This window comes from Musa acuminata, chromosome BXJ2-8, assembly GCF_036884655.1.
Source record: "Musa acuminata AAA Group cultivar baxijiao chromosome BXJ2-8, Cavendish_Baxijiao_AAA, whole genome shotgun sequence".
In the NCBI taxonomy this organism is placed as follows: Eukaryota; Viridiplantae; Streptophyta; class Magnoliopsida; order Zingiberales; family Musaceae; genus Musa; species Musa acuminata.
The window spans coordinates 22,510,384-22,582,472 of NC_088345.1; the positions used below are offsets into that span (position 1 = coordinate 22,510,384).

The window sequence follows — 72,089 nt, forward strand, 5'->3', positions numbered from 1 at the left end:
ATTCATGAAAAGTCTGTGACTATTCACACTCTTGAAGTGTACATAAATGAAGTCGACAACAATTTTATAAAAAAAAATCAAGATCATCATAACTGACAAGGGTAATGAATTTTATGATAATTATGATAAACCCAATTATAATTCAAATTCATTTGCTAGATTCTTGTAAAAATAAGGTATATGTGTTTAATATGATTTACCAGATGTTTTACAGCAGAATATGATTACTGAAAGATATAATCGTACTTTTATAGATATGGTTAGGAGCATGATAGGTTATTCTTTTGTACCCAAATCAATGTGAGAAGAAGCTCCAAGGATAGCTATGTATATCTTGAATGGTGTTCCTAGTAAGTAAATTACATAACTTCTTTTAAGTTATGAAATGATAGGAAACCTAAATTAAGATATTTATATATTTGAGATTGTCTTATAAAAATAAATATATGTTGAATCTCGTATTTTGATGATGAAATCAATTGATAAGTGTTTATGATTTGATCTGTGTTTTGAGTGATGTAGAATGCTTCAATCAGGATGAGACAATTAAAGCAGAAAGAATCATGTTGGGTCGGAGGAGAACATGTTAAAGATTGGACGTCGGGCCAGAGGATCGATCGACGTATTAACAGAAGGCTTCGGGCCTTAGATTCGGGCATCGGGCCAAGAAGAGCAGATATTATGCCAAGGATATCGGAGTTGCAGAGTCAATTGGTCGATTAGGCAATAGGCCACAAAAGAGAATGATGCGTCGAAGAATCAGATGAAGTATCGAGGGACCAATGACATGCCAGACAACATGATTAATGATTAGTATTAATTATCTAGATCGAAGTATGTTTTACAAGTATAAGATTAACTACGATAGCAAGGCATGAAGCAAAATGAAGTCCCGGAGTCAAGGACACGATTTCGTTGGGAGTTCGAGAGTTCGTCGGAAGTCCAAACGTTCATCGGAAGTTCTGTCGGAACTAGCCGAGAAGTCTCGGAGCTTGCCAGAGAAGCTCGTTGGAGCTCACCAAGAAGATCATCGTGAAGTCCAGGAGCTTACCGGGAGTCTGCTGGAACCTATCGAGAGATCGTCAGAAGTTTGCTAGAAGATCGCCGGAAGCTTGCTGGAAGAAACTAAGACTTACAGACTTATTTAGCTTAAGTATGTCTTAGATTTCGTAATTAGCACGTAATTGGGTTTGGAATTGGGCTGACCCAATTATGGGCCAATTGGGCCCATGTAAGAACTATGTTGGGCCCAATGAAAAGGCCCAAACAGTGCCCCAAGAGGTGACATCGTCATGGCATAGTCTTTGAGACTATGTTAGGCAGGTGGTACCGCCGATCTGGGTGGTGGTACCACTAGAATGGGTGGTGGTACTGCCTAGTGCAGTGTCAGTGTCAGACTAACACTAGTGGTGGTACCGCTCGGACCTAGGAAACCCGAGATGAGATATTTTTAGGCTCCAAGTTTGAATCAACTTGAAGCCTATAAATACCCCTCTCATCCCTGGTTAATAAACACTAGCACAAAGAATTTTAAAAGGCAAAAACGCTGTAAAAATCTCTTGTGAGAATCCTTCTCTAGTCTAAGTGTTAGAATAGTTTGATAGAGGAGTAAGTACTTGTAAGAGTTGTCTCCTAAACCCGGTAAAAGGAGAAGAGGAGTGTAAGAAGGAGGTTGTTCTTCACCTATTAAATGAAGATCGATAGTGGATGCCGGTGGCCTCGATGGAAGAGGAATCAATGGAGTGGATGTAGGCCACGATGATCGAATCACTATAAAATTCATGTGTTTTCTGGTTTGCATTTACTTCCTTCAATTTACATTAACTTCAAACTACCTTCAATACACTCTTACTTCGCTTTCAAAGTTAAGCATTTCTAAGTTCGATTTTATCATACGAAAGAATTTTTTGAAACCGACATTTTTATCCACTACACTAATTCACCTCTCCTCTTAATGCCGACCCCTGTTCTTAACAATTGGTATCAGAGCCTCGTTTTTCTCATTTGGTTTAACGTCCAAAGAGAAATGACTCTTTTGTGCTTTAAAAAGGGTCATTCTCTCATTCGTCCACCTTGTTTTAATGGGACGGACTACACTTATTGGAAAACTCGAATGAGAGTTTTCTTGCTTTCTATTGATTTAAATTTATAGAATACGGTCAAAAACAGATTTCAAAGGTCTTCTCTTCCAATAAACCATTGGAATGATTTAGAGAAGAAGACTTTTTCTTTAAATGCTAGAGCTATGAATGCTCTATTTTGCATCGTAGATAAAACTGAGTTTAATCAAGTTTCTTTATGCAAAACGATTTTCAATATTTGGCACGTTCTTGAAACCACACACGAAGGCACAAGTAGTGTTAAGGATTCTAAAGTTAATTTTTTTATGCACGATTTTGAACTGTTTCATATGAAACCAAGCGAAACCATTAGAGACATATACACCTGTTTTACGGATATCGTCAATGGTTTAAAAGCACTTGGTAGAAGTTTTTTGGATTTTGAACTTGTGAACAAAATTTTACGTTCTCTTAATAAGAATTGGGATTAAAAAATAATGGAAATTCAAGAATAAAAAAATTTGAATACCTTTCCGATTGAAGAACTAATAGGGTATTTAATGACCTATGAAATGACGTACAATGCATGTAAAGAATTTGAGAACCACCTTCCAAAGGACAGGAAGGATTTTGGACTAAGAACAATTGAAGACCACTCGAGCATAAGCTCAAGTGATGGTGAACTTGAATTCCTCACTGTGAAATTTAAAAAGTTTATTAAACAAAAATTAAAGAACATAAAGAACGCAACTGCTTACTATGAATGCAAGAATAAGAATACAAATTGGGATGAATCGAGCTCATCCGAAGACGACGAGAAAATCAACAAAGGCGAGGTGACAAACTATGCCTTAACGACTTTTGACGATGAGGTAATCAAAATACCTTTAATTTATTTTGAAATTACATGATGCATTTCATGAGTTATTTTTAATTTAGATTAGAATAATTATTTTTCATGAAAATTATATGTTTAATAATAAAATGAAAATATAAAAAATTAGGAATCATCCTTATCATGCTAGTAATTTTAAAAATGATAATGACAAATGCATGTTTCATGATAAACAGACAAAATGATTTTGAGAAATCATGCTTGATATTTTAATGATGAAAATACAACTAAATGTTAGATTTAAATATAATGATTAATCATATGTTTAATGTGTTATTTTTTTTGTCATGATGATTTTGATTGAAGATGATTTGAAATAATGCTTAATGAGTTTATCTTTCTAAATTATGCATGATTATTCTAGCAATTTATGGATTATTGATTTTTACCCTAATGAAAGTGACTTTTTCAGTTTTAAAAATAATGTATGTTTTTGATTTGACATAAATGAAAAAAACATGCTAATATGAAATCAATCACTTAAAAGGAAACACATAAAAAAGGAAAATATATTATCATTGGAATTAAAATAATGAATCAATTTATCAATTTTGTGAACTATGAAATTGATTTTGATGAATCTATTTGTATCATTTTTATGAATCTCTTAAAAGTGACTGTTGATTTAACAAGTTGAATGATTTAAAGATAAATGATGAATTTTCTCTTGATTATAACTTATGATTTTTTTTATGAATCATAATCTTAATTTTGAACTCCTATCTTTCTTCTTACCATTTATCTAAAAAGGAGAGATTGATGAATCTATCTTTTTTTTTTTAATATCTTGAAAATAATTTTTATTTGATGATTTGAATATGAATGAGTTTTATCTTGATTTTTTGATATTTACAACTTGAGATTTCTTATGGTTAAATCAAGATTTTATATGCATGAATTGAAATCTTTTTCTCCTAAGTTTCTTTTACGATTTACTAAAGATAATATCTTTTTCGAAATTCATAACTTAAAATTTCTTTTGAATTTCTTTTATTTTATGATCTCCTAAGAATTCTTTTCATCATTTTATTTAAGAGGTGATTTGTCAAAATGAATCATAGTTTCTTTTGATTTCTTGGAATTATTACTTGAAATTTCTTTTTATAAATCAAAATTATTTACTATGATTCATTCTTTCCGCTATTTGAGTTATCTAAAAAGAATCATAATATATCTCTTGTTATTCACAATTTGTCTTCATGATTTGTATATCTTATCACCAATTTTTATTGTTAATTTTCATGTGATAATATGAAATCATGCAATACTCATGATATTATACAAATGAGAAGTTATGATCATGCATGATAGGATATAATGACATTTAGATATCATCATGATTTGAAATACTATGGTTTGTTGCTAAAATGATGTATTATGAATGTCTTAGTATCATGTATGATATGCTCAAAATAATGATGAATATTTTGAAAATAAATATTTGTATCATGTTTGATGATTTTATATTTTAATAATGTGCATGATGAGTTGTAATAATGATTGATTTATTTTTGGTATCATGCATGAAAAATAAAATGTAAGATTTTAAAATTATGCATATTTCAAGTTGAAACCATAATGATGTACAAACATATTGAAATAAGGTTGATATTTTACCTTTGCCATGCTTTGAAAATTGAAGAGATACAAAATTGTATTCTTCCTTCTTTTTGACAATGACAAATGAGGAGATAGCTAGCATGCTAGGTAGCTTGCACAAGTTAAGAAAAAGTAAGAAATGCTATCTTGTAATCTCAAAAGAAGCAAAAGTGCTATCTTGCCTATCTTGCCTAGCTGTATGTTGCAAAACTTATATATCGTAAAAATTACTAGCTTGTAATATAAAGAGAAGCAAAAAGTTGCTATCTCAAGAAAATCAAACATGCTAAACTTGCACATCTTTAATTATTGCTACCTTGCATAATGATAAAACTGGAAATTATGTTAATTATGTAATAATTTAAACTTCTATGTCCAAACACATGAAAGGTACACTTCTCATTTTTATTGATGACAAAGGGGGAGAAGTATGATCATGTTATGCATGATGACGTATTGCAAATATTCATGATGAAATTTGTAATGACTTGAATTCAGCTTAAATTCAAGGTTCTATCAATATGACATATTGATAGGGGGAGTTAAGGTTAACTCCATCATCAGTTGGTTACCATCATAAAAAAGGGGGAGATTATTGAATCTCGTATTTTGATAATGAAACCAATTGATAAGTGTTTATGATTTGATCTACGTTTTGAGTGATGCAGGATGCTTCGATCAGGATGAGACAATTAAAGTAGAAAGAATCATGTTGGGCCAGAGGAGAACATGCTAGAAGATTGGACGTCGGGCTGGAGGATCGGTTGACGTATCGACAGAAGGCTTCGGGCCATGAATTCGGGCATCAGACCAAGAAGAGCGGATATTACTAAGGATATCGGAGTTGCGGAGTCAACTGGCCGATTGGGCAATAGGCCACAAGAGAGGACCATGCGTCAAAGAATTGGACGAAGCGTCGAGGGACCAATGACATGCCAGACAACATGATTAATGCTTAGTATTAATTGTCCAGATGAAGTATGTTTTACATGAGTATGATTAACTATGATAGCAAGGCATGAAGCAAAATGAAGTCTCAGAGTCAAGGATGCGATTTCATTGGGAGTTCGAGAGTTCATCAGAAGTTCTGTTGGAACCAGCGGAGAAGTCTTGGATCTTGCTAGAGAAGCTCATCGGAACTCGCCAAGAAGATCATCGTGAAGTCCAGGAGCTTGCCGGGAGTCTATTAGAACATTTCTGAGTGATCGTCAAAAGTTCGCCGGAAGATTATCAGAATTGTTTAGCTTATGGACTTGTTTAGCTTAAGTATATCTTAGATTTCGTAGTTAGCACGTAATTGGGTTTGGAATTAGGCCAACCCAATTATGGGCCAGTTGGGCCCATGTAAGAAATGTGTTGGGCCCAATGAAAAGGCCTTAATAGTGCCCCAAGAGGTGACACCGTCGTGGCACAATCTCCGAGACTATGTCAAGTAGTGGTACTGTCGGTCTAGGCGGTGGTACCACCTAGACACAGCCTCTGAGAGGTTGCAGGCGGTGGTACCGCTAGTCTGGGCGGTGGTACTGCTCAGTGTCAAGTGGTGGTATCGCCAGACTGGGCGATGGTACTGTCTAGTACAATGTCAGTGTCAAACTGACACTAGCGGTGTGGTGGTACCACCCAACATAGGTGGTGGTACCACCCGGACCTAGGAAATCTAGAATAAGATATTTTTAGGCTCCAAGTTTGAATCAACTTGAAGGCTATAAATATCCTTCTCATCCCTGGTTAACTAACATAAGTACAGAGAATTTAAAAAGGGAAAAACGCTATAGAAATCTCTTGTGAGAATCCTCCTCTAGTCTAAGTGTTAGAATAGTTTGAGAGAGAGGAGTGAGTGCTTGTAAGGGTTGTCTCCTAAACCCGTTAAAAGGACAAAAGGGGTGTAAAAAGGAGGTTGATCTTTGCCTATTAAAGGAAGATCGATAGTGGATGTTGGTGGCCTCGACGGAAGAGAAATCAGCGAATTGGATGTAGGTCACAACGACCGAACCACTATAAAATTGGCATGTTCTCTGGTTTACATTTACTTCCTGTAATTTACATTAACTGCAAACTGCCTTCAATATGCTCTTACTTCACTTTCAAAGTTACGCATTTCCAAGTTCAGTTTTATTATATGAAAGAATTTTTCGAAACCGATGTTTTTATCTGCTACACTAATTCACCCCTCCTCTTAGTGTCAACCCCTGTTCCTAACAAGATCTTCAACTCACATAAAATAAAATTAGATTTAATAACTATTCTGAATATTTTATTATCTATTCAGAAAAGTTTAAAGGGAGACATATCTTATTGCTCTAATCATAATACAAGAATAATTAAATATGGTAATATAAGATTCCTATAAAATAGCAAATCAGTGGGAGTGAAAATCTCAAATTCAATTTTGATATAAAGGAGATATAAGTTGATACTCCAAGAGATTGTTGTTACTTAAATCATTAAATGATTTGATAAAAGTGAATAATAAAATAACATTACTAAACTACCACATTATATTGATATCAGTATTAATGGTCTTGTAGAACAATCATAATTGACAACATTGAGAATATTTCAAAAGGAAAGTAATCATGTCATTTATGGTTATTATATGACATATCTAGAAGAATTATATTATGATATAAGAATCAGAATGGATCCCTTATTGTTTTCAAAAAGTAATAATTATGAAAAGTAATATGATGTAATAAAAGAAGAGTTAAAATGATGTTTGATAAATTTATCAAATTTTCTAATAATTGTAAAAAAGTCTATTATATAAATGAGACTCAAAGGATAATGTCAAACAATATAATGGTCAGTTGTGGTTAAAAGTTTTACTCATAATGAATGTTTCGAGTATAACGAGATATTAAGTTTTTTAATGAACTCGTTAAGAATTATTACGATATTAGTGACTCATTATGAGTTTGAGTTATATCATAATGATATGAAAATAATTTTTTTTAAAGATCTAGCTTTATATGGGTTACTCTAAATGATTTACAAAGAAAATAAAAGAAATATAAAGTTTGGTATGTAAATTCAAGAATCCATTTATGACCTTAAACAAGTTTCAAGATAATGATATATAAAGATTCTTGATATCATTATTTTCAGATTTGAGGAAAATACTTTTGATCAGTATTTATATCAGTGAGAGTAAGTTTATTATATTAGTCTTGTATATGGATAATATTTTATCTTACCAATAGTGATCTTGGTTTATTATACTAAATCAAGAAATTTATCACTAATAGTTTTAATGGTTGATATGAATAAGATATCTTATATTATTAACATTGAGTAATTCAAGGATAGACCTCAATGATTATGAAGATTGTCTTAGAAATCATATATCAACCGAGTCTTGAAAAGATTTAATATATAGTTTTATTTAGTAAATCATAAATATAAAATTTTAGTCAATAGTAAATACTTTAAATTGACTTAAAAAGAATCAGATAAATAAGATATTCTTTGTATATGCACAATTGGAAGTCTATGCTCAAGTTTGTGTTAGAAAAGATATCAATTTTACAATTAAAATGCTAGGTATATATTGGAGTTACCTAGAAGTAAAAACACTAAAGGACTACAAAGAAAGTAATAAGATATCCCGAAGGAACAAATAATTATATGCTCACATATATAAAATTATATCAGTATGAAATGATGCTATTTTGTGGATGTTGATTATATAAATTACCTTAATAATAGGAAGTCCACCTTATGATTAATATCTATATCAATTAGAAGGGTAATTTATTATTATTAATAATATAAGTTGATTTTGTGGCATGCTTTGAGGCCACTGATCAAATTTTTAGATTGCGAAGTTTTATCTAAGACTTGGTGTAGTCAGACTCAATTGTCAAGTCGTTGAAGATATTTTGTGACATAACAGTAGTTTTCTTCTCTAAGAATGATAAGTACTATTGCGTCTGTATGCATTATGGTATAAAGTACTTGATAGTTAGAGAAGAAGAGTTCAGAAACATCAAATGTCAATTAATTACATGAGTTCTACTATATTGATTGCTGATTCATTCATGAGCGGATATTATAATTGACATTCTTGCTTACGTACTTAAAGTTATTTATTTCTGCTATCTTGTTCACAATTATGTATGTAAATATCATGGTTGAATGTGATGATAGGATTATCTTGACAAGACAAAGTATAGGGGTCATTTTGGATTGCATTAGGAAAGACTAACAGTATTATGGTATATAGAATGAAGTGTGACACTAATGGCATACAACCGCTATGACTCATATTATTAGTTAGACTCAATGTAGTATTATTATATTTATTAGACTTATTAGCTTATTTTTAAAATTCACGTGCTTATATATAGTTTTTTTAAAATTTCAAAATCTAATTGGGTCAAATTATTATTTAAATAAATTTTATTTATTTATTTTTAATTTTAAGTCTTTTTGTATCTTACCAATTATTCAGCCAAGTGAGAGAATGCTAGATTATGTGACCCTATTTAATTAGGTAAAATATATTATAGATATGATTTGATTCTAATTATGGTTATTGGCCAATAAAAAAGAAGTTAAAGTATGATTCCTTAGGAGATAACCTTGATGAGAGGGAAAAGAAGTTAAAGTATAATTCCTTAGGAGATAACCTTGATGGAAAGAACTCTCTTAATAACTTATTCTATAGACCCTTTGCTCTCGCCTATAAATGGATAGGATCTCTAGGGGCTAAAGAAGAGGCATCTCGAAAAACAAATCTTAATGTAGTTGAGAGATTAGAACCTTGATGGGAAGAACTCTCTTAATAACTTATCCTATAGACCCTCTGCTCTCGCCTATAAATGGACAGGATCTCTAGGGGCTAAAGAAGAGGCATCTCGAAAAACACATCTTAATGTAGTTGAGAGATTATAGTTTTTCTCTCAATCTTCCTAATCCATCAATCTAGATAGTCCTGTGAAAAGATAGGAAAAGAGAAGAATGATTTAGTTCTCCTTGTAGATTTATATCTTAGATCTCGGACGTTAGATCAGATAAGATTTATTCTTATGAACAATAATGAAAATGTACACATCGTAATATTATTAGATCTAATTTTATTTGATTTAATCTTGACATAATTTTTTTTTGCATTACAGATAGCATGATTATAAATTCTAACAAACTTACGAGCAAAAAGCATGTTCCTCCTGATGTATCAGCTCGAACTAAGAATTCTTTTCGATACTACAAAGAAACTCGCAGCAACTATGAGGCAGCACCATATAAAAACAATTAGTCCTTTCAAATAATTTACAGTTCCTTCCCGAGATAAGTCAGACAATAAGTAACAGAAGTTATAAGTGATAATATGAAATCATCAAAGCAATCTTTTGAATTTTCAACGGTTTACAGAATTTACACATAGCCATTCGTTGGGATCTACTGGATTCCGTTATGAAATCATCAGAAGCAATCTTTTAAAGTTTCAACAATTTATTAACTTCACACCGAGGCAATCATTGAGGTCTTGGGATTCCCTTCTCTAGATTTCAGTATCTATTCATGACTCTTGAACAATTTTAACACTATTTTTTACCCCCAAGATAAAATCGGAGGACGCCTAGTCTTGAATTCTATTATGATACAAATATATAATTATCTCTCATATTTGTATTTATTCGACCTCCAAATGAAAGGATAACATCTAATGTGGTTCACGTGGAACCATTCTTATTAATCTTTTATTCAAATAAATTTAATTAGTTTAGAAGTTATTTTGCATATCATAAGTTTTCACATGATATGAGAAAATAATTCTAATCTAATTTCCTAGTTTACTCAAAAAAATAAGAAAAGAATTTGAGAAAAATTAAATTATGATTATAGTTGAAGATTTCAAATCTTGATAGAAGATTTTGCGAAGATTGATCTCTACGAGGATGAAAGATTAAATCATATATTTGATTTGAGTCAATTATAATTTTTTTGCTTTTATAATTTTTTTGTACTTAGCCTATAAAAAAGGGGTAAGAACATTGTAATATAAATCAATCAGAAATGGATTAAAAAAATAAGTTTTTTTCCCATCATGCATATGAATCAAATAAGCATCTCTAGACCATTGCAATTGATCCATATAGATTTGTTTGGACCAATTGATACATCAAGCCTACGAGGTAGCAAATATGCCTTTGTTATTATAGACGATTATAGTAGATATATTTAGACATACTTCTTAGCACAGAAAATTGATTGCTTTAGGTATTTTTCTAAGTTTTGTAAACTTGTTCAAAATTAAAAAAGGCTTTATGATTTCATTAATTCGAAGTGATTACGGTGGCGAATTTCAAAACCGTGATTTTTAAAATTTTTATGAATCTAATGGATACAACCATAATTTCTCTACTCTGAAAAATTCTCAACAAAATAGAGTAGTAGAAAAAAAAATAAAAATTTATAAGAAATGACAAGAACCATGTTGAACAAACATAGCCTACCAAAATATTTTTAGGCCAAAGCTGTTAATACGACATGCTATATCATGAATAAGGTTCTAGTAAGACCATTACTTTCTAAAACTCCATATGAATTGTGGAATAATAAAAAACCTAACATTTTATATTTTAAAGTTTTCGGTTATAAATATTTTATCTTAAATGGAAAAGATACCATAGGAAAGTTTGATACAAAATCTGATGAAGAGATTTTTCTTAGCTATTCTTCTATTTCTAAAGCCTTTCGTATCTTTAACAAAAGAACTTTATGTTGAATCTTAGATTTTTATGATGAAATCAATTGGTAAATTGTTTGACATAATCTATGTGTTGAGATATGTGTGTAGGATTAACTACGATAGCGGTAAGACATAAAGCAGATGAAGGGTCAGAGTCGAAGATTCGAACGATGTACCGGAAGTGTGTTAGGAGCTCGCTGAGATTTCGTCGAGAGTTCGTCAGAAGCTCGTCAGAAGATCATTAAGAGCTCATCGAAAGATCATCGAGAGTTAATAGGAAGATCAGCGAGAGTTCGTCGGGAGTTCGCCGGAAGCTCGCTAGAAGACTCGCCGAGAAGTTCGTCGGAGGTTCGCCAAAAGAAAAATCGATATACCAGACTAATTGCTTGCCTTAATCGTAGTTAGAACATTAGTTGAGTTAGGATCGAGAGGTAATCCCACAAACTCAGTCAAGGGCCAACTAGGCCCTTAACAGGGCTGAATTGAGCTGGATTGAATAACCCATTCAGCACTTGAAACCACGGCCGACGGTAGCACTACCTAGTAACTTAGTCTCTCAAGTGGTCTAGGCGGTGGTACTATTGGCAGTTAATGCTGCCAATAGTGGTACCGCCCCTGTCAAGTGGTGGTACCGTCAGAGCTCAATCTCCAAGCTCTGTTAGGCGATGGTACTGCCTGGTGTCATACTACAAGCGATAGTACCACCCAATAATGGCGATAGTACCGCTAGTACCCTGAAATCCGAGGATGTTACACTTTTTGGCTCTAATTCTGAAGCCATTGGGGCCTATAAATATCTCACCCTTTTCTACATGAAAGAGCACGAAAGTGTTAATATAAATCTTGAATTCTTGGGGTATTAAAGTGTTGTATAAGTGAGAAGAGTCCTCCCCTATCTCTCTTAGCTTTGTAACCATCCAAGAAAGAGGAGTGAGGCTTGTAAGGGTTATCTTCTAAACCTGGTAAAAGGAGAAAGATCTATAAAAGGTGGTTGGTCTTCGCCTATTAAAGGAGCACTATTAGTGGACACTGGTAACCTTGACGGAGGAGGAATCAGAAGTGGACGTAGGTCACACCGATCAAACCACTATAAATTCCGGTGTGTTCTTTACTTACTGCAAATTCTGTTTACTGGATTCAACTTTATTACATTGCAAACTGCCTAACCTTTTCTTCTCTACTTATTCAAAGTGAAACAAATGATTTGAGTCGAAATCGATTTTTATAGTATGAAGTTTTTTGAATTGACGTAATTTTTTCACTACACTAATTCACCCCCCCCCCTCCCTCTCTTAGTACCGCTCTTGATCCTGACAATTGGTATTAGAGCGAGGTCACTCTCATTTAGTTTGAAACCCAAGAGAGATGGCATTTGCTGGCAACCAAGAGGATTATTAAATCACACGTCCACTCATATTCAATGAGACGAATTACACATATTGGAAGACTAGAATGAGGATTTTTCTAATTTTAATGGATTTTGAGTTATGGATCTTGTAGAAAATGACTTTCAAAGGTCTTCTCTTCCAATGAGCGATTGAAATAAGTTGGAGAAGAAGACTTTCGCTTTAAATGCCAAGGCTATGAATGCCTTATTTTGCGCTTTAGATAAAAACGAGTTCAATTGAGTGTCCATTTGTGAAATGACTTTTCATATTTGACACACACTCGAAATCACTCATGAAGGCACTAGTAAAGTAAAGGAGTCAAAGATAAATCTTTTAGTTTATACTTATGAATTATTTTGGATGAAGCCAAGCGAGACTATTGTCGACATATACACCTGATTTACGGATGTTGTTAATAGTTTAAATGCTCTTGGCAAATATTTTTTAAGCTTTGAACTTGTTAATAAAATCTTGAGATCCCTTCCAAAGAGTTGGGACCCTAAAGTAACAGTCATTCAAGAGGCCAAAGATTTAAACAACTTTCATCTCGAAGAACTTATCGGTTCACTAATGACCTATGAGATAACTTGCAATGCTCATAAAGAGCTTAAGAATAACCTTCCAAAGAACAGGAAGGATATGACACTAAGAACTCAAGAAGACCTCTTGAAAGAAAATTCACGTGATGAGGACTATGTTGATGACTTGGCACTCTTGACAAGAAAGTTCAAAAAATTCATATAAAGGAACAATCCCAAACCTTCCTTAGGTGATCACGTTAAACCACTAAGGTAATCCCTAAACCAAATTATTTCCTTCTTTGCATTAACTATTCTTGCCTCTTATTTATTCTTCATAAATGTAGTCTCCATGACTTTTAGAAGATCCTTAAGGGACAAAGGGAAGAGGAGAATAGATGAAAACTATGATTCCCTACTTTTTGTTTTTTCTCAACATGCCCTTAGATTTCCTACCATAGAGTCTAGAAATGTTCATAAGGGTAAATATATAGACTTAGAGGAATTGAGTGATTTGGAACCTATTCAATGGTTTGCTAACCTAGATATCCTCACAATCCTTCAAATATGTGAACCTATTTATCCTAGACTTGTTAGGCTATTTTACAACAATTTATATGTGGCTGAAAATAATAGAGTATCTACTTATCTCTTAGAGCATCACATACCCATTACGGATAGCGTAATTTACAACCTCATAGGAATTGCTGAGAAAAATAGAAGTTATTATTTTAGAGGATAATTGGATGAAGAATTAGTTGGGATCACTTACTCTAAAGCCTTAGGAACTATTTTTGGTAATCTAAACTTGTCTATCCTTCCAAAAAGCTGTGAACATCTACTATCCTTCGATACCAAATTGTTTCATCACATCTTGATAAGCATTATAATTCCAAAACAATATTATCATGATGAAGTTAGCCAAATGAAATTAGATACAATATATTGGATTATGAAAGGATATAATAATTGCTTTGGCTACCTAATATAATAAAACATGATTAAACTATCGAAAAAGGATATGATGCTTTCATATAGTGGGCTTGATCACAAGACTAATTCATGCATATGACATAGTCATTCCACCTGACGAAGAAGTCATGAAACTAGATAGATTTAATGTCATAAATAAAAACCTACTAAGAAGATTACGATGTACATTCAGAAATGAGACATGGATTAGATTACCTAGAAGGACTGACCCCCTCTCACCTGATCTAGAACCTGAAACATCAATATTTAGAGACAATCAAACTCCTTCTACTGGTCCCTTTGAGGCAACACCTCCAGCAAAGCAAGCACCCTCTTCATCTATCGACGACATATGGACTCGAATAGATCAATTTGAATATCAAGATTAAATTTTAACTGAGTTGCAGTAGATTCATCGATAAGTTAATACTTTATTTAGATATTTTGACTTACCTCCACCTGAATAACTAATATATGTCTTTTTGCTGATGACAAAGGGAGAGAAGTTGATGTGAATGTTGTAATGTTCACTTTGATAGTGTGTTCACTTTGATATTGTGATATTGTGTTCATTTTGATGATGTTGTGATCTCTTTAAATGATTATGATCCCTTAAATATTAAGAACTTTTGATGCTATAAAATTTTAATGTTACCATACAATGATGCAATATCGGATTCTTAATATTGTAAACTTTTGAATGTTACCATCCAATATAATGATGATGTTTCATGCATTGTAAAGCTACTTTATCATGCATGAAGTGATAAAATCGTTCATTTAATATCTTAATGTATCATGGCATGATTACTTGTAAACATTTTATCATACTTGATTTCGTATCAAAATGTTATGATGAGGTATCATGAGCTTAACTTGCAATTTACAATTGATACCATGATGAATTATCATTCATATCATCTTTCAAAATTTGAAAATCAAAATTTGAAAATGGATACGTGGTATCATATTTTGAATTGATGAATCATGATAAGTATCATATTGTGCACGATTGAATATTACTTATCAGTTTGATGTTTGAATTCAAAAGCCTTGAATTCAAGAATATTTTTTCTCAAAGTATGACATATAGATAGGGGGAGTTAAGATTAACTCATTCACCAATTGGTTATCATCATCAAAAAGGGAGAGATTGTTGAATCTCAGATTTTGATGATGAAATCAATTGGTAAATTATTTGACTTAATTTATGTGTTGAGATAAGTGTGCAGGATTAACTACGATAGCGGTAAGGCATAAAGCATATTATGGGCCGGAGTCGAAGATTCGGATGATGTACCGGAAGTGTGTTAGGAGCTCGCCGAGAGTTCGTCGAGAGTTCACCGGAAGCTCGTCGGAAGATCGTCGAGAGCTCGTTGGATGATCGCCGAGAGCTCATTGGAAGATCGCCGAGAGTTTGCGGGAGTTCGCCGGAAGCTCATTGGAAGACTCGCCGAGAAGTTCGCCGAAAGAAAAATCGACATACCGGACTAATTGCTTGCCTTAATCGTAGTTAGAATATTAGTTGAGCTAGGATCGGGAGATAATATCACTAACTCAGTCAGGGGCCAACTGGGCCCTTAATAGAGCTGAATTGGGTCAGATTGAATAGCCCATTCAGCACCTAAAACCATAGCCGGCGGTGGCACCACCAGGTGACCCAATCTCCCAAGTGGTTTGGGTGGTGGTACCACATAGACTGGGTGGTGGTACTACCTACAGTTAATATTGCCAGCGGTGGTACCGCCCTTGTTACGCGGTGGTACCGTCAGAGCTCGATCTCGGAACTTTGTCAAGTAGTGGGACTGCCCAGACTGGGTAGTGGTATTGCCCAGTGTCTGATTACAAGCAGTAGTACCACCCAATAATGGCAATGGTACTGCTAGTTCCTCGAAATCCGAGGATTTGATATTTTTTGGCTCCAATTCTAAAGCCATTGGGGCCTATAAATACCCCACCCTTTTCTGCATGAAAGGGCACGAAAGTGTTAACATAAATCTTGAATTCTTGGGGTGTTAAAGTATTGTATAAGTGAGAAGAGTTCTCCCCTCCCTCTCTTAGCTTTGTAACCATTCAAGAAAGAGGAGTGAGGCTTGTAAGGGTTATCTCCTAAACATGGTAAAAGGAGAAAGAGCTGTAAAAGGTGATTGGTCTTCGCCTATTGAAGGAGGACCATTAGTGGACACCGATAACCTCGATGGAGGAAGAATCAAAAGTGGATGTAGGTCATGTTGAATCTCAGATTTTGATGATGAAGTCAATTATCATTTGTTTATCAAATCTATATGTTGAGAAAAGTGTACAGGATTAACTACAATGGCAGTAAGACATGCAGTAGGTGTTATGCCGAAGTCAAGATTAAGATCACGTTGGGAGTTCGAGAGTTCGTCGGAAGTTCGGACATTCATCGAAAATTCTACGTGAACCAGCCGAGAAGTCCAGGAGCTTGCCATAGAAGCTCATCGGAACTCACCAAGAAGATCATTGCAAAATCCAAGAGCTTGCCGGGAGTCCGTCGGAGCATCGCCGAGAGTTCATCGGATGTTCGCCGGAAGTTCACCAGAAGCTCGTCGGAAGAAGCGATTGACGCATCAGAACAAGAATTGCAGTAATAATGTCTTAATTGTCATAGTTAGAGTGTAGATTAAGTTAGGACTGAGAGATGATCTCACTAACTTAATTAGGGGCTAATTGGGCCCTTAACAAACACAAATTGGGTCGAATGGAGCAGCCCATTCGGCCCCTAAATTCTTGGCCGACGGTGGCATCGCTTGGGAGACTCGGTCTCCCAGAATTTTTGGATGGTGGTATCGCTGACAGTTATTACTGCCAGTGGTGGTACCGCCTGAGCTCGGTCTTTGAGTTTTGTCAAGTGGTAGTATTGCCCAGCCTGAGCGATAGTACCGCCCAATGCCTGATGATAGGCGATAGTATCGCCCAGTAATGGCAGTGGTACTGCTAGGACCCCGAAAATCCAGGATTGAACACTTTTAGGCTCCATTTTTGAATGTCATTGGGGTCTATAAATACCCTACTCTTTCTTGCATGAAAGGACAATGAAATTCTTGAAATACTCTTGAGTCTTAAGGCATTATGTAAAGAAAGAGATATTTTTAACATTGGTCACCAAACCAGGATCATTCGCGAACTAAAATAAAATGTTTTAGATGAAAGTGGTAAAAGACAAATTTGCATAAGAGAAAATTAAGAGACCATATTTGAACATAAGATGAGTAACAAGAGTCAATGACAATACTAGTGTGGTTGAAAGCTTCCTTGACCAATAGTTTAATCTAAATGATGTGAAAGGTTCTGACATGATAATTAGAAAAAAGGTAAGGGGCTATATGGCAACCTTATCTTAGATCCTCCCCCGTTTGAAGAACCTCACACTTTCTCTATTTAGATTGAAGTAAAAGTCAGAATTATCATGCAATCCCGAATCCACTCTGTAAACTATGCGAGGAAGTTTTGAAACTCTAAAAAATGTAGTAGAAAATCCCAATGTATTAAGTCATAGGCACTATTGAGTACAATCATTAAATTTATTCTTAGAGGGCCTTTGTTAAGATGATAATTGTGCATGATCTCATGATATGATGAAATATTTTCATGAATTAATCATACTTTCAAGAAAGTATATAGGTTTGCATCAATAAATAATCTCATGAATCACTACCAGCGTGTTGGTGATAATCTTGGATACAAAAGATTAATGATTTATTTTCTTAGGGATAGGAATAAGAGAGTGATGCTTACCTCAAAGTAGCTTCCCTCATGAGAAAAAATTGCTAATCATAGCAATAACATTACGCCCTATAACGTGTCAATAAGAGATATTACTGTGAGAATTAAAGCCATCAACTCCTAGGACCTTTTCTAGATTATATTTTAGAACGATATCCTTAATCTCCATAACAAAAATGGGTTAATTTAGAGTCATTATATAATTTTCAAACCTCTAGGGTTAATTTAGAGTCATATTATAGAATGATCCCTTGTAAAATATTACTATTGGAATTCACTAAGAAAAAAATAGAGTTGCAATCCTACGAGCACAAAGAGATCAAAAGAACGGGAATTGCATCACCTAATTTCAGCCAAAGATTCTTATAATTTTGTTGGAGAATAGATTCTTCAACTTCAAGGAGTGAGTTTATGCAGCTTCGAGTCAAGGGGCTCCTCGTCTACAAAGACTTTCATCCATGAAGGAAGAATATACATCATTTTCGATTTGGTGCAATTGATCTAGAATGGATTGCAAAGAGTTCATGTATTATTAGTAGAAGAATTTTAACCCTTCTTCACAACCTTGAAAATTCCAAATGAGAAGTCCAATAATTGAAGAACCACAAGCTCCAACTTTTTTTTTTATTTTTATTTGCAACTATGAACAACAGGCCATGCTTCTTTCTATGTCAACAAAACTAGAAATTCAATCTTAATTAACTGAAACTTGATCCAGCTTACACATAATTAATTTGTTGTGCACTATCTATTTTGTTTGACCACATAAGTTATTGTCCTTTCATTTTCAGGTTGAATAAGCCTACTCATTTTATCTTGAGGATAGAATACCATGCAAGTCATCATCCATTATAGTTCCAGAAGATTACAGTAGAGTCCTAAAGTCCTCTTTGATCAACCTTCACTATAGAAGAAAAGTGAGATTTCTAAGAGTGGATCGAAAACCTATCATGACTTGAGTGGATGAATTCAGCATATCAATATATATATATAAATGGTAGGGTTCCAGATGCACCAGATCCCAAAAGAAACCAGAATGATAATTTGTATAACATCTCCAATCTTGAAACAAGTTTTTAAGAATAGAATTTATTATACTTTCCTAAACTTAAGGCTTCAAAGTGAAAAATTATTCAATATGGTTGGTTCTTAACAATAGCATCCCTAACAATGTTTTATTTATGAGGGGCATTAAGATCCCTAATATTTCATATTCAAAAATTTATCAGAATAAAAAATTAAATTTAGAAGATATAGTAACCCTCCGCCCTTTTACACATATAATAACATTAAAAAATATCATCCTCCTTCTCATCTTCCATCCATCGTAGATAAGGGAGAAAACATATTACTAGTGTTCCTTACACTAATCATCTCTTATCACTTCAGGGACTCTAACAAGGGAGTGTTTTTAGAAATTGAGCTGAAGGAAATATATATTAGATGTTCCCAATTATTTTCTCATGCTTTTTCTATAAATGTTCTTTCTAGTATTAAGATTTATCGACAGAATAAATCTTTCTTGCTCAGCCGAAGATCCCTCACGGCTTTAGTGCTAGGCAATTTTAGAAGCATTAAGAAGGGACAAAGCTTCTACCTTCAGATATGCTCTGATGCTAAGCAAGTCATTAACGTCCTCAACAGCAAGACTCTGTGCAATAGGCAATGACATCACACACTCTTAGGTCACAATCTCAATGTAACCAGTTTTGAGAATGTTGATAAAACTGTAAATGAGCTTGCACATAGTCTTGCTAATTTTGGTCACTCCCAAATATGTGTGTGCTCTTAGGGAAGCTGCGTTTTCATATGTTTGGGTTGATTTTACTTTGTTTAACCATAGTTAACCAATATATTACAGTTCTCGTTTTTTTTTTAAAATGTTGTTTCTATCATATTTATAACCATGGTTTTAAAAAACTGTATTTAAAAATTTAATCTAAAAGGGCGACTTATCAAACCTGTAATAACACACTATTGTTGTATATATATATAGTTATATAAAACTGCAGCGGACAATCTACAACGTAAACTATGTTTTGTTATAGTGGACAACTTGCAAATGAAGGGGCTACTAAGTCCCCTAATATTTGTAACTTTATATAATTAAACATAATATATTTTTTGATATTATTATTTATAATTAAGTATAAATTTATAATCTTTATTAAAAATATATAATTAAGTATAAATATATGATTTTTATGTAAACTTTTTTTATATTTTTATGTATAAATTTACAATCGAGTGATCGAATCTAGTTAGAAATTCCACGCCAAACTTATATCTGTTAGCTCTCAAAATTATGAGTATGATAATTCTCAAAATTAGAGTGTTTTTGAGAATATAAGTGTATAAGTACATGTTAGTTTCAACCAGTCTATTTTTAAAATATAAATATAATTAATTACTTATTTAATTCGTATAACACAATAAATTCATATAAAGAAAAGAAACTGGTTGAAACATCAATGACTTGATGATCTTATCTACTTAATGAGTGAGATAGCATTGATCTTATTTTATTAGATGATATTTATTATTTAATTGAATGACTAGTGAGAGAAATATATGCTAATTTATAAAATATCAAAAATAAATTTATTTGTTATGATGATAATTTGACATGGAAATGTTTAGTGATGGCTTAACAAGTTAGAGAAATGAGAATATACACAAGATTACTTGTGAGAACAAAACTGAATTAGAAAGCCTAAAATTCATTGCTTGCAATTACGAAAGAGGAAGAAACTTATTCCCATAAAGTTAAACAAGAAATTAAAGAAAAAAAGAGTAATGTTCAAGTGGATTTTGATTATCACTAATGTTAATCTTATATTGTTTTATCATTTTTGTTATTATAGTTTGACAATGTCATTTGGCATTTTAAACCAATGCAATTTGATGTCAATTTTATTTTATTGGCCATATATATACATGTATATATATATATATATGTATATATATGTATATATATATATATGTATATATATATATATATATGTATATATATATATATATACATGTATACATATATTTATATGCATACATGTATACATATATATGTATACATATAAATATTTATATATATATACATATATATGTATATATATATTTGTGTACATGTATATATGTATATATGTATACATGTACATATGTTCATATATACATGTATACATGTATACATTTACATATGTACATGTATACATGTATATGTATATATATACATATTTACATGTATACATGTATATGTATATATATATATATATACATGTATATGTATATATATATATACATATATATGTATATATATATATACATATACATGTATATATATATATATACATATATATATATATATATTCATTCATTCTTAAAAACTAAGTGGAGGAAGGAAAGAGGAGAAAAGTATATTGACGTTCAAGAATCTTGAGCTGACTGAATTTGTTGATCCGATTTGATTCGAGGAATCAACCAAATTAATTAGAATAAGAGTGTATAACTAAAGTTTTCCCTAATTATTTCTCGATAGAGGGATGCCATTCAATAAACAAATTAGTAGGGTCTTTAATGGATAAATTTCATAAAAAAAGATTAAAAAGCCAATGCACGGGTAATAAATAATAGGTCATTGCCATATACAACAAGTATCACAAGCAACACAAAGCACAAAGAATCTCATCTCATAGATTGGTTGGATGATCGCACATTAAAGAAAAAGGTCCCCCCCCACAAGCAGGTGAAAACATAATAATCACCAAACACTTTGGTCTAACACAAAACGTACTCACTAAAATCTTTACACCAAACATCAAACCTTTAAGCGAGCCACATCAATGCCCAACAAGGCTTTTAGGGGTGCTAGGATGGTTCTTGTTTCATACCACAAGGTCGACAACCAAAGCAGGACTATGACACAAAAAAGGAACTATTATGATCATTTTCCCTCTATGCAACTGCCATCTGAAAATGAAGTTTGAAAATAAAATTTCACAAAAAAAACAAGACCATTTTTTAGAATGTCTTAAATGGATATGATTCAATGAGTTTCGAATTTAAGGAAAAGGACAAAACTGATAAAATAGTTATTACAGATACACTTGACATTTAAAAAAAATAAAGATTTTTATAAGAAAAAAACAATTATTAGGATGCTACAGAAAAAAATAAATAAATAAATAAATAACTTTCTATAGAGGTCACCCAAACAAAAATTACTGCTTATACAAGAAATAGTGCTCTTATTCAGCCCGAGTCATGTTCTGTTATTCAGAATAGATTTAACTTCCTATACTGAATCCTGGGATGTAACTTTGTGGATTTCATGTCATATCACCATCAAGCTTCTTCGCGTGTCACAAAAGAAAGGAAATCAACCTCGTGGCAAAACTACATGCAAATGATTAGAAACAAGACAGAATGAGAAAGGTTTTCTATTACATCCTGTTCTACACATAAGCCACCATAAAATCATCCCCACCTCAAGAACATGCATGCAACAGTGACCCTTTCAACTTCCACTTGTTAGGTCACCGGTCGATCCAATCCTTGAAAAGCAGCATCATATAAAGCGGGACATTCACCGCAGCAACAATCACAAGCAGCCGTAGCCGAAACAGCCGCTGGACCACTGTTCTGACCTTTGATTTGCTTGGGCGTTGCATTTTTGCAGTGTCTTCTGGCTTTGACTCCCAGCTCAAGTCCACCGAGACAGATGCCTCTGCCTCTTGCAAATGCTTCTTTGCTGTTGGCCTCGAGACAACCTTTCTCCTGTCATGAGATCAGTCAGAATTTACAGAAATTAGGAAATTGCATCACCATGTATTAACACCAGGGAAAAAGCAGGCATTAGCACCAAAAATTTCCTCAAAACTGTCAAAAGCAAGATTCTATAGCCTGTATCATGTATTATAATATTTCTAATCAAAGTTTGTACACACCTCCCTGTAAACCCTGTATCGGACTTTGGGGCTGGGACCCTTGTTCTGGCCTTCTTGACAAGATGCATTGACCCATCTGCATCCCAGACCATTTCATATTCGCAATTCTCCTCTTCATCTTTTTCTTTAGATGTGGACATTAGATTATTTTTCATTGCTGTAATGTAGCTCATACATTTGTCAGAAAGTCCCAAGCCATTTGTTGGCCACATGATGATCAAAATGAGAGTTATGACAAACTGAGTCAGATACCTGACAGTATTAACCAAGGAGATACATTAGTGCAAACAAGCGGCAAAAGTAATCTCCTAAACAACCACAATAAACTAATAATAACAGAGTGAAATTTATAACAAAGGTAGTACCAGATGTAGATATGAGTTTGCATTGGAAGAAAACATAAATTAGTAGAAACAGCATCCTCTGAGTTGGTTGAATTTGATCTTGCAGACAGCAGCATGAATGATGGATACAGGTTTCCCTGCTGCCAGCTGACAGTTCCAACAGTGTGCTGCACAATTCATAAGATTAGACTCTAGCAATAAACCACAACCAAAATATACTAGTAAAATCCTACCTCAGTTACAGTTCCAGCAGGTGTAGAGTGTACCACTGTACATTGATCATGATCATGACCTGACAACACAAGTGTCTGCAACAAGCAAAATGATGTAGAAAGGAGCTTGTGCACTAATGAAATCAATCATAAACTGTCAAAAAATAACAAAGCTTACAGGTCTGATGAGGTCCAGTAAATGGTTTGAAGTTTCCTCGCTTAGATAGTTCTGATACCTAAACTGATTATATATTAGTTATACAGTACAATCACATGAGAAACAAATATGTTATGCTCCTACCAAATACTTATCACAAAGGTGAATCATGGATTTATGAGATTCCATGATCAGTTCCAGTATATAAAATTCTCTGAAAGAAAGATCAGACAGAAATCAAGACTTACGAGATTCCATGATCAGTACCAGCATATGAAATCCTCTGAAAGATAAAGATAAAATATCATTAGTTACCAATGTTAACATGTTTGTTGATTACTTCAGAGCAACCTGGATGAGTGGCCTAATTCATAATATGCATGATGGAGGTTATAAACAAGCAAAACAATGAAGATACCTGATTGATAACAGAGGAAGAACGATGTGAACCACAAGGGGTGTCATCAGGACGATAAAGAGGGATGTGCGTCAACAAAACCTTTGGATTTGATGTGGCATCTAGAAAGTATACATAAGTGAGATAAGATTAGCATAATCCAAATTAAATGCAGGTCATCAGTCAAAATAACTCACAAACCATTAGATATGTGTTTGATAAAATCCCAGGATAAAGATGTTTCTTTTCCTTGTTTAGGCCCTGCATAATCAAAATTATCTTGAGAAAAATCCATACATTGAACTCACAAAATTACTTGTGGCCATATTAAAGCAACTACTAAATCATCAAACCTAAGCATCAAATTTATACTCCTCTAGATAAAGTAAACCAACTAATACAATGTCCCAAGAAAATTTATATATAGATAGTCATGCAAGGATTGAGAAGAGTATTGGCGAAAGTGTTAGGACTCTAGCTTGAAGAGTCCTAATTGAGAGGGACATTCATGTAAAACCTACCTAAGCCGACCCCTATTAAAGAGGTGAAGAGGCCGGCTAGGGTTAGGAGGTTGTTTCTTAGAGAAAAATAAGGAGTTGTAAAGGAATAGGAGTCTTGAGTAGGAGTCCTATTAGGAGTTGGTTAGAAGTAAGAGTCTTGAGTAGGAGTCCTATTAGGAGTTGGTTAGAAGTAAGAGTCTTGAGTAGGAGTCCTATCAGGAGTTAGGGTTTAAAAGCCCTATAAATAGTCATGTATTCCTCCTCTTTTTATAGGCAATAGATGAATCTTTTCTACAACCTTTGAGCAGCAACTTGGAGGGAGGAACCCCTATAGAGTTCCAAGGAGGCCGATCCCCTAAAGAGATCAACCCCAAGTTTAGAATCTGCAAGGGTTCTAACACTTGGTATCAGAGCAGCGTTCTTGGCATCTCGCTGCCCTTCCACTGCCATCCATCAGCCCTCCACAATCGCCCAAAGCAATTCCCACAATTGCTTAAAAGATCATCGCCGAATTCCGCCATCATCTCCACCACCACGGATCATCCTTTGATCTCCCCGTGAATTGCAACAGGTTCTGGTTTTCCACCTTATTGCCGAATAAACTTTTCGTCATAAAGTTTTCATCTCTACGACGAAAGATACATTGCAAAATTCCAATCGTATAACACCGACTGTTTGATCTTGCTACTGTGTTTTTTCTATCCAAATCTCTACGAAATTTTTATGACATCTTTGTAACTTCCTAACAACAGATTTCCCTTTGGTTTTGTCAAAAAATTCTTAATATAAACTATTGATATTTTACGTTTAATCTGCTATACTTAAAAATCTGTTTGTTTGATCTTGATACTATGTTGTTTCTATCCAAATCTCTACGAAATTTTTATGATAGCTTTGACACTTTCTAATAGTGGATTTCCCTTTGGTTTCATTAAAAAAATCTCAATATAAACTACTGATCTTTTACGTCCAATCTGCTATACTTAAAAATCTATGCTGCAGAAAATTTCAGCCGCATATTGTTGCCTTAACCCATCTATTTGCTATCTTTTTTGAATGAAATTTCTTATACACTTCATAGATCATCTTGGCTTCTATCTAAGATTGATCTATTGAGGAATTCATCTCTAAAACCGATTTTGTGTTGCTGTAAATTTTCATCGTAGATCGCTGATATTTTTCGACGAGAATTCTACTATCGCAACTTACACCAATTTCCTTGCTGTTATACTGCCGAAATTTTCTTGATTAAATTAGTCATCTTTGCTGTCATATAAACTGTGATTTTGCTATCAATTCCTTCCTCAATTCTCTCAAGTTTTTGGTGGAAATTACGTCGAGAAACCGCTGTTTCTTCGACGACAATTCTGCTCTTACAAGACAGCACATACTTGCTGCAACTTCCACTGATTTCTATCAAACCTTTGTTGCCATCTACCACAGATCCAAAACTTTCATCCACAGCCCTAAAATTCCACCAAACCACACCCTCAAACTGCACCCAAAATAGCCACAAAACAAGCCTAAACCGTAGCCTATATCCACCAATCCACCAACCCTTTCGACCATCACCTCTCTCAACCAATACATGCCTTTAACCTGACAACAAAAGAGAGATCTTAACATCACAGATTTGGCGGCATATACTATGGCATCTGAGGAGGTAATCAATGCTAAATTTGAAGCCTTCAAGGCGCGAATGGAGGATAAGATTTAGACGCTCTTTACCGAACTCAGATTGAGCCGACCACTAAGCCCGAAGAAATCACATCAAAGAGAGAGCTTTGCCCAATCGCACCAAGCCTGAAGATATGACTTCCAAGAGAGGGGAAGCTCTATCACTGACCCCAACTATCCATGCATGAGAGTGGACTTCCCTAGATGGGAAGAAGGAGACCCGATTGGTTGGATCTCGCGCACGGAGCGATATTTTCGGTACCACAAAACCGCAGATGCATCAATGGTGAAAATTGCAGCTATACATCTTGAAGGGGATGCTATACAGTGGTTTGACTGGTTTGAACATACTTATGGAATCCTTTCATGGCGACAATTCAAAGAAGGACTGCTGATACGCTTCAAACCAACCGATTACGAGAATATTGACGGACAACTAGCAAAGATCCGACAAACCTCCACCATTCAGGAGTACCAAACCAGGTTTGAAAGGTTATCTAATCAAACTCGTGATTGGTCTAAAAAACAGCTATTGAGGACCTTCATTAAGGGCTTGAAGCCGGAGATCCAAGGAGAAGTTAAAGCGCGATAACCGTACACGCTTATGGCAGTCATCTCTTTCGCACGACATCAAGAGGAGCAATTGAACCATGAAGCTCGAAGGACTAGGGTCACTCCTCAACCAGCAATACTGAAGCCCTTAGCCCCCCCATCGTTGACCGAGTCCCTGCACCAAAAAGGTTAACAAGAGAAGAGCTTCAGGAGCGATCTGCGAAGGGGTTATGTTGGCATTGCGATAAGCCGTGGAGCCATGAACATCGCTGTAGTAAAGGGAGACTTTTAATCGTTGAACCAGTAGAAGAAGAGGTCATTGAACATCCAGAAGAGAGCATTGAACATAAAGAAGAAGATGCAGAAGAAGAGCCACAACCGACCGAAGTTACAGTACATGCACTAGCCGGCTACTCAAACCCGCAAACGATGAAAGTTGGAGGCCTTCTCAAACAACAACCGATCACTGTTTTCATCGACACGGGCAGCACTAATAATATCCTAAACAGTAAGGTTGCTATCCGAATGGCATTACCTATCGAGAATCGTTGCAGGTTTGATGTTAAGGTCACCGACAGACGGATTTTGAAGTGTGATCGTAGGCGCCCGTAGGAGAAACTATTGCTGCAGGACCAAGAGATAATTGCAGATTTCTTCCTTCTCCCTCTTGATGATCATGAGGCCATGCTCAGAATTAAATGGTTGACAACATTATGTGATTTTTCTTAGAATTTTATGAAACTAATTATGAAATTTTACAGTAAGGAGAAACAGGTGATACTGCACGGGAAACGTGGGGGCGACGTAACGATGATTTGCACACAACAAATGAAGAAGGTTTTGCATAAAGCATGCAGTGGCTTTTTGGTACAACTTGAGCAGCAAACTAAGGGAGAGCCAACAGAATTTGAAGATCCAAATCTACTTCCTTTGCTTGCTGAATTTTCAGATATAATTGACGAATCGCGCAACCTACCTCTTACCCGCCGGCATGATTATTATATAACGATTCTTCCAGGCAAACCTCCAGCAAATGCTCAGCCATATCAGTATCCACATCTCCAAAAGGATGAAATAGAATGGATTGTAAAAGAGATGCTCGAAACAGGAGTTATTCGGCCATGTTGCAGCCCCTACTCTTCACCGGTGCTCCCCATACGAAAGAAGGACGGAACATGGCGATTATGTGTTGACTACCGAGCTCTCAATGACATAATCATCAAGGATAAATACCCTATTCCAGTAGTAGATGAATTGCTAGATGAAAGAGAGCACAAATCTTCACAAAGCTGGACCTTCGATCCGGGTATCAACAAATACGAGTGTGCGAAGAAGGCATACCGAAAACCACCTTTTGAACACACAACAACCACTACGAATTTTTGCTTTCTTAAACAAAAGATAGAATATCTTGGACATATCATATCAGAGGAAGGTGTGGCAGTGGACCCCTTCAAAATTGGAGCAATGCAAAACTGGCCGACCCCGAGAAATATAAAATTGCTACATGGCTTTCTGGGTTTAACAGACTATTACCGTAAGTTCATGAAAAACTATGGAAAGATCAGTGCACCACTTTCTTCCTTCCTAGAAAAAGATGTCTTCCAATGGTTGGACAAAGCCTCCACTGCCTTAGATAAACTTAAGGTAGCCATGACGACGACGCCGGTGCTAACACTACCAGATTTCAACCAACTCTTTGTTATTGAGGCCGACGCATCTGGAGTCAGAATTGGAGCTATTCTCATGCAAGATGGTCGACCACTCGCATACACTAGCAAGGCATTATCTCCCTCCCATCAAAATAAGTCAACATATGATAAGGAGATGCTCGCCATTGTGCGCACAGCAACGAGGTGGAGACCCTACTTGATTGGTCGACGATTTCAAATTAAAACCGACCATAAAAGCCTCAAGTACTTTTTGGAGCGAAAGATATCATCCCCTGAGCAGCAAAAATGGGTAACAAAACTTCTTAGATTTGATTATGAAATAACTTATAAAAAGGGGAAAAAGAATGTTCTTGCAGATGCGCTTTCGCAGCTATCCGAGCAAGCTGAAGTTTCGGCCATTTCACTTCCGACTAGCAACTTCCTTAAGGATATTAAGATAGAATGACAGGAAGATTCAGAGACTAGTAAAATTATAAAAAAATTGGAGGACCAAGCTCCGTGACTCATTATAATTGGGACTCAAAAGAATTACACTATAAGGGATGCATTATGCTTGTGACAAATTCTACTTGCATCTTCACAAGCAGATTTTGGACAAAGTTATTCCATATGCAGGGTATTAAATTGAAAAGGAGTACGGCATATCACCCATAAACTGATGGCCAGACGAAAGTTGTAAATAGGTACTTGGAGACAGCCCAAAGCCACCCACCAAATAAGACTACCCAAGGAGAACTCCAGACCCAGCCAAATGCCATTATTGATCGATGGATCGTGACTCCACGACGACGACCCACTAATGAAGTGCTAATACAGTGGGCGAACCTACCAATAGAAGATGCCACTTGGGAGAACTATGACGACTTGAAGATCAAATTCCCAAAATTCATGAATCATCAGCCTCGAGGACAAGGCTGATTTGAAGAGGGCGGGTCTGTGTTAGGACTCTAGCTTAGAGAGTCCTAATTGAGAGGGATATTCATGTAAAACCTACCTAAGCCGACCCCTATTAAAGAGGTGAAGAGGCCGGCTAGAGTTAGGAGATTGTTTCTTAGAGAAGAATAAGGAGTTGTAAAGGTATAGGAGTCTTGAGTAGGAGTCCTATTAGGAGTTAGGGTTTAGAAGCTCTATAAATAGTCATGTATTCCTCCTCTTTTTACAAGCAATAGATGAATCTTTTCTGCAGCCTTTGAGCAGCAACTTGGAGGGAGGAACCCCTATAGAGTTCCAAGGAGGCCGATCCCATAAAGAGATCAACCACAAGTTTAGAATCTGCAAGGGTTCTAACAGAAAGCCTTAAGCACTAGACCATCCTTTTTCTACAAGAACTAAATTGTAGTAAGATAAATATCAAACACAAGTACAAATTTTCATTGTTTTCTTCTCCTTGTGGACTTGCTTATTTTCTTGTCAGCTTCCAAGTCTATGCCAAAATAGATCTCCCAGAAAAAAAAAACCTTCCCGATGTGCCACTTTAATGGAATGGGTGGTGAAGTGAGTTCATGGAATTTACCCATTTTAGTAGGCATAGCTCATCATGTATGCCTCTTAAAGCAACATAAACCATCACTTAATTGTGTGGAACAATATAAAACAAAATAAACCAATCATAGAAAATCTCATGATTAAGGGATTTTGAATCCCATAATTAAGGGAGTTTACAATCTCATAATTAAGAGAATCTATCCCCTATTTTAGGCCACTCAATCAGTATCAAATCAGCTCATATTATTAAAATTAATTAGAATAAAATATTATACAAAATCAATTTCCTTAGTTGTAAGGTTCTAATCAACCTATATATGTCTTCCTTTGCATATAAAAAAGATTAATAAATGAGAAAAATTATATTCTCTTGTGTTCATGGTATCAGAGCCTATTTTGGGCCACTCAATCAAGTATTAAATCAGCCCATATTATAGGAAATGAATTAGAATGAAATTATGTATAGAATCACTTTCCTTAGCTGTACAGATTATACTCAGCCTATATATGTCATCCTTTGTATCCAGAAAAAATTAATGAATTAGAAAAATTATATTCTCTTGTATTCATGGTATCGAAGTCTGGTTCCTATAGTAATCGTTTTTTTTTTCTTTCAGCCTTAATTGTTGAAAGCCTTTTCCTCTATTCTACCACTTTCCGAATCAGCCCCAACTATTTCTTCTTTGTTTTCTCATGAAGAACCTACGCTACTATATCTGGAGAAGACAAGATGACACGGGAGTACCTAATTTGCTACAATCTACTTATATGGACTTTGCTAATGCTACGGTATATTTTTCAACCCACAATGTTGCTTCATAGTTTTCAACTCAGCCCACTCAAATATGACAACTCATGGGCATATTCTTTTAATAAAGTTATAGTTGTTTCAAGGTGCTTTTCTTCATGTCCAAGGAATGCATTATAAAAGTTAGTTACCAGCTGTAAAACATTTAATTTCGAAATTCCCTATGCATGAAGGGTTGTTTCATGCACTAGTACTTATTTTGGTATTTAGGGGTTAGAAAGAACTTTAGAAACTGATGATATTGGCAGAAACTATCTTGGAATGCTATCTTAAACTCTGTATCTCTTGGATACGTCCTTGAGTGGTGAGTCTTTGTTTTTAGTTCTGCATCCTTGTTTATTATCCTTGGGGTAGTGATCTTTCTGTATCCCTTTGTAATTTTAAACTTGGTGGTGAGCTTTTTTTTTATCTTATTAAAGTTTTATCATGAGTTCGTTCCTTTCCTACTATCAACTTTCTTCCGAAATTCATTATGTATTACCCCCGGTATCAGAAGATGAGACCAATGCTTCCATCTCCAACAAACAGCTTAGGTGACAATCCATCTTCTTACAATGCATAAACTCAACGGACAAAGCTTTCTTCATTGGTCTCAGCCCATAATGTTATATATTCGAGGAAGAGGAAAGATCGGTCATTTGACCAGATCAACAACGACACTTGCAAAGAATGATCCCAAGTTCGAAGTATAGGATTCTAAAAATTCCATGATCATATGATGGTTGATAAACTCAAGGAACCAGAAATTGGCCAAATATTTTCACCAATAGCAAGGGAGTTATAGGATGCTGTGGTTGAGACATTTAGATATAGGGAATTCAACCAACTATTTGAGATTACAAACAATATTAGAGAGCTTAAACAAGGTAATACTAATGTTACAAAATACTTTAATTCCTTGAAGACACTCTGGCAAGAGCTTGATATTTTTTATAATTTTGAGTGGTCACGTGCTACAAATAGTGCTCGATACATAAAAATGCTTGAGAGGGCCTTTCAATTTTTGGTATGTTTAAACAAAGAACTAGATGAAGATCGTGGATGAATATTTGGGAAGGATCCATTGCTATCTCTCCAAGTATATTCTCTGAAGTTAGGTGGGAGGATAGTAAAAGACAAGTCATGATGGGATCTTCCACTCCATCTATGGTTGTAAAAGATTCTACACTTATTATGAGAACTGAAATTATTTCTTTTCCTAATGTTGTGCAACGTAATCATAGGAAGGGAGATAATAAAGGCAAGTATGATGTTTCTTTTGCAATAACCCAAGACACACAAGAGAAACCTGTTGGATGATACATCAAAAACCAACAAACTGGAAGAACAATCAAATTCCAAAAAAGGCTAATAGCAAAGGATTTCAAGTAGACAATCAATCTGCGACCACTTCTAAAGGAGCCGAAATGTCTCTATTCAGTAAGGAACAAATTGAGCAACTATTTAAGTTTCTAAACCAGTCCCAAAATCCTAATCCTTCTCCATCATCATCTTACTCTGCTTGAACAAATTGAACAAATTGGCCAAAGAAGGTAATTGTTTCACAGCCACGTCTGCTTCTTTTGGTCTCAAGGCTCCTTGGATCATGGATTCAAGTGCAACAAACTATATGACTAGCCTTGCACAATTATTTTCCTCCTACATACCTTAAACTGGAAACTCTAAAATAAAAGTTACTGATAGATCACTTTTTTCTATAGCAGGAAAAGGCACAATTGAAATTTCAGATTCCTTTGTATTAAATTCTATGCTTTATGTTCCCAACTTGTCTTGTAATTTGTTGTTTATTACCAAATTTGCATTGTGTTGCTAAATTCTTTCCTTCTTACTGTGAACTTCAGGACCTGTATTCGAGAAAGATGATTGGCAGTGCTAAAGAGAGTGAATGACTCTAATATCTTGAAGAAGATGCTACTTAGAATAGACAAGCTCAGTTGACAATAAATAATAACACTCCTACTAGTAGTGAAAAAATGTTGTGGCACTATAGACTAGGCCACCCAAGCTTTCCTTATTTGCAAAAGTTCTTACCTTCATTGTTCAGAAACAATAATAGTTCTCGATTTCAATGTAAAATTTGTCAATTTGCTAAACATCATCACACTGTTTTTTCTTCTCGGCATATATAGTGACATTTGAGGTCCTTCTAATGTGACAAATCTGCTTGGAACCAAGTAATTTATAACATTTATTGATAACCATACAAGAGTATGTCGTGTTTTTACCTCTTAAAAGAAAAATCTGATGCTGAAAAAACTTTCAAGAACTTTTATACCATGATCCAAAATCAATTCCAAGCAAAAATACAAGTTTTGAGAACTGACAATGGTAAAGAATACTTTAATACCATTCTCGATTCCTACTTGTTAAAGCATCGAATAATCCACCAATCTTCATGTGTTGATAGCCCCTAACAAAATAGTATTGTAGAACAAAAAATAGACACCTACTTGAAGTAGCACGCCCTCTTTTATTTACCACTTATGTTCCTAATATCTTTAGGGAGATATCATCCTTACTGCTTCATATTTGATTAATTGAATGCTTACCAAAATATTTAATTTTCAAACACCTCTTAATCATTTATCTTCCATTTATCCACATATGAAACTATTTAACTCTCTTTCACCAAAGGTATTTGGGTGCATTTCTTTTGTCCATATTCATAACCATCATCGAAGTAAACTTGAACCTCGTGCATTAAAGTGTGTGTTCATTAGCTACTCTCCAACTCAAAAGGATTACAAATGTTACGATCCTATATCGAAAAAACACTAGTCACTATGAATGTCACATTCTTTGAGAACCAAACATATTTTCAAAAAATTCATCTTCAAAGAGAGAATTCTACCCAAAAAGATTGTTTTTGGAAACTGTCTCTACCAGTCCCTAATTCCTTGTCAAATTCATCTCCTACTTTCACTCTACCAAACCTACCTAGCCAACAACTAACTAGCCCTATTAATACTCCTAAATCCAAATCTCCAACACCACAACCCAAATCTCCAATGCCATAACATGCTATTGGGCAGTCTAGCTCAAGGCGAGATATCATTATGATTGCACTTGAGCTTCGTGTGTATTCAAGACAGCGAAATCTAGAAAATATTGATGTTCACCCTCCTGAGTACTGCTAAGAGTCTGAACCGATAGCAGATCCATACATAGACACAAGTAACTCCATTCCTTCCTCAGATCTTAATGTTCCTATTACCATTATAAAAGGAATTAGATCTTGTACAATGCATCCTATATCTAAATATGTGTCCTATCATAGATTGTCTCCAGCCTTTAAGGCTTTTACAACTCACCTGTCTGGTTTAGAAATTCCAAAAAATATATAGGATACTCTACTAATTCCAAAATAGAGAGGCAATTATGGAGGAGATGAGAGCTCTTCAAAAGAATGATACTTGGAGTGTGGTGCATCTGCTAAAGAGGAAGAATCCAGTGGGATGCAAATGGGTGTTTACTATTAAATATAAGATAAATGGTTCTGTTGAAATATATAAAGCCAGATTGGTCACAAAAGGATTTAATCAAACATATGGTACTGACAACCAAGAAACATTTGCTCCGGTTGCAAAACTAAATACTATTCAATTATTATCTCTTGCAGCTAATTATGAATGGCCTTTACATCAATTAGATGTGAAAAATGTCTTTCTCAATGAAGAACTAGGGGAAGAAGTATACAAGGATCTATCACCCGGCTTTGAAAATTTGTATGGCTCAAATAAGGTGTGCAAGCTAAGAAGATCTCTTTATCGTCTCAAGCAATCACCATGTGCATGGTTTGAGATGTTCACAAGGTCAGTTTGTGGCCATGATTACACTCAAATTTACTCGGACCATATAATGTTCAATAAACACTCAAATAAGAGAGATATTATCCTAACAAGCAATAATGTCTTAGAATTGGAGAAATTGAAGCATATACTAGCCAAAGAGTTTGAAATTAAAGATCTTGGATAGCTAAGATTTTTCTTGGGCATGGAAATACGAGATCAAAGAATGAGATATTTGTTTCACAAAGGAAATAAACCCTAGACCTTCTAAAAGAAACAAAAATGCTTGGTTGTAAACCTGTGGACACTCTAATAGATCTCAATCATAAATTAGGATGTCCTTCTCAAAAAGCCACAGTAGATGCAAACAAATATCAGAGATTGGTACTTAAGTTGATTTACCTATCTCATACTAGCCCAGACTTGGCATTTGCAGTGAATATAGTGAGTCAATTTATGCATTCACCACATAAAGAACATTTAGAGACAATATATAGGATTCTTAGATATCTAAAATGGATTCCAAACAAGGGATTATTATTCAAAAAGGACAATCATATGGAATTGAGGCCTTTATTGATGTTGATTGGGAAGGATTAGTAAGTGATAGGAGATCAACTTCAGAATATTGTACATTTATCGAAGATCATTTGGTGACTTAGAGGAGCAAAAAGCAGACAATTGTTGCTAGAAGCAGTGCTGAAGCAGAGTTCAAAGTAGTAGCACAAGGTATTTGTGAACTCTTATGGCTAAAATGCTTCTAAAAGAATTACAAATACCCACTGAAACTCCTATGAGACTATACTGTGACAACAAGGTTGCTATCAATATTGCTCATAATCCAATGCACCATGATAAAACAAAGCATTCGAAAGTAGATCAAAATTTCATAAAGGAGAAAATTAAAGAAGGAATTGTCTGCATACCAATGATTTAAAAAGCGCTAGGCGCCAAAAGGCGCCAAGGTCCAAAAACGCCCGAGGCGCTAGGCGCTCGCCCGAGATAAGCGAGGCGCTAAAATATAAAAATATATAATATAATTAATAAATATAATTATTTAAAATTTTAAATAAAAATATGCTATTAAATTAAGAAAATCTAAGATACAAAATCACAATGTCACATTAACAAAAAGTTTCAAATAAATAAAAATTAATAGTATTAAAATCAAAATAATATATTATTAATCTATTAACAGTATTGAAAATTAATCATTTCAAATAAACTTAATAATATTAACAGTATACAATATATATATTGTTAAAAGGAAGTGTAAAGGGGTGCTGAGCTTGCTGACTGAGAAAAGAGGAAGCGACAGCGGCGAGCAGCGGGAGCGGGAGCGGCGAGTGGCGACAGCGTTTGCGAGCAGCGACAGCGGCGAGCAGGGAGCAGGAGCGGGAGCGGGAGCGGCAAGCAGTAGGAGGCGCGAGTGGCGACAACGACAGCGACAGCATTTGCGAGCAGCGATAGCGGCGGCGTTTGCGAGCAGCGACAACGGCGAGCAGCGGGATCGGGATCGGGAGTGAGGGTTAGGGTTCGATTGTCACTTATATCAGTTTTAGTTGGTTCAATTGAATCAACTAACCATCATAGACCGAACCAGGACCGAACCAGACCCAAAATTCTGGTTCGGTTGCCTTGGTTAACCCAGGCGCTGGGCGCTTGAAGCGCGCCGCCTGGGAGATTAGCGAGGCGCTCGGGCCTTGCCTCACCTCGCCCGAGCGCCTTTCAAAATCGCTACTGCATACCTTATATTCCTACAGAGAAACAACTAACAAATGTTCGTACCAAAGGACTTCAAAGGTCTTTATATGAGCATCTAACTAACAAGCTATGAATGACTGACATATCCGAGCAGAAAATCCCATAATTAAGAGATTCTGAATCCCATAATTAAGGGAATCTATCACCTATTTTGGGTCACTCAATCAATCTTAAATCAGCCCATATTATAGGAAATGAATTAGAATGAAATATTGTACAGAATCAATTTCCTTAGTTGTATAAGTTGTAATCAGCCTATATAAATCATCCTTTATATATAGAAAAAATTAATGAATGAGAAAAATTATATTCTCTTGTATTCACCAATGAACATGACTTTTTTTAGGTATTTGAGTATAAAAGCCCCTGCAAGCTTGGTTGCAAACATATAAAAAAATGAGAAAGAAGAAAGGAGAAAAAGATAAAAACATTGATTGCCCTTATCTCAGTCGTTGCTGAATCAACTAAATTGAGAAGCCTAAGATTTCTGTGGTTGTTGAACAAAATCAAACAATCTAGTTCTCCAGGAGCGTTTTTATTAGAAAAGAAGACAAATTTCCTTATTAGGCAACATAAGTAGTTTCAATGATGTACCTCAATATTGCAACTTCTTATAAGCTCAATTGACAAGCCTCAACTTCTTCCATGACATACATAGGTATATTACTACTGAGAGAGCAATATCTTCAAAATCATACTGATCAAAAGCATTATAAAGCACGTCCTGACAATATCTGCATACCTCAAATCTACAGCAAACTTTGACAACCATATTCAACTCCAAGGTTTCAAATATTGCAATTTACTGATCATAATGCACCAATTCAATCGTGTAAAGGTAATGCTGGTGTACCAAATATATTGGTTACACTAACATATCAATAAATTTTAAAAAATATTTTTTATTGGTGTACCAAGGAATTCTATATCATACCATAGGTAGATATTAGTCTAATAAAATATCAATGCATGTAGAGGTGTTCAAAATTTTAAAATATTTAGAACTAGCTCTGACTCCTTAATAATTTTCCATGGGAAATAACTCATATTTTAGGGCATCACTCAGGCCAATTTGCGTTTAGGGCTTCAATTAGCATGATTTTGGATGAAATTTTCCTTTTGAATGATATCCTAAACAAGCAAGTTAATCATTATTTCTATTTATGGTAAGGATTAACAATTTCAATATATTCTCAACCTAACATCAATTAGTTAAAATGACAAGTTTGATATGGGACCATGTTTTTTTTTCCTCCTCTGTATGTCGCAAACTTGTCCTACATGGAATTCCCAAGCAAAAGTATTATTATGGCAAGGCAAAGGCTTGAGCCTTGAAAGTCGTGAATTAGATCATTAAGAAAACAGCCCACCTCAATTTGACAACACTGTATAAGCTCCTAATCTTGTGTTTAGTTCCACAAAAGTACTCCTAATATGAGTTGGACCGGACCATCCAAAACGAGGTGGTGTGTGGCATGCACCCCCAGACCGCCATGTACCATCTGTTATATACCACTTTAGGTGGTACGACGATCATTGGCTTAATTCATATTGCCTCTCAAGATGAGAGATTTTCATTTATCTAAATCCTATTTTCAAAAAAATATTTAACTGATTGTACATAATCAAAAAAGGGAAGAAATTAGAACAAAATAGGGTCCTTTATAGATTTTTTAGAATGTTTAATTGATTATAATAAAATTTGGTACATACTAATGTCCTGTCTAATTTGATTGTATATAACAAGTAAAGGAAATAAATTAGAATAAAATAGGATCACGATGGAAATCAGGCTACATTTCGAAGATGTGGAAAGAAAAAGGTCCGACCCTTTGGACTGATGATGAACTCAGGTTCAGGTTCAATTGACATTTTAGGGTAGCCATGTGTTAACATCCTGCACATTTAATATCAATTAATATCTTCTTTTTTAGATTGACAATAAAGTAGAATAAGGAAAGAAATAAGAGAAAATATTGCAAGAATCAACATCTTGCAATAAAGGAAGAGCATCATGCACAAAGAAGGAAGACAATTCTACAGAATCATCTTGCAAGAAAGGAAGAACATCATGCATAAAGAAGGAGAATAGTTTACAAGAATATTTTTGGAATCTTATCTTCTCAAAAGATGACCAAATACAATGTATTGAATCATCTTGATGTATTTTATTCCTTATTTGTTATTTTTTTTCTTCTTGTATTTGTGGCTTATATAAAGAGGCCAAGCATTATAATGGGATCATCAGTCTTTTAGTGAAGAATAGTTTTATTCACTAATTGTGTGAGTAGTGCAAGACCACAGTTTTCTCCCCGATGTGAGCCGAAGGACTTGGAGTGAGCCCAAGATTATCCCCTACATTTCTCTCCTCTCCTAGTCTTAGCTAGCCTACAACGAAGACCCAAAAACTTATTTCTCAACATCAGAAGTCAATCAGAAGGGTGTCAAAGGGCTCCTCAATAATCTAGGTATGTGATTAAACTCCAACTTTGTTCTTTATTACTTATATTAATATTTCTACAATTCAGATTTCTTTTGCCTCCTCTCTCTCTCTCTGTTTTAACCCATTTTTTCATTTATATCCCACCCAACCATCTCTCTCTTCATATTAAGCATCCCCTTTAGGGTTGTCCTACATCAGATTATTAAAAAAATTTTGATAATATTTTATTTATTTTCCAAATTTTGGTATATGATGGTGTCCTGACACTCAGTACACCAGTGTCATGTCCACTCAGGATTAGTACAATGACAGTAACTGAGATGACAAACCTTGGATGAGTCTATATTTTTTATTTCAGATTAGCAAAAGTGCATCATCATAGAAGCATAATCTACTATGATTTGCATTATAGTAAAATAACAAAAATCTGACCAAAGAATAGATGTAGCACTTAACTTCAACATGTTACTAATATTTTATAGATTAGAAGGAAACATGATGGGCATTTGAAGGAACAATAATCTACCATCGAGTGTTTGAGCATCAACAACGATAAAGTTGATCTTTCCAACAGAAATTTGGTAGTTTCTTGCTCCAAATTCCTTCTCATAATGACTGATCACCTGTTAGCAGGAAAACCTCACAATATTTAACAGTCTAGTCAAGTGAATCATTAGATGTAGCATATAACATTTAAAGAAAGAGAAAAAATGCTGTTGATTATGATTCAAGGGTTACTTCAGAATTAAATTGTGTTATTGACTACAAATTAGTTAAACAGACAGAGCTGCTTTTATCAAATCACAAATCAAGCACCCAAATCTTAATATATAGTCAATGTACAAAAACTATGTCATAATGTTTCAAATTAAAAGACAAAATCTGCACATCTAAAGTGCACATCAGACACACGGCCAAGAAACATAAAGATGACAAAAACAAGGACAAAGCATTTATCTTGTCATTCTTATTGAGGTTTTGAAAAGTACAGGAGATCAAGAAATAGTCTGGCTTGCTAGTTTATTTAATAAAATTTTAAGATTTAGGAGAATGTCTGATAAATGAAGAGAGATATGTAGAACTATTACAAATGAAGAGCTTTTTATAAAAATAAGAGAGAGATGTAGAACTATTCTAATTACATAGGGATTAATATTATAGATCACAGTATAAAATTTTGTAAAAGAGTACTTAAAAGTCGAATAAGATATAAAACAAATATCGCTGAAAATCAATTTGATTTTATGATTTGAAGATCTACAATAGAAGCCTTTTTATTAAGACAATTAATACAAAAATAAAGAGAGAAGAATAAAGATATGCACATCTTTTATTGGTTTTGACAAGACATGTAAAGTTCCTATAGGTTTGTTATGATGAGTTTTAGAAAATAAAAGTGTATCCACTAAATGTATTGATGTTATAAAATATATATATGATATTATACTAATGCTAGAACCATGGTTTGCAGTACCGGTCCGTACCGCCCGGTACGGGCGGTACGTACCGGTCCGACAGACTTTCGGTACACGGACCATATGTTACCGTTCCGACACTGTAGCATTACTGTAGAACTGTAGAACTGCTACAGTGCTCGGCACGCCTGAATATACCGCTCGGTACACCTGGGTGTACCGAGCGGTATACCGTACCGTACCAGTACCGAGCCCAGATCGAAACTCCGGTATGGTACGGTATTGCGAACCTTGGCTAGAACTATAAAAGGTATTAATATTGAGTTTTATGTTAGTATAGGACTGCTTCGGGATCCGCATTAAATCGTTACCATCTTATATTGGTGATGGACAAACTTATTTATCATATATTGGACAGATCTGCATTAAATCACTACCATCTGATATTAATTTAGTTGACAATAGTTTAAATAAAATTAAGTGTATACTTGAGTTATAGGGATAGATGTTGGAAACTAAAGGTTTTAAATTAATAGGACTAACACTAAATATATGAGATAATCTTAGCAATACTAGGAGTAAACAGAAGGATATACTTAAGCTGGATAGAAAAGAAGTCATAATAAGTAAAAAATTTTAGGTATCTCAGATTCATTAGTCAATGAGACGAAGAGATTGATCTAAACTAACAACTAATTAGTTATAGTGAAGGAGGATGTTATTGATCTATCATGAATCTTTCAAGACCTCTGCTTCAGTCGAGAATTGAGTTGGATGTTCAAGTGATGTTTAGCCACATCAGGATCGATACCCAACATGTTCTTCAAAGACCATATAAAGACCTAGGTGTTGGTCCTCAAAAAATTGATGAGTTCCAACCTCTTTGCATCAAGTAATGCTGCTCTAATTTTGATGGTGTGGTCTGATCGGTTTCTACTAAGGGGGACTTCAATGAGTGTATTAATCGCCTTGGGATGTGGAGATGGCTTTGAGGCTTCAAAGCCTTCCTAAAGATCCATTGGGGATGGCATCTTCCTAAGGAGAGAGATCACAATTAGGTAATATTGGTGAGACTTCCCTCAAATTGCTCCTAAGCTTCCCAACTGCTGATCAGGAATTTTAAGTCAATATCACTACTCGAAGCCTATTCAATAATGGCATCATAAGCTAATAGGATATTGACCACCATGAATTTTGTTGCCATTGTTTTCGACCAAGGACTCGATCTAAACATCACGTGCAAGTTGATGATCCCAAGAGGTGAGATTGAGTCACCACGAACCCTGTTAGTGATGAGGACATTGGGATGAGTGGTCGAACTAATCTTCTGAAAGGCATCAAGATAGAGTATGTCAGCAAAGTACTTGTATCAAGCATAGCACTCTTCACAAAGGCATTTATCATTCTGATAGAGATGATGAGGGCGTTGTTGTGGTTGAGGTTGAGGTGCTCTGCCTCTTTTTCCTTGAAGGTGATTTCTTGATCTCCCTCGAGCCACTGACGCTTCTCAGTAGTGGCTCTGATGTAGGATTTGCCAAGGCACTATCTCCCTCGATGTCAAACAATCAATGATGACATCCATCTATCTTTTAACTAAACCCTCCTAGTGTGGAGATGGTTCATGTGTTTACATATGAAATGCCTAAGGTGCCCTCAACAGATGAATTCAGTCTCAAGCATCATTGACACAAAAAATGCAATAAGACTCATTTATAAAATGCAATAAGACACAAAAAATGCAATAAGACTCATTCATAAATTGTGCATCGAGACTTTTACAAGTTTACAAAGATAAAGTAGTCCCAATGCTAAAAACAAAAAGAAAAAACAATACAAGGCTTATTAGCTAGCGGGGACAGCTAACTCTGGTTCTAACTTGGAATTATCGACCACCACCACAATTACGAGGTCTTATTCAACACCCAAGATCAGCTCGATAGGAGCCTCCCCGACTTGTCCCATCTAGGCCGCTATGCTAAACTCCCCTAGCTTAGCAAACTCTTTTGACAACCCTTTCTACCTTCTTGCCCTCCTCAACATTGCCGCCTTTGGGAGGTGCAATCATTGAAGCAACCACTCCACATTTTGATGAGGTCTTTGAAATGATCACTAGGGTGTTCAAGGCATTTGGATGAGCTCTCTGAGACATTAGTCATAGGGGTGTTCAGAGACTACAATCCTAGGGTGGTCGGCTAGGACTCGAGCAATTGCTAGACGTCAGACGATAGCCATACTAAAAAGAGTTATAACCATGTCAGATACTCCTTTCTGTAACCCAATCGACTCTCGATACTTGGTAGCTCCCTTCAACTTATGTTGTAGTCAGAGGAACTCCTTTAGCCAACGTTGGTCAACTCTTCGACCCAAGGGGCAAGGTCGGCATTCTCAAGCTAGCATTAGTCAACTCTTTAATCAAATAGGCAAGGTCGACATTTGCAGACTAGTTATGAGGGCCTACTCAGTGACCCATCATATCTCTAATCACTTCCTCAAGCTACTACCTATTAGAGCCGAGCAATTGTTTTAGCTCCGAGAGCTCCACCTCCTCCACAATGTATGAGCCCTTTCTTCCTCTTCAAGCCAACTAAGACCAATGTCGACTGAGCTATTTTAAGCTCTAGTCAGCATGGCTAGTTTATTCTTAAGGTCCTCCCTAGGCCTAACGATTCGATTGGCCTAAGGCATTTAGTGGCCCAAAAATTATTGCTCCTCTATCAAGGACTCGTTGCTTTTGCTTATTCTACATCAGGGTGACATGTTAGTCATGTGCTTTTGTCGACCCCTGATTGGCCGCCTCTAGCATGGTTGGGGCCTCGATCATCAGGTCAAAAGAGGGCCTCAGGTGGGAAGGTTCGAGAGCCTTCCTTTTTAAGAGCCTTGCTCCTCTCATTGACAATCTTGACTCTTGAGGAAGGAATGATGCGACAAAGTTCATGTCTGCAAAAGGATGGGAGTTAGGAATATACAAAAAAGACAACATAAAAAAGAAGGGAATTGAAATCCCGATACAAACCTTGAGGAGTAGGACTTGACTTAACTTTTTCACAAGCTAATGTTCACTCATCTCGGTTGCGCCGTTCGAGCTAATTAAGGCTTAGGCGATTTTGGTGAATTGTCCATTCCCAATCAGCTTAGGGGGAGCATTGGCGAACTTTCAGGTGACCCGAGCTAAACAGAAAGACCACCCGCTCGTCAAAGAGGCATTGAAAAACCTTTCCTTTCGGCTCTTGTTAGAGCTTCAAGACCCTCAAACCTTACAACCACTTCGGGTTGAAAGGTAAAAGGTTGACAACCTGATGTAGACATTGTAATATGAATGCAATGGGTCAATATTGGGATAAAGTCAAGATTTATTTGAGACTACGACACTCTCAGAGAATGGTCGCAAGGTAACATCACGAGTTGAGTGCTACTTAAGCACTTCCATGCAAGAAAGACCTCAAAATATAAGGAATAAAGGGGTTACCTAAGCCTCAGCTCTAGTGAGTCAATGTACATGTAAAGATAGTGATTCGATGTATAGGACTAATAATAATCAACAAACCAAACTATAAGCGCAAACTTGATAGGAATGAAGAATCAAGACTTAAGGTGGTCAAGGTCTCAAGGATCAACTCTAGAGTCGAAGTCAAAGGAGTAAGTTATGGACTACAACACTCCTCTCGAACAAGCCATCCCAAAGAAGGAACATTCCCCAATATGGCGACTCTGACCTCTTCCCGAAAGGAAATGAAGTAGAAGGGGGCAAAGAGGGTGGATCGAATGATTGAACAACTTGCAGCTTGAGAGGTGTCTGATCCCAAAGATAACGAAGAAGAGGTGGAAGACATCTTGGACCTTCAGATGAGGGGTTCGAACAATTCGGCTCAAGGTATAGAATTCTAGATGTCCATAGTTCTCAAAATACAAGAATATATGGGTCTAGCATCTTTTGGTCCCTAATGCCTGACCCTTTGTTGTTAATTGGTTCAAATGATAAGTAGTATAGAAGTCCTTAATTGGCCATATAATATTGGGCATCTGGGTAATAAGTTTAAATCACCAAAAATCAAATCAAGCGAATCACACACCGAAAGCCAAGAAAATGATAAAAGTGATTAACGTGGTTAAATCTACACCCTAGCTAACGTGATCAAATCTAGTCATAAAGCATCCCTTTTATAATGCAGTCAATTACGACCACGAAGTGTCCAATATCTTCTAACATGATTGAATATGGCCATAAAGCATCTCGTATCTCTGACATAGTGGAATCTAACCATGAAGCATCTCATACCTTCCAACGTAGATAGATGTCATGAAGCGTATCTTTTGACACGATCGAATCCGACCATGAAGCATTCTTAACCTTTTAAGGTGGCTAAATCCAACCACGAAGCATTAAATATCTTCTAAGTTCTAATAGTTGAATTCAATCATGAAGCTTCCCTCACTTCCAATGAGCCAAACTAGGCTAGGAAGCATCCACCATAAGTGACATGACATGATTAAATCATCCACCAAGGACAATGCCTCCCAACACCATCCATTAGATAATAAAAAGAATATGACACATGGACATCTGAACACTATGTGAATGTCACTGATAGCCCGACACCTACTCAAGCGCCTCATTAGTCCAACACATCAAGCAAGTACCTTATGTGGTCAACATATATGCGACAGTTACATGTCAATTCCATGTGAATTGGCATTATATGATCGGCATGATACGCAAGATACACTGCAATGCTACCCTTCACATTCAGGTAAGACTTGGCTTTTCCATGTCAATGATTCCATGAGTTACCTCCCATTTACTCTTGGTGGTTACCAAAGCTTCCTTTAAAAGGCCCTAGGTATACTACTTTACCAAAGAGAGAATACATTCAACTCTCCAAACTCTCATAATCACTATTAATGTATTACTTTCTTGACATTAACTTAAGTTTTAAAGGAGCTTTTGTTGGGCATACACTCGACCCAGTTTTTGCAAGGCCCTTATCTAATCTAGTCATCTCCAGAGATCATGTTGTGACAAGTTCTAACAAGAACTTGGCTCCATGTCCCAACAACCCGAACAAACAAAAAATAAAGAACACTAGTCCAATATCAATTCAATAATTTTAATTATCTACTAGACCGATAGAAAACTAGTTTATATGAGTGATATCGACTTATACCATTTGGAATAATGAAATAAAATAATGAAAATAAATGGCATTGTACTAGGTTTGGTTGTACTAGTAATTGCCCAAGAGAATTTGAAGTCGTAAGGAACAAGCTTATAACAAATTACAACCAGCATGTTTTCTTCAAAAAACACTAGCATGCCTGCTATCAATTCTCTATGATAGAAGTTTGGGATCTTAATAACTACATTTAAAAGAAAACATGGAAAGATGAAAACATCTAGTTATTTGATGTTGCTCTTTATTCTTTCTTTATCCTTCATTTTATTTTCTTTATTTTGATACTTCTCTTTGGTTATTGATATTTTATACCACTCTCAAGGCACTTCCTTTCCAATTTGCTTTGTTTCTTAGATTTGCCGCCATTTATTTAGTTCTTTGAATAAACTAAATATAAAACTGGGAATGGCAATCCATCCATCGACAAATAAAACCAAACAAGTGTTAACAAGTTTGCTACCTTTGGATACTGTGAATGGAAACCTGCATAGCCAATATCATGATTTCCAGAGAGGTAATAAATAGGGATGGCCAAATCTCTGCCCTTTTCATTCAGACTGAAAATGTGTTTAAATCGGTTCAATGACTCTTGCCACCTGTTACAATGAAGAATATTACCAAAATGGAAGTTGAGGATATAAAAACAATCAAATACTGAAAGCAACTCATATTAGCAGTTGTGGCATTAATTGATGAGATTATCATGTGAAACAGAATCTTCCACAGTAAGATGTGATGAAGCATCAATTTCCGTATAATATCAATTATTGCTTAAAATGATAAATACATTATCCTACAGTACATTTCAAAAAAAAATATTATGTTAACTTAATATTGATCATCATTCACCATGAGTTTTTAAGGGTCAAACAATGTTATGGCAAAATGGTTATTGCACAGACTCAAATCAACATGTCAGATTGTGTTTACAAAGTAGCCTAATCCACTTGAAATCCAGAAGCAAGTGTGTAACATATGAATTCCTTTAGTTTTCTGGTTTAGCTCATATTAGCAAATAACTAGCAAGAAACTAAGGTTTTATTAAGAAACCAAAGGATTATCTACTAAATGGCCAACAAAATAGAATTTTCCATAAAAACCCAGTTTAATGAATAGCTTATGGCCCTATGAAACTCCATCTAACTTGCTTGACTAGGAACAGAACACATTGATTAGGAGCAGAAACTGTTCAGCAGTTTCAACAATTAACGCCTTTCCACAGTTCCTAAGGGATACAGTCAGTGGCATATTTGTTGGTTAGCCAAAGCTTTGTCATGGTATCTCAAAGTTAGCATCAACCCTCATTTACTGACGATAAATTTTCAGTAACAACAATGGAGACTTACCAAGAGCTCATTGCTAAATAGTGAATCCTCCTCAAACGGTTAAGCAACCAAGGGCCTGTATAAGATCATCTTTGAAAACTTATCAACTGTGCAGCATCAACACTTAAAATGCTTTTGCCATGTTCGTGTCAAACACTGAAAAGTGTTGATCACATAACACGAGATGGATATCAATTGATATTATGCAAATCATTACATTAATATGGTTTTATTTTAGGGCACTTGACATCTACAATGGGCTTCTTGACATTTTAATATCAAAATACGTATGTATATTTCACTTTTTTTAGATACTATGTTTAATTCATTATTTTTGTGAATAATTATTCATATAGTTCTTATGAATTACGCATATGATTATAAAAATTACCTAAATTGAACAAAATATATCTTCATATATATACTTTAGATGAACACATTACCTAAATTGTATCCATGCCAAGTGTCCTACTTTCCAAAGATTAGTCGAGTTTGGCATGTACAAATAGCTTCACAGTCACTCAACCAATTTATTCATCTACTGAGAGCAGCCAATAAGCTTCGAGAACAAGATTTTTGTGTGTACACAAATGCAACATTTCTTTTATGAGTTGAACAATAGAGAACATTCTCATTGACTGCTACCTATCTTTGATCCTCTGCCAACTCCCTATCAATAAATCAGCCAACTCTGGTTGAGTCTAATTTGTTCTTCCCTATTTGGCCAATTTGACTGTCTTAGAAGTCTCTAAAATATTCTTAGCCTTGGATAATACCAATACGAATTGAACTATCATATTGAAATCAAACGATGTTTCAGATTTCTTCATGATGTCCGTCACCAACATTCTCCTTAAAATACTGACTTAAGTGTTGTCCAATTCAATATTCTAGCTATGCTTCTTATAACAACAATATGGATTTGGTATTAATTGTTCTAGAGTAGCAGTCTCAAAACAATATGACATGAAGAAGATATGAACAGTACAAGAGGTGGGTAAAGGAGGATGTGGAAGTAAGAAAAGATGAATAGAATAGATACCCAAAATAATTCCAAAGGCTTTAAATCAGTTGAACTGATTAAAAAGTTTATCACCATATTATGCTTCTCTAGGAGTGGGTTAGATCTAATACTTGGCTTACAGAATTTTATTATGTAAAGAAAGCAAATGTCTTTCGCAAAAGTCAATAATACAAAAAAATGCAATCAAAAGAATCTTGGAGTACAAAGATAAATTAAAAGCTAAAAGTGAGAATTAATATGAATGTCTTACTCCTCATCCGACAAGAAAGGCCCACCATCAAACTGATCACCAAGAAATACAATCAAATCAGGTTTGAATGGCAATATGGATGAACGGAAAGATCTCCTCATGTATAAATCTGTATAAAATTGGGCAGCCTCTAACAAAAGTGATTTTGGAGGAAGTCCATGTGAGGTCCTGTCCATAAGCTGTTATGAAGAATAAATTTAGAATAAAAAGAATTGCATGCAATATCATTATGTTTTCAATGGATGGCAACACGTAGGTGAAAAGATGTAATCTTGAGCACAGCATTAATTCAGTGAGTCTGTTTTTCATAAACTAGGTGATCTATTGTGCTGTTCTACAGGTAAATTAAGGTATATGCATTCACGGTAGAGGCACAGGCAAAAAGGAAAACTAGAATAATCATTAAAATTTTAGTTTGAAAGATGCTATTTCTTTTCAAAGCCTGATCTGGAATGCTGATTATATAATATCTCAATGTTTACATATGACTTAAAGAAGCAATTAATGTTTTGTTTCTCAACTTTCTCTGTTTCTAAAATGCCCATGCATCATCCATAGAGGAACTTTCATCCATGTGGAAAGAGATAGTTGTCAGATTCTTGTAGTTCCAGGGACAAATAATCTTTATTAGCTTTTTACCTTTTTGGATCATAAGTATGTGGAAGGAGATAAATATTATGTTCTAGCAAGTCCAGGGACAGATGATCTTTATTAGTTTGTCGTTGCACCAGGCCACCAGCAGCTTCAACGTATAAATTGATTAGATCATATGAAGCTTACTTAGATAAATGGGCATACCTAATCTGTTTACTCATGTTACTTCAACAAATATTAATGCTTAGATGCATATGAAAGCATTATACACTCATCATTTGATCAAAACTTTTCCTTGCAACAAAAACGAGAAAAATAAATTGTTATCTAATTCCAAAACTCAAGAAAACTACTGAAATCATGAAAACTGCAAATTCAAATTTAGTATATTACTTTCAGATTATCTAACAGAAAACCCCCATTATCTCAACCTGGATTGATCCAATATGCAAAGAAATCCATTTTAGAGGAAGACGATAACAACAAAACAAAAAACAACAAAGTTTAAAAAGTTACATGCAAACTGCAACAAAACAATTACCTGTGGGTCCGCCAACACAGCAACCTTAACATAATGGTCAGTCTTCTGCACAAGGAAATGAACAATAAATATGTGTATCATCATGACAAGAATACATAAACAAGATGGATGAATTAATCATGCAGGACATACAAAGGAACAAAACAAGATGGTGACGAGGAAAGATAAGCAAATCAAAATGGTAACCAGGAAAGATCACTGACTTATCAACTTATGGATAATATGATAACCACAAAGACTTAAAAAGTATTTCCATATTACTATGCTAGAGAAAGCACAAAGCACCATCCGGTCTATTAAGATCAACTTGTGGATAACATGGTGACACAAAAGTACCATTATACAAGTCAAAGTACCTACGCTATCAAGTATCAACCATCCATTCTAATGAAAAGTTGTCATTTAGACCAGCAATATGCTCAGCATCTTGCTTGCCCATGATCCTTCCCATCACCAACTTGATTTACCAAATTATCTTTAAAGTAACGCCCTTTTTATTGTTTGTTAGTATCTGAGTGGTGCAGAGACCAATCTGTATGCAGAAAATTATCCAATTGAGTGTAGTAGACTAATTACTCATCTATATTCCTTTCAAATTTGACGATACATCCAAAAACAAATTTCAAGTTGATCGGAGCATGCAAGTAAACCACAAGATCAGCATAGGCGACACCGTAAACGTAGAAAACCCATATATCCTTGGATGGGTGAAGCATGTCACTTGGGCGAATTTAGAAATTCAATAATGGTAACAGATCATGAAAACCCAAGAAATCACCTTTTGCAACCGGATGAACTCCAAAACCAAGAATACGTGTATTCATCATCTCGTCAAAGATGTTCTTTCGATCTGAATGGCTCTCGAGATTCAAAATTGATTTTTCCCACAAGAAAATATCAAAATTGAAAACAGATCCAAGTGATCCAACAAAGAACTCTTGAAACTGAATAGATTTCAAGAACAACTAAACACGAATACATGTGGCCCGGCAAATAGTCCTGCTACAGAGCGAATCAACGACGAACTAAGAAAGAAAGATGGAGGAAAGAGTGAAGAAACAACTGACGGAAAAGGAGGAAGAGAGGCGCGGCTGCGGCCAGGAACAGGTCCAGAAGGCGGCCCAGTAGGCGACCATCTCGCCATAGAGGAGGGTGACGGCCCATAAGCCGCAGAGGAAGACGGTCAAAAGCGTGAAGCTGTGCATCGCGTCGCGTCAAGGAAGAAGAGAGGTGAACGCGCCTCCCGTACCAGACTTGTGCTCTGGGAGCTCCACCACGGGGGTAGGACTACTTGAACGGGGAATGCGTCCTGGTGCGATGTGCCCCGGGGCGCAGTGAAACAAGCAATTCTTTAGGCTGTTCTGGTCGTCCGATTCAGACATGGTGCCGACTCACATTGTGGATCGCACGGTTAAACGGAACATTGATTATTTAAGATTTTTTTTCATATACAACACCTTGCTTAAATTAGATTAAAATAATATTACTTAAATTTTAATTTGACATCAGATTAACAATAATTAAAATTAAGATAAAATTGAATGATTAAAATGAAGAGAACCACCGATGCTTTTTAATCTTCATAAATCCGTATGTCGGATGATTAAAAATTATAGCTTTTCTTTTGTTAAGTTGATGTAGGACTTTTGATATGGATATGTGAAAATATAAAAAGGGTCAATTCTGGTTCCTTTTTCTTTTTCCGCAGATAATCCCTAGTTGTTTCTTCTCACAAAATGCTCCCTTTTTTTAACATATTAAAATTATATCCTTAAAAGTGGCACTACCCTTTTATAGAATTGGTTTGTCTTAGATGTGTTTAAAAAAACAAATTGTCTAATGTGAACTCTCTTCTTTGAAGCCCATACTTTCTCGCTCTTTTATTTATTTTTGCTTTGCGACCTTAGCAAGGACTTTCTCTCTTTTTTATTTTTCTTTGGGATATCCTCTTGACAAAGATCTCGAGTTTAAGGTGCCCTTATAATAAACGCTTGAGAAAAGTAACATAGTATCTTCGATAATAAAAAGTTAAATCGATCGAAGTAGAAGAATCAGATATTAGACCAGAGTGGATCATGTTAGAGATTGGACATCGGATTGGAAGGATCGGGCATTGCGTCAAGATCGAATGTTGCGAAAGGTCAATATGTCGATAGAGTAGACAATATACCAAAGGAAAGCACGACACGCCGAGAGTTCAGACGAAGTGCTGGATGAACCAATGATATGTCACACAATATAGAATTTATATTTGTATCCGTTTGTGTTTTGATCGAAGTAGTTTAAAAGTCTAATTAAGTTAGTTTTAGATGTAAATATGTTAACTTAATTAGGGGCTCATTGGGTCTGAATTAGGACTAAATTGAGCCTATTGGAATGTCAATTCAGTGACTTGAAGTTGGGTTAAATAGTGACACCGCCATACCAAGCGGCAGAACTACTTGTGAGCTAGAAAGTACGTAGTGTATATTTTCATAAAACCCCATGGTGGTATTGCTAATGTTAGGTGGTGGTATCGCCCAGAGTGATAGTGGTACTACCATAACATAGTCTTTTAGGTTGTGTGAAGTGAGGGTATAACTAGTGCTAAGTGTGGTAAGCAGTGGTACTGTCTAGCATTAATGATAATACTGCCAGTATCCTGAAAACTCAGGATGAGCATTTCAGTAAAAGTGTTAGGTCTCTTCCTCGTTAAGTTTAGAATTTTTTCTAAGGGAGTTGTGAGGATTACTTGTAAAAAAGAGTTGTAAGGGTTCTCTCCTAAGCTTATAAAAAGGAGAAAAGAGTTGTAATAAGGGTAATTGATCTTTATCCATTGAAAAGATGATCGTCAGTGAAAGTTGATGGCCTCAACAGATGAGGAATCGGGAGTGGACGTAGGTCACAACGATCGAACTACTATAAATTTAATATGTATTTCCTTTTATGCTCTTCATTGCTATTGCTTACTAATTTAATTACTTACAACACTTACTCAGATTCTAAGTTAAATACATTTTTGATACCGATTTCATCGAATGAATTTTTAAATCGTTTCTTTATTTTAAAAGTACTAATTCACCCCCTCCCCCTCCCACCCTCCTCTTAGTGCCTTTACGATCATAACAGCTAGTATCAGAGTCAAGTTCTCTTAATTGGTTTAATACCCAAGAGAGATTATATGGCTTTCTCTAGTAATCAAGAGGGATCACTCTATCACTCGTCCTCCTATGTTTAATGGGACGGACTATACATATTAGAAGATATGAATGAGGACTTTTTTTTTATTTCTATGGATTTTGATTTATAGAATGTCATTCAATGTGATTTTCAAAAGTCCTCTAGACCAATGAATGAATGGAATGATCTAGAGAAGAAAATATTTTCTTTAAATGCTAAAGCTATAATGCTTTGTTATGTGCTTTAGACAAGAATAAGTTTAATCGTATTTCTATATGTAAAACTATATATAATATTTGGTACACACTTGAAGTTACTCATGAAGGCATAAATAGAGTTAAAGAATCTAAAATTAATCTCTTGGTGCATAGTTATGAATTATTTAGAATAAAGCCAAGCGAAACCATTGATGATATATACACCTATTTTACAGATGTTGTCAATGGTTTAAAAGCTCTTGATAAATATTTTATAATCTTGAACTTGTTAACAAAATTCTAAGATCTCTTCCAAAAAGTTAGAATCCAAAGATAACTGCAATTCAAGAAGCAAAGAACTTGAACAATTTTTCTCTTGAAGAACTCATAGGATCATTAATAACCTATGAAATAACTTGCAAGTCACATGACGAACATGAGAACAACCTTCCAAAGAATAGAAAGGATATTACACTTGTTGAATCTTAGATTTTAATGATGAAATCAATTGGTAAATTATTTGATCAAATCTATATGTTGAGAAAAGTGTGTAGGATTACCTACGATTACAATCAAGGTATAAAGCAAAACGAAGTGTTAGAGTAAAGATCGAGATTTCGTTAGGAGTTCGAAAATTTGTCGGAAGTCCGAACGTTCATCGGAAGTTCTACCGAAATTGACTAAGAAGTACAGGAGCTTGCCAAAGAAGCTCATCGGAACTTGCCAAGAAGATCATCGTGAAGTCCAGGAGCTTGTCAGGAGTTTGTTAGAACATTGCCGAGAGATCGTCGGAAGTTCATCGGAAGATCGTTGGAAGCTCGCCGAAAGAAACTTAAACTAACCAGACTTGTTTTGCTTAGTGTATGCCTTAAGAATCATAGTTAGCACATAATTAGGGTTAGGTTTGGGAGATAATCTCACTAACTCAGTTAGGGGCCAACTGGGCTTGTAATTGGACTGGTTTGGGTTGGATTCAAGGCCCAACCAAGTTGTTGGACCCTATCTAGCGATGGCACTGCTAGACTAGGGCGGTGGAACCACCCAAGGAATGGTCTCCCAAGTGGTTTGGGCGGTGGTACCACCCAGGCTGAGCGATGGTACCGTCGGTAGTTATTACTTGCCAAACGGTGGTACCGCCCTATTAGGCGGTGGTACCACCCTACCAGGCAGTGGTACCACCAGAGCTTAGTATCCGAGACTCTATCAGGCGATAATACCGCTCAGTGTCAAAGTGTCAGGCAGTGGTACTACCCAGTACTAGCGGTGGTACCACTAGTACCCTAGAAATCCTAGATGAGACATTTTTTTGCTTCAATTTTGAAGTCATTGGAGCCTATAAATATCTCACCATTTTTTACATGAAAATGTAACAAAAGTGCAATTAAAGTATGAAAAAAAACTCTTAAGTATTGGGGTGTTAAAAGTATTGTAAAAGTAAGAAAAGTCCTCATCCTCCCTCTCTTTAGCTTTGTAATCATCTAAGAAGAGGTATGAGGCTTGTAAGGGTTATCCCCTAAACTCATAAAAAGGATAAAGAACTATAAAGAGGTGGTTGGTCTCCGCCTATTGAAGGAAGACCATTATGTTAGGATCGGAGCGACACTAAGAGGGGGGGGGGGGGTGAATTAGTGCAGCGGATTAAAACGTCGGTTTTGACAAATCTTTCGTACGATAGAAATCAAAATCGGAAGTGCTTAACTTGAAAGTGTATTCGCAAAGTTGTGTAGCAAAGGTAATGAGGAAATAAAGCAAGTAAGAAGGTTTGTAGTAATGTAAATAGCAGTAATGAAATGCAAACCAGAGATTACGTCGATTTTAAAGTGGTTCGGTCAAATGACCTACATCCACTTGCGAGGCCCCTCTTCGATGAGGCTCCCACCTTCCACTAGCAAATCTCTTGAAAGGGAAGGGTAAATACCCCTCTTACAACTTTTTACAAGCGGTTCACTCTCTTACAGATTTTCAGCAAGAAAGAAGGAGGTGAACACTAACAGTGGACTAGCGGTGCCACCGCCCAGCCAAGCGGTGCCACCGCCCAGCTCTTGGGTGCTGGGCGGTGCAACCGCCCAGTCTGGCGGTGCCACCGCCAGACCCTTCGGTTCACTGGTTGGGCTTCAAATTTAGCCCAAACCAAGTCTTATTTTGGGCCCAATTGGCCCTTAACCAAGATATAGGATTATCTCTTAATCCTAATCCTAATTACAAGTGAACTACATAACTAAAAACATCCTAAGCAAGTTTTCAATCGCGAACGTCGAGTCTTGTTCCAGCGAGCTTTCCGACGAACTTCTTCTGATGGACTCCCAGCAAGCTCCCGATCTTGTGATGACTTTAACGAGTAGCCGAGCCTTCTCGGTGATCTCCGTGAACCTCCGACGATCTCTTCGGCGAACTTCCGAAAATTTCGACAAGTTCCCGATTTCTTCTCGGTTGGTTACGACAGCATCTCCGATGATTCTTCGGACTCTTAAACGTCCATCGAACTTGACTCCGGTATTCTTGCTTTGTATTTTCTGGTTATCGTAGTTAATCCTGCACACTTTACTCAATAATATGGATTAGATCAATTAACCCATCAATTGATTTTATCATCAAAATTCGAGATTCAACACATTAGTGAACACCGGTGACTTCGACGAAGGAGGAATAGGAAGTGGATGTAGGTCACAACGACCGAACCACTAAAAATTCTAGTGTGTTCATTCTTTACTACTTAATCTCTTTATTGTATTCAACTTTACTTCATTATAAACTATCTAATCCCCTCTTCTCTACTCATTCAAGAAAAACAAAATGGTTTTTATCGGAATCGAATTTTATCGTATGAAGTTTTTTGAATCGACATAATTTTTTCGATGTACTAAATCATCCCCCTCCCCCCCCCCCCCCCTCCTCTTAGTGCCGCTCTTGATCCTAATAATTGGTATCAGAGCAAGATCACTCTTATTTTGGTTTGAAACCTAAGAGAGATGGCATTTGCCAGCAACCAAGAGAGTCGCTCAATCACACTTCCACTCATGTTCAATGGGATGAATTACACTTATTGGAAGACTTGAATGAAGATTTTTCTAATTTCTATGGATTTTGAGTTATGGAACATTGTGGAAAATGGCTTTCAAAAGTTTTCTCTTCTAATAAACAAATGGAATGAGTTTGAGAAGAAGATTTTCACTTTAAATGTCAATGCTATAAATGTATTATTTTACGCTTTAGATAAAAATGAGTTCAATCGAGTGTCTATTTGTGAAACGACTTTCAATATTTGGCATACAATCAAAATCACTCACGAGGGCACTAGTAGGGTAAAAGAGTCCAAAATTAATCTTTTAGTCCATACTTATGAGTTGTTTCGGATGAAACTAATTGAGACCATTGGAGACATGTACACCCGATTTACGGATGCCATCAATGGTCTAAAAGGACTTGGTAAAAGTTTTTTTAATTTCAAATTTCTTAACAAAATATTAAGATCCCTCCCAAAGAGTTGGAATCCTAAAGTAACGGTAATTCACGAAGCCAAGGACTTGAACAACTTTCCACTCAAAGAACTTAGTGGGTCTTTGATGACCTACGAAATGACTTACAATGCTTATGAAGAGCTCGAGAATAATCTTCCAAAGAACATGAATGATATGACACTAAGAACACATGAAGACCACTTGAAAGAAAATTCAAGTGATGAGGACTATGATGATGACTCGGCACTCTTAACAAGAAAGTTCAAAAAAATTTTAAAAATAAATAAATCTAAAAATGACACTAAAAATAAAATTAAACCCAAGAAAGAATAAGTTATATGCTACGAATGCAAGAAGCCGAGACATTTCAAAAGTGAATGTCCCCAAGTAAAGAAGAAGCAACCAAAGAAGAAGAAGGCATTCAAAGCGACGTGGGATGACTCGAGCAATTCCGAAGGCGAAGAACAAAGCAACAAAGAGATTGCCAACTATGCACTAATGGCTATCGTGCTAGTCATAGGTGCCCAGTAAGCCAATCACGTGAGTGATGGCACATGTGACTTGATACAGAATCTTTTTGCTTATTATATTTTGGCGTATATCACTTTATAACTATTGCATAAATGCATATATATATTGTGATGTCCTTGGATTTGTGCAATGGGAATCGGATCGTGATGAGATCACGATAATGAGATCGATTCACCTTTAAACACATATCCTAAATAATCCCGGTCATAGGTTACTCGAGAGTGACATCGTGATAACCGGATAGACTGGTGTGCTGTATACCCGTCCATATGATGGATGCAGCTGGTCTCATAGCTGCTCGTGTAGGGACACTAGGGATACAGTACAGGTGCTCATTGGAGAATGAATTCACTGATTGATCCACTTACGGAATGCTGGATGGTTGATGATGCCTTATTGTCAGACAGCGATTCCGTAGTCCTAGTGGTGTATCTGGTCCTTAGACTTGAGACACCAAGGATGTCCTGTATGAGTGCTCCACTCTTTGATACCAGACTTATAGGTTTGGCTGTCCCAGATCTAGTACAGCTGGTCATTGGGAGTGGTAGTCGACCTTACGAGGGCTATTGAGTGTCGACAGAGGATCATCCACTCTCGGCGTCATGAGAGGAATATCCCATGTGTTCTTGCTCAGATAAATCCCTGGCCAGGGTCATTCGGGTTGAGAGAGAAAGAGTTCTCCGGGAGAATCCGATTAGAGCGAGACTTGAGTAGAAACCGTATGGGTCTGACAGCACCATGCTCGATATACAGTCTCTGGGATATTAGATGGATGAGGGACTATAGGTACATGGTAACTGAGGACAGACAGGTCCAATGGATTGGATTCCCCTGTATCGTCTGGGGACTACGGCGTAGTGGCCTAGTACGTCCGTAGTCGATGAGTCGAGTGAATTATTACAGAGATAATAATTCACTGAGTTAGAAGGAGTTCTGACAGGTATGACTCACGGCCAGCTTGATATTGGGCCTAGAGGGTCACACACATATGGTAGGCATTACGATGAGTAGAGGTTCGGATATGAGATATCCGACGGAGCCCTTGTCTTATTAGATGCAGATCCAATACCCACTAGGGAAGGACCCATTAGGGTTTGACACGGGATCTCTATAAATAGGAGGGATTCACAGCCTCAAAGGCTAGAGTCTTTGCTTGCCTTTCCTATTCTCCTCTCCCTCTCCACCTTAGAGTAGGCCTGGAGTTTTGAGGAGTGTCGTCGCAACCCTGCTGTGTGGATCACCGCTAGAGAGGAGGACGCTTGACCTCCTTCACCCTCTCCTAAGGATCTGCAAGGAAACAGGGATATACGATCTCCCTAGGTAACACAATCTCTATACGCAGTTTTGTGTTTTGCGGATTTTTGCGCACCAATCTTCGCACGACGACGAACATCTTTTTGGGAATCGGGGATTTTTGTTTTCTTGTTCTTCCGCTGCGCATATGATGTCGCCCCCCATGATTTCCCAACATATCGAAGATAAGGTAAGGAGTTCATTATATGTAAATTTATCTTTCAATGAGCTTTTAAGTGCTTTTTATGAATTGTTTGATGAATGTAGAATGTTGAGTAAAAAATATAATTCTTTGAAGAAGGAGCATGCTCTTTTAAATATTAATTTTAAAAAATTTAATCCTGATAATCCTTTTTTGCGTCCATGCACTAAGTGTGAATACTTAGAGGCACTTGAAAAGGAAAACTTGTTACTCAAAGAAACTTTAGAAAAGTTTGAGGTTGGTAGTAAGTCATTGAATATGATCCTTGCTAATAAGGGTCACGTTCATAGAAGAGGTAGATTCGGATTTGTGAGTAGCTCACACCAAAATCCAACTACCTTTGTTAAAGTCCCTACCTTACATGTATCACCCCATACCAAATGGAACTTTCGTTGCAAACATGGATATGTTGCCTATAAATATCCACTTAAGAGATATAGTCTACACAAATTGATTTGGGTTCCTTAAGGAACCATAAAGAACTCTATGCAAAACGATAAGTTGAGTAGATCGATTTTTGAGGTACCCAAGGTCAAATGGTTACCTAAAAATCACCCTCTTTTGTAGAAATGTTTACTATCATAAGCTAAGAGCAAGAGATGGTACATTGATAGTGGATGCTCAAGGCACATGACCGAAGATCCATCTAAATTTTCTAAGTTCACTAGCTTAGACGAAGGGTATATCACATTCAGAGACAATAACAAGGATAAAATCATTGGCAAGGGAACCATAAGTAATAAATCTAACTTTTTAATTAAAGATGTGTTGTTGGTTGATGGATTAAAGCATAATCTTTTGAGCATTAGTCAATTATGTGATAAAGGATATATCTTTAGATTTGAATCCAATGCTTGCATTATTGAACAACCACAAAAAAAATAAATCTATGATTGCCCTAAAATAAAATAATGTATACACTATTGATATTAATGATCTTTGTAATGAAATATGTTTTTCGATTTTGAATGATAATTCTTAGCTTTGGAATAAGAGATTAGGTCATGCTAGCATGAAACTAATCTCTCAAGTCTCATCCAAAGAACTAGTAAGAGGTATTCCTAACATTAAGTTTGTTAAAGATAATGTGTGTAATGCATGTCAACTAGAAAAATAAATAAAAAATAGTTTCAAATCAAAGAATCAAATAGGCACCTCTAGACCATTGCAATTGATCCATATAGATTTATTTAGACCAATTAACACAACAAGCCTAGGAGGTACCAAATATACCTATGTAATTGTAGACGATTATATTAGATACACTTGGACATACTTCTTGGCATACAAAAGTTATTGGTTTAGGTATTTTTCTAAGTTTTGTTAACTTGTTCAAAATGAAAAAGGCTTTATGATTTCATCAATTCGGAGTGATCACGGTGGCGAATTTCAAAACCGTGATTTCTAAAACTTTTGTGAATCTAATGGATATATCTACAATTTCTCTACTCTGAAAAATCCTCAACAAAATAGAGTACCAGAAAGAAAAAATAGAAATTTACAAGAAATGCCAAGAACTATGTTGAACGAACATAGCCTACTTAAATATTTTTGGGCCGAAGCTGTTAATACGGCATGCTATGTCATGAATAGGATTCTAATAAGACCATTACTTTCCAAAACTCTGTATGAATTATGGAATGACAAAAAACCCAATGTTTTGTACTTTTAAGTTTTCGGTTGTAAATGTTTTATCTTGAATGAAAAAGATGCCTTAGGAAAGTTTAATGCAAAATCTAATGAAGATATTTTTCTTGGTTATTCTTCTATTTTAAAAGCCTTTTGTGTCTTTAATAAAAGAACCTTGGTCATAGAAGAGTATATTTATATTGTCTTTAATGAAGTTTTCGAATTTAAGAAAAATGAGTTTGATGATGATCTTAATTTTGATGCTTTGAATTTAAATGAACCCTCTCCTCCAACTAGCAATTTGGATATATCTTCTTCCAAAACATCCTTACCCAATGAATAGAAATATGTAGATGCTCATCCTAAGGAGTTAATCATATGAGACACATCAAAAGGGGTTCAAACTCGTTATTCTCTTTAAAATTTTTATGCCAACGCCACTTTTCTTTCTCAAATTGATCCTAAATGCATTGACAAGGCCTTGAAAGATGATTCATAGGTTATCGCAATGCAAGAAAAATTGAACCAATTTGAGAGAAATGAGGTGTGGGAGCTTGTTCCGAGACCTAGTGACCATTTAGTTATCGTCACTAAATGGGTTTTTAGAAACAAGCAAGATGAATTTGGTCTTTAGAAACAAACAAGCAAGTCTTCAATATATAACATGCATAACTTTAAACTATTACTTTTCATCCTTCATGCATAATATCGAAAAATAAATTAAACATCACTATAAGCATATCATACATGATACTAATATATTAAAAATTTTAAGCATTTATCACTTTATACATTAAATCAACATTTTGATCATGATACTAAACATTCATCATTTCTCTCATACATGATACTAAAGTATTCATGATACCAAACATTAAATTAACTTTTTTTAAGCATTTATTGTTGAATCTCGGATTTTGATGATGAAGTCAATTGTCATTTGTTGTCTAATCTATGTGTTGAGATAAGTGTGCAGGATTAACTATGATAAAAGTAAGGCATGCAGCAGGAGTTGCACCAGAGTCATGACAATGATCACGTTGGGAGTTCGAGAGCTCGACGGAAGTTCGGACAATCGTCGGAGGTTCTACGGGAACAAATATGAGAAGTCCAAAAGCTTGCCAAAGAAGCTCGTCGGAACTTGCCAAATGGATCGTCGCAAGTCCAGGAGTTTGCTGGAAGTCCATAGGAGCATCACCGAGGGTTCATCGAATGATCGACGGAAGTTCGCCGGAAACTCGCCGGAAGAAGCGATTGACAAACCGGAGCAAGCTGCAGAAATCGTCTTAGGATTTATCGTAGTTAGCACTAATGATTAAGTTGAAAATGGGAGGTGATCCCATTAGCTTAATCTTGGAGCAATTGGGCCCCTGAAAAACCCAAATTGGGCCGAATGGATCAACCCATTCGGACCCTGGTTGCTGTGGGAGGTGCAACCGCCCAAGCTAAGAGGTAGCACCGCCTGGGCTAAGTCTCCCAGGGAGACTGGGCGGTGCAACCGCCCCAGCCAGGAGGTGCAACTGCCTAGGCTCAGTCTCCGAGCGAGACTGGGCGGTGCAACCTCTCATGACAAGAGGTGGCACCGCTTGAGCTCAAGTTTCGAGCTCTGCCAGGCGGTGCAACCACCCCAGTCAGGAGGTGCAACCGCCTGAGCTCGGTCTTCGAGCTCTGGCAAAGAGGTGCAACCACCCCTGACAGAGGTGGCACCACCCAGAGGCTCAGTCTTTGAGCTCTGCCAGGCGGTGCAACCGCCCCAATCAGGAGGTGCAACCGCCTGATCCCGAAATTCCGGGAATTGACAGATTTGAGCTCCAAATTTGAACTGGGTTGGGGCCTATAAATACCCCACCTATTCAGCACTGAAAGGCAGAAACTTACACTCGAAATCTTGATATTTTTATGTGATTCTTAGAGCTCAAAACTGTTGTAAAGAACAAAAGTTCTCCTCCTTCTGTTCTTCAAAGTTTGTGTTGTAAAGAGAGGAGAGAAAACTTCTGTAAGGGTTGTCTCCTAAGCCCGTCAAAAGGAGTGAATCTGTAAAAGGGTGGTTGGCCTTCGCCTATTGAAGGAAGGCCTCTAGTTGACGTCGGTGACCTCGTCGGTGGAGGAAGCCAAAAGTGGAGTAGGTCAAGATTGACCGAACCACTCTAAATCTCGGTTTGCATTTCCTTTGAGCATTTTACCTTCACTGCAAACTTCTCAATAGCTTACTGCCTTCTATGATTTGACGAACGAGTTTCTAAGTTCAGAGCTTTCCGAATCTGCGTTTAGACGTAAATCAGCTTTTTTCGTACGATCATCATATTTCAGTTTACATTTACGTTTTGATTTCAATCATAACTGTTTACTGCCTTCTACGATCTTACGAATAAGTTTCTAAGTTTAGAACTTTCTAAATCTGCGTTTAGACGTAAATATGCTTTTTCGTACGATCATCATATTGCAGATTGCGTTTACGTTTTGAGCTTTACTATAACTGCACACTGCCTTTATACTCTTGCTTAAACTGCGTCTTGTCTAATCAAGTGATTTATGAATCAACATTTAGACGTAAATCAGTTTCTTCGTACGAACGTCGGATTTCAGTTTGCTCCTATATTCTGGTTTTCATCATAGCTGCAAACTGCCTGCATAGATTGACTTTAATCTTGCTCAGTATCAACTTTCACACAGAAATTGTTTTTATCGTGCGAACGAAGCTTTCGGTTTTAATCGCAGAAAGTTTTTCGCTGCACTAATTCACCCCCCCTCCCCCTCTTAGTGCTCTCGATCCTAACAATTAGTATCAGAGCTCGGTTAACTCTCAAACGGATTAAAACCCAAGAGAGATGGCTTACGCCAGAAACCAAAATGGTCATTCTATTACACGTCCACCCATGTTTAATAGGACGTTCTACACCTATTGGAAGACCCGAATGAGGATCTTTCTTATCTCTATGGACGTTGAACTTTGGAATCTTGTCGAGAATGGTTTTTCGAAGTCTTATCTTCCAATGATCTATTGGAATGATTTGGAGTAGAAGGCTTTCGCTCTTAATGCAAAGGCTATGAATGTCTTATTTTGTGCACTTGATAAAAACGAGTTTAATCGTGTTTCGATTTATGAAATCGCATTTGATATTTGGCACACACTCGAAGTGACTCATGAAGGCACAAGTAGAGTGAAAGAGTCAAAAATCAATCTTTTGTTACACTCTTTCAAATTTTTCCGGATGAAACCAAGTGAGACTATTGGCGACATGTTGACCCGTTTCACGGATGTCGTCAACGGTCTAAAAGGACTCGGAAAAAGTTTTTCGGATTTTGAGCTCGTAAATAAGATTCTAAGATCCCTTCCTAAGAGTTGGGATCCTAACGTCACTGCTATTCAAGAGGCGAAAGATCTAAACAACTTTCCTCTTGAAGAACTAATTGGGTCATTAATGACCTACGAGATGACTTGTAAAGCTCATGAAGAGCAAGAAGACATCCTTCCAAAGAACAGGAAGGATATGACACTTAGAACTTTGGAAGACCACATGAAAGAAAACTCAAGTGATGAGGACTGTGACGATGACTTGGCACTTCTAACAAGAAAATTTAAAAAATTCATTAAAAGAAACAAGTTTAAGAATGACACTAAAAATAAACTTGAACCCAAGAAGGACCAAGTTATTTGCTATGAGTGCAAAAAGCCGGGACACTACAAGAGTGATTGTCCCCAAGCCAAAAAGAGAACAACAAAGAAGAAGGCGCTCAAAGCAACATGGGATGATTCGAGCGCCTCCGAAGAAGAGGAGTCCAACACCGAGCAAGTTGCTCATTACGCCTTAATGGCCATCGGAGAGGAGGTAACAAATTTATTAGATGCAGATTTATCTTTCGATGAATTATTAAATGCCTTCCATGACTTATTTGATGAATGCAAGATTATCAATAGAAAATATAAATTGCTAAAAAAGGAGTATGATAGTCTTACTTGTGATTTTGATAAGTTAAAAACTGAATATCATGATAGTTTAGATCCATGCATCAAATGCCATGATCTAGAAAATCTCCAAAAAGAAAACTTACTACTTAAAGACACCTTGAAGAAATTCGAGGTTGGTAGCAAGTCATTAAACATGATCCTTGCAAACAAGGGTCACGTTCCAAAAAGGAGTGGAATTGGATTTGTGAGAGTTCTCACCAAAATCCAACCACCTTTATAAAAGGCCCCATCTTACATATTCAACACCAAACCAAATGCAACTTTTGTTGCAAATTTGGACACAAGACGCATTATTGTCCATTCAAGAAAATAAGTCCAAACAAACTGATTTGGGTTCCTAAGGGAACCATGATAAACTCTATGCAATATGATAAACAATGTAGATCTATCTTTGAGGCACCCAAAAGCAAATGGGTACCTAAAAATCATCCTTTCTTGTAGAAACCCACACCATCGCAAGCTAGGAGCAAGAGATGGTACCTTGATAGTGGATGCTCAAGGCATATGACCGGAGATCCATCTCAATTCTCTAAGCTTACTAGCATAGACGAAGGCTATGTCACCTTCAGAGACAACAACAAGGGTAAAATCATTGGCAAAGGAACCATAGGTAACAAATCCAACTTTTTTATTGAAGATGTTTTGTTAGTTGATGGTTTAAAACATAACATCTTGAGCATTAGTCAATTATGTGATAAAGGATACACTGTCAAATTCGAATCTAATGCTTGCATCATTAAAAAACCACATAAAAACATGTCTATGATTGCATTAAAACAAAATAACGTATACATTATTGACATAAATGATTTGTGTAATGAAATGTGTTTTTTCGATTTTGAATGAGGATGCTTAGCTATGGCATAGAAGATTAGGTCATGCTAGCATGAAACTAATTACTCAAATATCATCTAAAGAACTTGTAAGAGGAATTCCTCATATCAAGTTCATCAAAGATAATGTATGTGATGCTTGCCAATTAGGTAAATAAATTAAGGGTAGTTTCAAAACTAAGAATCAAATAAGCACCTCTAGGCCCTTACAATTGATCCATATGGATGTGTTCGGACCAATCTCTACATTGAGTCTAGGAGGTAGCAAATGTTGAATCTCGGATTTTGATGATAAAATCAATTGATGGGTTATTTGATCTAATCCATATTATTGAGTTAAGTATGCAGGATTAACTACGATAACCAGAAAATACAAAGCAAGAATACCGGAGTCAAGTTCGATGGACGTTTAAGAGTCCGAAGAATCGTCGGAGATGCTGCCAGAACCAACCGAGAAGAAATCGGGAACCTGTCGGAATTTTCGGAAGTTCACCGAAGAGATCGTCGGAGGTTCACGGAGATCACCGAGAAGGCTCGGCTACTCATTAAAGTCATCACAAGTTCGGGAGCTTGATGGGAGTCCGTCGGAAGAAAGTTCGTCGGAAAGCTCGCCGGAACAAGACTCGACATTCACGGTTGAAAGCTTGCTTAGGATATGTTTTTTTGTTATGTAGTTCACTTGTAATTAGGATTAGGATTAAGAGATAATCCTATATCCTGGTTAGGGGCCAATTGGACCCAAGTTCGGACTAGTTTAGGGCAAGATTGAACCCCAACTAGTGGGCTGAAAACACTGTAGTTGGGCTGAAAACACTATAGGCGGTAGCACCGCCTGGGCTGGGCGGTGGCACCGCCCAGTGCCCGAGAGCTGGGCGGTAGCACCGCTTGGGCTGGGCGGTGACACCGCCCAGCACTGTCAACGTTTGACAGTTACAGGCGGTGGCACCGCCACTGACAAGCGGTGGCACCGCCAGCATCAGGAACCCAAAGAGAATTCAAATTTTGGAGCCCAAATTTGAATCCTCTTGAGGCCTATAAATACCCCTCAAATCTCAGCTGAGATTACAACTTTTGAGCAGCAATTGATTGAGAGAAAGCTCTTAGAAAAGGTCTTAAAAAGTCTAGTTTTCAATTTGCCAGTGTTCACCTCATTCCTTCTCGAAAATCTGTAAGAGAGTGAACCGCTTATAAAGAGTTGTAAGAGGGGTATTTGCCCTTCCATTTCAAGAGAGTTGCTAGTGGAAGGTGGGAGCCTCATCGAAGAGGGGCCTCGCAAGTGGAGTAGGTCATTTGACCGAACCACTCTAAAATCGGCGTGATCTCTGGTTTTCATTTCATTACTGCATTTATCTTTCTGCAAACCTTTACTTTGCTAAGTTCACTGCCCTCATCTTATTACGTACGCTTTCAACACAATTAAGACGATTTCATATGAAACATTATTTTTATCGTACGAAAGATTTTCTAAAACCGAAGTTTTAATCCGCTGCACTAATTCACCCCCCCTCTTAGTGTCGCTCCGATCCTAACAGCAAATACGCCTTTGTCATTATTGATGACTATAGCAGATATACATGGACCTACTTCTTAAAACAGAAAAATGAATACTTTAGATATTTTACCAAGTTTTGTAAACTTGTTCAAAATGAGAAGGGTTCTATGATTTCGTCAATTAGAAGTGATCATGGTGGAGAATTTCAAAACCATGATTTCCAAGAATTCTGTGAACTCAATGGATATAACAATAATTTCTCTACTCCAAGAAATCCTCAACAAAATGGGGTAGTAGAAAGAAAAAAATCAAAATTTACAAGAAATGACAAGAACCATGTTGAATGAACATAGCCTACCCAAATATTTTTGGGCCGAAGCCGTAAACACTGCATGCTATATTTTGAATAGAGTTCTAGTAAGACCCCTACTCACCAAAACTCCTTATGAGTTATGGAATAACAAAAAACCCAATATTTCATATTTTAAAGTCTTTGGGTGTAAGTGTTTTATCTTGAATGAAAAGGATAACTAAGGAAAATTTGATGCTAAATCCGATGAAGGAATCTTTCTTGGTTATTCTTCGGTTTCTAAAGCTTTTCGTATCTTCAATAAAAGAACTTTAATTATTGAAGAATCCATTCATGTTGTTTTCAGTGAGAATTCCGAAATTAGGAAAAATGATCTTGATGATGATGTTAATTTTGATTCCTTGAATTTAAATGAAATCCCGTCTCCAACTAGCAAATTGGATGCATCCACTTCCCAGATTTCCTTACCCAAGGATTGGAAATATGTAGATGCTCATCCTAAGGAGCTAATCTTAGGGGACACATCAAAGGGGGTTCAAACACGATCTTCTCTTAAAAATTTTTGTGCCAACGTCGCTTTTCTCTCCAAAATTGAACCCAAATGTGTTGATGAAGCCATGAAAGATGATTCATGGATTATCGCAATGCAAGATGAATTGAATCAATTTGAGAGAAATTAGGTGTGGACGCTTGTTCCTAGGTCAAATGACCATTTAGTTATTGGTACTAAATGGGTCTTTAGAAACAAGCAAGATAAAAATGGTATCGTGGTCAGAAACAAGGCTAGATTAGTGGCCAAAGGTTTCAACCAAGAAGAATGTATCGATTACGAAGAAACCTTCGCTCTTGTGGCTCGATTAGAAGCCATAAGGATGCTTCTTGCCTATGCTAGTAGTAATAATTTTAAGTTGTTTCAAATGGATGTTAAAAGTGCTTTTCTTAATGGCTTTATTTCCGAAGAAGTCTATGTTGAACAACCTCCTGGATTTGAAAATAATAGTCTCCCTAATCATGTGTTTAGATTAACTAAAGCTCTCTATGGTTTAAAACAAGCTCCGAGGGCTTAGTATGAGAGACTTAGTTCTTTTCTTATTGAAAATAATTTCATGAAAGGCAAGGTTGATACTATATTATTCATCAAGAATTTTGAAAATAATTTTCTCATTATTCAAATTTATGTTGATGATATTATCTTTGGTTCTACGAATGAATCTCTTTGTGAATCTTTTGCTAAAACTATGAGTCTTGAATTCGAAATGAGTTTAATGGGAGAGTTGACATTCTTCTTAGGTTTACAAATCAAACAACTAAGCAATGACATCTTTATTAGTCAAACTAAATATGCTATGAATTTACTAAAGAAGTTTAATATGAATAACTCAAAAGCTATTAACACTCCTATGAGCACCTCCACTAAGTTAGAAATTGATGAAAGTGGAGAAAGCTTTGATCAAAAAACTTATAGGGGTATGATAGGAAGTTTACTTTACCTCACTGCAACTAGACCAGACATCATGTTCAGTGTAGGACTTTGTGCTAGATTTCAATCAAACCCTAAGATATCTCATCTCAAAGTAGTTAAAAGAATACTCAGATATATTAATGGTACCACAAATCTAGGATTATGGTACCCAAAATAAGAGAATCTTGAGTTAATTGCTTATGCTGATGCGGACTTTGCTCGCTGTAGATTAGATAGAAAAAGCACATCAGGAACATGTCAATTCTTAGGACATGCCCTTGTTTCCTAGTCATCGAAGAAATAAAACTCGGTTGCACTATCGACAACCGAAGCTGAATATATTACAACAAGTGCATGTTGTGCACAAGTAGTATGGATGAAAAATACCTTAGAAGATTATAAAGTTCATCTTAAAAATATTCCAATTAAATGTGATAACACAAGTGCAATATGCTTAACAAAGAACCCTATACAACACTCAAGAACAAAACATATTGATATTAGACATCATTTTATACGAGATCATGTTACTAATCATGATGTAATTATAGAGTTCATTGATACTAAACATCAACTAGCCGATATTTTTACAAAACCTCTAAGTGAAGAACAATTTGATTTTATAAGAAGAGAATTAGGAATGTTGATGTGTCCGAATACTTAAACTAGTTAAAATTACTTTTCGGACTTTATTGAATAATTAAATCACTAGATTACCATTACATGCCTTGGTATTACTTGATCAAATAATATGTTGGAAATTATGCGTTGAATACAAAAATGTTTTATCTTCATTTGAAAATCTGTAGCATAGTCTTGTCTGAATGCTTGAAAGAGTTCATTTTATTTTCGGTTTTGCTTAACAATTAGAATGCTAAAAATCGGATTTTCTTGTGCACTCTTATGAAAAATATTTTTTCGAAATGGATTTGATAAAATGACTTTCCTCCTTCATGCACAAAGAATTATAACATACAAGGAGAAGAAAGTATTCAAAGCATTATACTTATCATGCCTTCCTTTATATGCTCGATAACTTGCTTACATTATTCTCCTGGTATCACATCTACCATGCTTTTTGTTGATGACAAAGGGGGAGAAATATATGAATTGATTTGATGCTATAAACACTGATGCACTGATTAGGCCATGCTTGCATCACCAAGAAATATATAATTGCTATCATTGCTATAATTTGCATTATGCCCTATGTCAAGATATCAAACAAAAACTTACATTGTACGAGTTGATATCTTACCATGTGATGAAATGCAAATACTTGCTAAAATATTTGAAATGCATGCATCATGTAATGATATCAAAATCTTATTTCACAGCTTTATATGTTGATATCTTACAAAGACATGAATTGCTACTATTATCATCATTCAAACTTGGAATGTAAAATTTGAAAATGAATGTCAAGCCTTGACATCATCTTCAAAGAGATACATCATGATAGGAATCATGATGGGAATATATCTCTTGAATTCTTAAGGTTTTGAATTCAAGAATGACTTATCTCAAGTATGGCATATAGACAGGGGGAGTTAATGTTAACTCCATTATAAATTGATTGTCATCATAAAAAATGGGGAGATTGTTGAATCTCAGATTTTGATGATGAAGTCAATTGTCATTTGTTGTCTAATCTATGTGTTGAGATAAGTGTGCAGGATTAACTACGATGAAAGTAAGACATGCAGTAGGAGTTGCACCAGAGTCATGACAATGATCACGTTGGGAGTTCGAGAGCTCGACAGAAGTTCGAACAGTCGTCGGAGGTTCTGCGGGAACAAATCCGAGAAGTCTAGAAGCTTGCCAAAGAAGCTCGTCGGAACTTGCCAAGCGGATCATTGCAAGTCTAGGAGTTTGCCGGAAGTCCGCAGGAGCATCACCAAGGGTTCATTGGATGATCAACGGAAGTTCGCCGGAAACTCGCCGGAAGAAGCGATTGACATACCGGAGCAAGCTGCAGAAATCGTCTTAGGATTTATCGTAGTTAGCACTAATGATTAAGTTGAAAATGGGAGGTGATCCCATTAGCTTAATCTTGGGGCAATTGGGCCCTTGAAAAACCTAAATTAGGCTGAATGGATCAACCCATTCGGACCTGGTTGCTGTGGGAGGTGCAACCGCCCAAGCCAAGAGGTAGCACCGCTTGGGCTAAGTCTCCCAGGGAGACTGGGCGGTGCAACCGCCCCAGCCAGAAGGTGCAACTACCTAGGCTCAGTCTTCGAGCGAGATTGGGCGGTGCAACCTATCTTGACAAGAGGTGGCACCGCCTGAGCTCAAGTTTCGAGCTCTGCCAGGTGGTGCAACCGCCCCAGTCAAGAGGTGCAACCGCCTGAGCTCGATCTTTGAGCTCTAGCAGAGAGGTGCAACCGCCCCTAACAGAGGTGGCACCGCCCAAAGGATCAGTCTTCGAGCTCTGCCAGGTGGTGCAACCGCCCTAGTCAGGAGGTGCAACCGCCTGATCCCGGAATTCCAGGAATTGACAGATTTGAGCTCCAAATTTGAACTGGGTTAGGGCATATAAATACCCCACCCATTCAGCACTGAAAGGCAGAAACTTACACTCGAAATCTTGATATCTTTCTGTGATTCTTAGAGCTCAGAACTGTTGTAAAGACCAAAAGTTCTCCTCCTTCTATTCTTCAAAGTTTGTGTTGTAAAGAGAGGAGAGAAAACTTCTGTAAGGGTTGTCTCCTAAGCCCGTCAAAAGGAGTGAATCTGTAAAAGGGTGGTTGGCCTTTGCCTATTAAAGGAAGGCCTCTAGTTGACGTCGGTGACCTCGTCGGTGGAGGAAGCCAAAAGTGGAGTAGGTCAAGATTGACCGAACCACTCTAAATCTCGGTTTGCATTTCCTTTGAGCATTTTACCTTCACTGCAAACTTCTCAATAGCTTACTGCCTTTTGCGATTTTACGAACGAGTTTCTAAGTTCAGAGCTTTCCGAATCTGCGTTTAGACGTAAATCAACTTTTTTCGTACGATCATCATATTTCAGTTTACATTTACGTTTTGATTTCAATCATAACTGTTTACTGTCTTCTGCGATCTTACGAATAAGTTTCTAAGTTCAGAACTTTCTAAATCTACGTTTAGACGTAAATCTGCTTTTTCATACGATCATCATATTGCAGATTGCGTTTACGTTTTGAGCTTTACCATAACTGCACATTGCCTTTATACTCTTGCTTAAACTACATCTTGTCTAATCAAGTGATTTACGAATCAGCATTTAGACGTAAATCAGTTTCTTCGTACGAATGTCGGATTTCAGTTTGCTCCTATATTCTGGTTTTCATCATAGCTGCAAACTGCCTGCATAGATTGACTTTAATCTTACTTAGTATCGACTTTCACATAGAAATTATTTTTATCGTACGAACGCAACTTTCGGTTTTAATCACAGAAAGTTTTCCGCTGCACTAATTCACCCCCCCCCCCCCTCTTAGTGCTCTCGATCCTAACATTTATTACTTCATGATTGTTGGTACCAAACATTCATCATTTATTTTCTCTCCCTTTGTCATAGGCAAAAAGGAGAAACATTCAACAATATGAGTGTTTGAAAGTATATAAAGTAAGTTTTACGCTAATTTATCCAAGCTAGTAAAACTATCTCCCTTAATATGCAAAACTTTTCCCATTATATCATTTTTCAAATCATCACATGAGATATATTAAGAAAAATTAACTTGGTGAATATCAAGAGATAAATTATGATTCTTTTTTATAGCAAAAAGAAGAATCATAGTAAATGATCATGATAAAAAATCTCATGTTAAAATTCCAAGAATTCAGAAGAAAAATCATGATTCATTTGACAAAAATATTGTCGATTTATACATTTGAATAAATATTTTTAAACCATCATCCCTTCAACTTATCATGTATAATTTCAAAATGTAAAATCATTAATCATGATACAAACATTTATTTTCAAAACATTTATCATTATATTCAACCCATTCAATTTATCAAATCAACAAAGTCCCTTTCAAGAGATTCAAAATGAAATGAAGAGATTTATCGATAAATCAAGAAATCAAGATCGGGATTTTGATTAATAACTCATTCAAATCTAAGTCATCAAAATCACTTTAATAGTTCAAGAGATTTATAAAATAACATAAATAGATTCATTAATCTCCTTTGTGAAAATTTGATAAAGTAGAGAAAAAGAAAATTTTCAAGCAGAAAGCTTTCCTCTTTTTAGTGTTTCAATTCATATGATTGATTTCATATAAGCATGCCCAAATTTTTATGCTAAATAAAAACATATATCAACGTTTAAAACCGAAAAGAACTTTTATTATGGCAAAGATCGATAATCCATAAATTACAAGAATCATCATGCATAATTTCAAAATATAAACTCATTAAGCATGATCATTATGGATTATTAGATCATTAAGTATGGTTTCATTGAACATAAGGTATCTTTAATCAAAATTGAAAAGCTATATGGAAATTATAAAAAATACACATTATTGCTTCTTAAGAATATTTATAAGATTAATCTTATTTGGTGTACAAGCATGATATTTATATCTAAAATTTTGTTGTATTTTCATAAAACATGCAATTGTCATTATCATTTTCAAAATTACTA

The 72,089-nt window shown here is 35.9% G+C and overlaps 1 protein-coding gene across 4 annotated transcripts; it reads right to left on the reverse strand.

Moving 5' to 3' along the window:
• Nucleotides 1-22,040: 22,040 nt before the first annotated feature.
• Nucleotides 22,041-50,247, reverse strand: LOC135586682 (uncharacterized protein C630.12-like). 4 transcript variants are annotated; one of them, XM_065121241.1, is made up of 13 exons: nucleotides 50,001-50,247; nucleotides 48,934-48,978; nucleotides 47,799-47,977; nucleotides 45,660-45,795; nucleotides 39,140-39,236; nucleotides 24,125-24,184; nucleotides 23,945-24,045; nucleotides 23,775-23,809; nucleotides 23,548-23,605; nucleotides 23,391-23,465; nucleotides 23,179-23,324; nucleotides 22,814-23,065; nucleotides 22,041-22,643 (listed from the first exon to the last, which is right to left on the reverse strand). In XM_065121241.1, the coding sequence occupies exons 1-13, from the start codon at nucleotides 50,136-50,138 to the stop codon at nucleotides 22,403-22,405; spliced, it is 1,563 nt and encodes a 520-aa protein (XP_064977313.1). In that variant the 5' UTR covers nucleotides 50,139-50,247; the 3' UTR covers nucleotides 22,041-22,402. The 4 variants fall into 4 exon arrangements, with proteins under 4 accessions (XP_064977313.1, XP_064977314.1, XP_064977315.1 ...); XM_065121242.1 differs by having other exon boundaries at nucleotides 47,799-47,966; nucleotides 50,001-50,229; XM_065121243.1 differs by lacking the exon at nucleotides 50,001-50,247 and adding an exon at nucleotides 49,712-49,965 and having other exon boundaries at nucleotides 47,799-47,966.
• Between the last annotated feature and the right edge of the window lie 21,842 nt (nucleotides 50,248-72,089).

Bases quoted from the DNA above. Each gene is read 5' to 3' on its own strand.
- LOC135586682 (XM_065121241.1), bottom strand. From the start codon at position 50,138: ATGCACAGCTTCACGCTTTTGACCGTCTTCCTCTGCGGCTTATGGGCC. The intron at 45,796-47,798 runs GTAAGACATTCA...TCATTGTAACAG, and splicing joins CCTTTCTTGTCGGATGAGGA to GTGGCAAGAGTCATTGAACC. The intron at 23,066-23,178 runs GTACTACCTTTG...TAATACTGTCAG, and splicing joins CAAACTCATATCTACATCTG to GTATCTGACTCAGTTTGTCA.